The sequence below is a fragment of the Arachis ipaensis genome, chromosome B5, assembly GCF_059453495.1.
Source record: "Arachis ipaensis isolate K30076 ecotype BB chromosome B5, ASM5945349v1, whole genome shotgun sequence".
NCBI classification, from domain to species: Eukaryota; Viridiplantae; Streptophyta; class Magnoliopsida; order Fabales; family Fabaceae; genus Arachis; species Arachis ipaensis.
The window spans coordinates 46,333,346-46,405,434 of record NC_142440.1 but is presented as its reverse complement, the minus strand read 5'-3'; the positions used below and the strand labels follow the sequence as shown (position 1 = coordinate 46,405,434).

The following is a 72,089-nucleotide window of genomic DNA, read 5'->3' as shown; positions in this document are numbered from 1 at the left end:
TATTCCTCAAGATTTTCTTTATTAATTCAATCCTTGAAAGAATACTACATGATCAAATCATTCTGTCCAAAGTTACAGTTTAATTACTTAAGACCTTGCCAAATAAAGCATAACTCAAATAAATAGAATAAATCACCTACAGATTCAGGTTGAGGTTTCCACACCTTATGAGGAATCATAAAACCACTGAAAAGGTTCCATAACATATAAAATGGAGCAGCGATAATGGCAGCAACATTATGATTTGGTGTGACAGCCATTGGATAACAATAATGTAATGCTTGAGTGTTCCTTTCTCTCTTATACTGCAGTCGACTAGGCAATAATCAATTTCTGGAACTATACCAAATTTTATTCAGAGCTAGACAACTCTTCGGAGGCTATGTGAATCTTCACCATATTCTCCTGAAATTTAAACATTTAGCTGTTTCTTTTTGAAATACATTTTAGTTATAATTGGTTGACCAAAGAATTGTTCTTAATTGTTCCAGGGTGGTGCAAGGAAGTGGTATGAATTTTTTTATTCAGAAATTGAAGCTACTCATAATTCTTGCTTCTTTTTTATTTGATGAAGTGCATGCATCAACATACTTCTCAGTTCAGTCTTTTGATTATAATATAGGGGGTTAAAATATTTTAAGTTGACTTTTTGAAGCCATTTCTTTTCTCTCTTGAATAATACTTGCTTTGGGCATAACTTCTTTTTTAGAAACCTTAGTTTTAACAAATTAAGTGGAATCATTCCAAGCTCAAGCTCCTTCAGTCGCCTATTGAACATGAACATACTGTAAGAAATATTTTCTAACTTTTTTACTTTTCAGTTACATGAAATGAGGATTGAGAGAAACCATTTCTTGCCTTCATTATTAGAAAATTGGAAATTGAATTCCATTAACACTGATAGAGAACCAATGGCAAGATTAAAATCCAAATAGACTTGGTTTCCTTCTCATTTAGACATGCTGTTTATGATAAATTGAGTTGCAGCTTGAAGCTTTGGTATGTACTTATTTATGATTTCTTTTCTTATACCTTATTTTTTCCTTTTCTCTGTTGGGCTGATTCAGACAAAAAGTGATTAGCTTGTCCTGGCTTCTTGAGAACAAAGAGAACCAGTTAACAATGTTGGAAATAAAGTTGTTTTGGGATCACATCAGTTTTCAGGTGTAAATAACACCAATACGATGTATGCAGATGAATTCGACTCTTCTGTGACAATGCTAAATATTGTATGCTCTTTTGCTCCCTGTGTTATTTTGATTTATTTCTCTCACTTGACACTTGTTTTGTTGATAGACATACACTTATAATTTAATATTTTTGTTGATGTGATTTTAACTCTGCCTATGTTACACTTGTAGTACATAGCCGGTCCCAAGCCCGGATAAAGGAGGAGGGTTGTGTTAGGTCTTCGGCAACCAACATAAAATTATAGCCGAACCCCCATGACATGAATCAAATACATTATTGCGCTAAAGCTAGGTCGTTGCCCAGAAGCAACGCGCCGTATGGCTCGAGTACGGTGTCAAAGCAAGAGCCGCTGCATCGGTGCCCGGATGTAGTGTTAAATGAGCAAGGGTTCTCGTGTTTTCGTGAACGGACGAGGGTAAATAAGCTAGTTCACAAAGTAAAAGGTAAAGGTCAAAGTGACAGAAAGTTGAGATTTGGGACATGGAACATAGGCACTCTAACAGGAAAATCCATGGAGGTGGTGGACACCATGACAAGGAGGAAGATTAACATTATGTGCCTACAAGAAACGAAATGGGTTGGTGCAAAGGCTAGGGAGTTGGATACTTCTGGTTTCAAACTTTGGTATACAGGAAAGGTGAAGAATAGGAATGGGGTTGGAATAATTGTGGATAAGCAGTGGAAGAATGACATAGTGGATGTCAAGAGGGTGGGAGATCGGATCATCTCTATCAAACTTGTGGTGGAGGGAGGTGCTTTCCATGTGATTAGCGCCTATGCACCGCAGGTGGGTTCGGACGAACAACACAAGATAATGTTTTGGGAGGATCTAGAGAGTTTGGTTCAAGGCATACCTTTGGGAGATAAGATTTTCTTAGGAAGAGATTTAAATGGCCATGTTGGGAGAGAAGTAACTGGATATGGGAGTATTGACGGAGGCCATGGTTTCGGGGTGATCAATGTCGAGGGTAAAACTATTTTGGACTTTTCCTCAACCTTTGATCTTCTCATCGCAAATACATGTTTTAAAAGAGAGACGAATATCTTATAACCTATAAGAGTGGCATGACAAGCTCTCAAATCGACTTCTTCTTGTTGAGGAGAGTCGACCGGAAATTTTACATTAACTGTAAAATTATCCCGGGAGAGAGTTTGACAAGACAACATAGGGTGCTCGTCATGGATTTTCGCGTTGAGCAAAAGTTGAGGAAAAGACATCATACGAAGAACCCAAGGACGAGGTGGTGGCGGATGAAAGGTGAGGAACAAAGAAGCTTCCTAAGACGGGTAGGAGAAGAGGCAAAGTGGGATGGGAATGGAAGCGCGGAAGAGATGTGGAGGGAGATGGCAGAAGTTATTAGAAGAACAGCAAAAGAAAGTTTTGGTGAATCTAAAGAAATAGGACCAAGAGACAAGGAGTCCTGGTGATGGAATGCGAGTATACAAGAAAAGATAAAGATAAAAAGGGAATGCTTTAAAGAATGGTCTTTATGCCGCAATGCAGATAATTGGAAAAAATATAAGGCGGCTAAGAAAGAGACAAAAGTGGCTGTAAGTGAAGCAAGAACAAGAGCATATGAGGTTCTCTACCAGTCTTTGGGCACGAAAGAAGGAGAAAAAGGTATATATAGAATCGCAAAGAGCCGGGAATGAAGAACGAGAGATTTGGATCAGGTTAAGTGCATAAAGGATAAGGATGGAGAGGTGTTGGCTCAAGAGGAGAAGATTAATGAAAGGTAGAAGAGCTACTTTTACGAGTTATTTAATGAGGGACAGAAGACTCTTCCGAGCCTTGGTCGATTATGCACAAGGGAAGAAGATCAAAACTTTGACTATTATCGAAGGATTCGAGACTTCGAAGTAAAAGAGGCTCTAAAGCAGATGAAAAATGGCAGGGCAGTAGGACCTGATAATATCCCGATTGAGGTTTGGAAGGGTCTTGGAGAAAAAGGCATCAACTGGTTAACCAAGCTTTTTAATGAGATTTTAAGGTCAAAGAAGATGCCTGATGAGTGGAGAAAGAGCACCTTGGTACCTACCTACAAGAATAAGGGGGATATACAAAGTTGCAGAAACTATAGAGGGATTAAGCTTATGAGTCATACTATGAAGTTATGGGAAAGGGTGATAGAACGGAGGTTGAGAAAAGAGACACAAGTAACAGAGAACCAATTTGGATTTATGCCAGGAAGATCTACCACTGAAGTGATATACCTATTAAAAAGGATGATGGAGAGGTATCGTAGTAATAAAAGGGATCTACATATGGTGTTTATTGATTTGGAAAAAGCGTATGATAGGGTACCAAGGGAGGTCTTATGGATGGTTTTAGAAAAGAGGAGAGTAAGGATCGCATATATTCGGGCAATTAAAGACATGTATGATGGGGCCACAACTAGTGTGAAGACTCAAGGTGGTGTGACAGAAGAATTCCCTATTGGTATAGGATTACACCAGGGATCATCCTTAAGTCCATACCTTTTCACATTAGTCTTGGAAGTACTCACAGAGCACATCCAAGAGCCTGTGCCATGGTGCATGCTTTTTGCTGATGATATCGTCCTTATGGGGGAGTCAAGGGAAGACCTAAATAAGAAGTTGGAGTTATGGAGAGAAGCTTTAGAAGTGTATGGTCTGCGCATAAGCCGTAGCAAGACGGAATATATGGAATGTAAGTTCAGTCTGAGAAGGGAAAACCCCAATATAGAGGTGAAGATTGGAGAAAACACCCTACGAAAAGTTAAAAGTTTTAAGTATCTTGGGTGTATCATACAGGATAATGGAGAGATTGAACAGGATGTAAATCATAGGATCCAAGCAGGTTGGTCAAAATGGCGGAGTGCATCTGGTTTTATATGCGACAAAAAAGTACCTTTAAAACTTAAAGGTAAATTCTATCGCACCGCTATAAGACCGGCTATGCTGTATGGTACGGAGTGTTGGGCGGCTAAAGGGGAGCACGAACATAAGCTGAGTGTGGCAGAGATAAAGATGTTGAGATGGATGAGTGGTCATACGCGATTGGATAAAATAAGGAATGAAGATATAAGGGAGAGAGTTGGAGTAGCACCCATTGTGGAAAAGATGGTTGAATCGCATCTCAGGTGGTTTGGACATGTGAGAAGAAGACCGATAGAACATCCAGTCAGGAGGGTGGATGAGATGGAAGATGGACAAAGGGCGAAAAGCAGATGAAGACCTAAGAAGACCATCCATGAGGTGGTCAAACGAGACCTACATGTAAACAGTCTCTCTGTAGACATGATACATGACAGAGCACAATGGCATCGTTTGATTCATGTAGCCGACCCCACTTAGTGGGACAAGGCTTTATTGTTGTTGTTGTTTATTTTGTTGATGTGATTTTGTTATTTAAATTTCTCTAGGCCATGATTTGGTTCCATCTCCATGACTATGCAAAGATCAGTTTTGGAACCCCTCTTTCAAAATATTAAACCATAGATGAGGTACATCATATATCATGTATTATTTAATGTTACTTGTTTTTAGAAGGTAGATTGATGTGTTCCTTTGTTTTACTCTCTGTTTCTTGTTTAGGATCCTTGCACATCTTGCTAACTGTAAGAGCATGTTGGAAGCCTTTGAAGCCGGTGGAGATTTTCATTCAAGAACTACAATGAATATGTATCCGTATATTCGTAATGCAGTTAATGAGAAGCATGTGCTTCTGGTGAAGACAAACCCCCAGTTCCACTCTTGAAGGTAAATCCACAGTTATTTAACCATCAGTTTCCTATAGTCATAAAGGATCTTTTGCATCATTTTTTTGTGCTACCACACTATATCAAATCATTTAGTTTGCTATTATACTTTCCCTTTCTCAATATTTGATTAATGAGAGTGGTTGCAAATAGTGAAGGTCAGACATCATTACACTAAGCCGTGGATTGTGGCTACGTTAATGTCACAGAGTTGCTTATTAGCAGGAATGCTGATATTAATGTCATGGTATTTCATATATTGCAATTCAAAACATTCTAATTTAAGTACTTAGTTTTAGAGGTATTGCCACTGTTTTTCTGGAATGGAAACATGATGGAAGTTAGCTTGAATGTTAAATTAAGTCGATATTCCTTATTGCAATAGTTGCTCTTAGTTTAGCATGTGCAGTAGAAGACCGTTCTATGCATTTTTAGTTATTTTCCGAATGCTGAATTTGAAATTTTACTTACGTTGTCGTGTGTTTTGTACTTTTATAAGGATAATGATGGACAAACACCATTGCATTACGCTTTTGTCTACAAGCAGGAAGTAATAGCTGAGTATTTAGTGAAGGATAATGCAGATACAGACTTGAAAGACAACGATGGTAGTTCCTCACGTGACATGTGAGATTTGAAGTGGAGGAGGAAAAGAAGAGATTTATGGAGTAGTAAGGTTCAGGGAAATATGTATAACTCAACTTTTATTCTTTTACCACTTTATAGGAGAGACATGTTTGAGGATGTTATTAATTTTTATAACTACTTTGGCTATAAGAAATTGATATAGCTAATTTGGTTTGGATTCTACTAATGTAATACTAATTTTTATTGATTAATTTTTAAAAAATAATATTCACATATTTTTGTTAATTTTTTTATTGTTTTTGGAGTGTATTAGAGTACATGTAAAAGTATATACTAGGATTTTTTTTAATTTGATAAGGATATAGCTATGCTTTTAAAGCGTAGCCATATGTAACTCTATTGGCACGTTTTTAAAGCTAGCCATATCTTGCTATTGGTACGCTTTAAAAGTGTAGCCGTATGTCTCGCTACTGGCACGCTTTAAAAGCGTAGCCATATGTAACTCTATTGGCACGCTTTAAAAGCGTACCCATATCTGACACATATGGCCACGCTTTTAAAGCGTGGCAATATTTAAAAGCGTGGCAAAAAATAAAGTATGGCTATAGGTTACTAAAAGCGAGGCAATAGAGCAACCGGCACCCTTGCAGACGTGACCCTTTCAAAAGCGTGCCGATAGCTCAAAAAGCGTAGAAAAAAGCTATCGCTACGCTTTTTTCAACTTTTCGCCACGCTTTAAAAGTGTGGCAAAAAACGTGTTTACTTGTAGTGTGGATATGGATAACTTCAGTAGGTAGGGAACATTTCGGAAGTGTGCCATCACTGGTGTTCAACGCCAGCTCCCTTACCAGTTTGGGTGTTGAACGCCCAGCAGGGGTATCTTTGCTGGCGATCAACACCAGCTTCCGTGCCTGGTTAGGTGTTGAATGCCCAGTGAGGGCTTCCTCACTATCGTTTAGCGCCAGGCTCTTAGCCATTTTGGGCATTGAATGCCCAGTGAGATCTTCCTCACTGGCATTCAATGCCTTCCCAGTCTCTCCAGATTCGGCCTCAACCTCAGTGGTGATGGCCTTGCACTTTTCTCTTGGGTTCACCCCAATGTTACTAGGAAGAGTGTCAGGAGGAACCTCAGAGATCCTCTTGCTCAGTTGACCAATTTGTACCTCCAAATTTCTGATGGAGGATCTTGTTTCAGTTATGAAATTATGAGTGGTCTTAGAGAGGCTGGAGACTAGAATAGCTAAGTCAGAAAGGCTCTGCTTAGGAGTCTGCATATTCCATTGAGAAGATGGGAATGGTGGCCTGTTGTTGAACCTGTTCTGGTTCCTTCCACCTTGATTATTATTGAAGCCTTGCTGAGGCTTTTGTTGATCCTTCCATGAACGATTAGGATGATTCCTCCATGAGGGATTGTAGGTGTTTCCATAGGGTTCTTCCATGTAATTCACCTCCTCCATGGTGGGTTAGTCAGGATCATAAGATTCTACTTCAGAAGAAGCTTCCTGAGTGCTGTCAGCTGCAGCTTGCATTCCAGTCAAATGATGAGAGATCATATTAACCTACTGGGTCAAGATCTTGTTCTGAGCCAACATGGCATTCATTGTGTCAACTTCAAGAACTCCTTTCTTCTGAGGGATCCCATTGTTCACAGGATTTCTCTCAGAGGTGTACATGAATTAGTTGTTTGCAACCATCTCAATGAGTTCTCTTGCTTCTGTAGGTGTTTTCTTCAAATGGAGTGATCCATCTGCAGAGCTGTCCACTGATATTTTGGACAACTCAGACAGACCATCATAGAATATTCCTAGGATAGACCATTTTGAGAGCATGTCAGAAGGACATCTCTTGATCAGTTGCTTGTATCTTTCTCAAGCTTCATAAAGGGATTTACCTTCTTTTTGTCTGAAGGTCTAAACTTACACTCTGATTTTGCTCATCCTTTGAGGGAGAAAGAATTTGGCCAAGAAAGCATTAACCAACTTTTTTCAAGAGTCTAGGCTCTCTTTAGGTTGAGAATCCAACCATATCTTAGCTCTGTCTCTTACAGTAGAAAGAAAGAGTATAAGTCTGTACACCTCAGGATTCACTCCATTGGTCTTAACAGTGTCACAGATTTACAAGAATTCATCTAAGAATTAATGTGGATCTTCCAGTGGAAGTCCATGGAATTTGCAATTCTATTGCAGAAGAGAGACTAATTGAGGCTTAAGCTCAAAGTTGTTAGCTCCAATGGCAGGTACAGAGATACTTCTGCCCTAGAAATTAGAGGTAGGCATGGTGAATTCAATAAGAACCTTTCTTGCCTCTCCATCATGATTAGGCTCGGCTGCCATGTCTTCAGCTTCTTGTTCGAAATTTTTGGAGAGGTTTCTTCCAGAGTGTTGTGCTTTAACTTGTTGTAAGTTCCTCCTTAAAGTCTTCTCAGGTTTAGGATCAAGATTAAAGAAAGGCTCTTTATCCCTGTTCCTGGTCATAAACAAGAAAAAGAAACCAAGAAAGAAGGAGAATGGGAGCTCTATGTTCAAGAACAGAGGATTCCCTGTGAGATGTGAAGAAGAAAGGAAAGAAGAATGAAGATAGAAGAAGGAGAAGAAGAATTCGAATAAAGAGATGAGGAGAATTCAAAAATTAGAAGTAGAAAAGATAAACAAGAATTAAAATATTTTTGTTTTTATTTTATTTATTTATGAAATTCAAAAATAAAGGTTAATTAATTAAAAAAAATTAAAAATTAATTAATGAATTTCAAAAAAAAAAGAGAGAGAATTAGAAGAAGAAATTTTGAAAATAGTAGAGAGAAGAGCTAGTTAGGAAGTTTTGAAAAAGAAAAAAGAAAAAACAAGTAACTAATTTAGAAAAGATTTGAAAACAAGATAAGATAGAAGATTGGAAAAGATTTGATTTTGAAAATATTTGAAATAGTCAACAAGATAAGATAAGTATTAAAAAGATTTGAAAAAGATTTAAATTTAAAATTCAGAAGAAGATAAGATAGAAAAGATTTTTAAATTAAAGATAAGATAAGATAAGGAAGTTAGGAAAAGATAAATTTTAAATTAAAAATATTTGAAATCAAAATCAAAAAGTTAGTTTCTAATTTAAAAAGATTTGAAATTTAAATTTTAAAAGAAAGATAATATAAGAAAGAATCAAACTTTAAAAGAAAAGATTTGAAAAGAAGTTGAAAAAGATAAGATTTGAAATTTAGTTTTTGAAAAAGATTTGATTTTGAAATTTTAAATTTTAAATTTTAAATTTTAAATTTTGAAATTGAATTTTAAAATTTGAATTTGAAATAAGATAAGATAAGATTTTTTTGAATTTTGAATTTTAAATTTTTAAATTTTGAATTTAAAACAAGATAAGATGAAGATTTGAAAAAGATATGATTTTAAAATTTGAAATTAAGATAAGATAAGATAATAATTTGAAATTAAAATCTGAAATTTTTGTTGTAATTTTCGAAAATTAATTCAAATAAAGATAGAAAAGATATTTTTTTATTTTTGAATTAATGAAGAAAGAGAAAAACAACAAAAAGACACCAAACTTAAAATTTTTAGATCTAAAAATACCTAGTGTGCAAAAATTAAGAAGAAAAACACAAAGAGACACTAAACTTAAAAATTTTAAGATCAAAAGTGTAAGAACCAGCATAACTGTTTTAATAAAATAATAATTTTAAGTGTCTGGAGTAGATTTAAAATTTAGAAGTTTTAATTTAAAAATTTAAAGTTGAAATTTGGATTCAGTAAATTTTTCTAAGTTGGAAAATGTGTATTTTGCGAAAGATTTTTTATAAAAATTTGTACCGGTACTTAAGCTGGCAGTACCGGCTCTAGACTGTCCGGTACCGTCTTTTTAGAATAATAAGATTTTTGAAAAATTTAATTTATCATTTGGAAAAGGCAAAAAATAATTTAGAATCGAAAACCGGACATTAATCTTAAAGGTTTTAGCCCAAAGTGGGCCAAACGGATCAAAAACGCTAACAGGTTGGGCCGAGCCCAAACCAGGCCCAAGGCCCAACATATATATGCTCATTAAATGAGCATTTTAGCTCATTTCCACCCCAAAATAAGAAATGGGGCGCTGCTAAGGTGAGAGGAGAGAGGAGAGGAGTTTCGCTATTCACCTCCATCTTACTCAAGCCATAACTTGAGCTACGAAACTCTGATTGACGAGCCACTTGTGGCCACGCGAAGCTCTCGTCGAGCTCTTTGTTTCTATCTAAGCAAATCTGGTAAGAAATCGCGTCTCAAGCTCCAGTTTCCAGCCTTAGAATTTCTGCGTTTTTGGGTTATAGTTTTGAGTAGATTTTATGGTTTTACTTGTTTAGGTGATCTCTAGTAGCGGATAATTGTCGGGCTTTGCACCAATCACAGTTTGATGTAGTGTGAGCTTTAATTGATAATGCATGGTTATGTTGTATGTATAAAGCTTGTTTTTGGAGTTGGTGGTGGCTTTTGGTTTGGCTTTGATGGTTTGGAGCTTGGTGGAAGCTTGATTGAAATCAAGTTTGGTGTTTGAGCATATTGGAAATCGGCCAAGGTATGGTTTCGGTTTCCTTTATGTAATATGTAATATTTTTGAACCTTAGGCTAGTTGACCTTAAGATAGGATTGGATGTTTGGGTGTATGTTTAATTGTATGTGATTTTGATGTTTGAAGATAAGGTGTATGGTGGTGATGATGATATAGAGTTTTGGGATGTGGAATATATGAATTTTGATGTTAATTGTTGGTATTTAATGACTATAAAGGTTGATGATAAATGTTGTGATTTATTATTGTTGATGAGGGTTTGTTGATATGGTTGACGATTAATGATGAATATTGATGTTGTTGGTAATTGAAGGTGAGTGTTGAGATTGTTGATAAATGATGTGAATTATAAATTTTGGGTGATGATAAATTGATGCTTGGTGTTGATAAGTATTGATGGTGATTTGTTATATTGATGAATAATGAGGATTATGAGAATTCCTGGTAATAAGTTAATGTCAAATGCTTGTGATGATTTGGATTGAAGGATATTGATGATTATGATGTGTGATGATATATGTTAATAACGATTTTGAATTTTGGATTTTGGATCTTGTGGTTGGTGTGGATATTAGATGGTGGTTGAGGAAATTTGATGTGAACTTAGGTTGAATTTTAAAGTTGGATGAGGTGAGTATTAAATGGTTTAGATAATTGAATGGTTGATTTTTGAGAAATGAGTGGTAGGAACCTTTGTACTATTTTGGTATTGTTTGGAATGTGAGTAGTTTGGTTTTGAATTGAGAGATATAGTGAATTTGAGTTTTTAAGGTTTTTGGTAAAAATGAGTTTTGGGCTAATTTTGACGGATCATATCTTGAGCTACGATTTTTGAAATTGAATGATTTTTATATCAAAATAAAGATAATTCAAAGAGGTTTAAAACGATATCAATTTTGTAGAAATATGAATTTTGTAGGGAAAGATATGATCGTTGAAAGTTGGTGTCTGAAATCTGAATTTTGTGAAGTTGCAGAATTTGTTATTTCTGGTTTGTGTACGCACGCACACTGCTGTGCGTGCGCTCTGGACAGTGGCTGTGTTTTAACTTGTGCACACACCCTGTGTGTTTTTGAAAACGTGCGTACGCACACTCTTGTGCGCACGCACACAAAGGGGGAGGCTTACTGTTGGGAGCGCTAGCACAGCCCTGTGCGCACACACAACCAACGATGTTTTGCAAGCTGTGTAATAAACTCCAATTTTGTGGTTTATCTTGTGCTTAATTAAGGGAATTTTATCAACTTATCTCACATTTATTCAATGAAATAGCATGGTATTGTAATTCTCCCGAATTTTGTGCTTAAGAGTGAAAACATGCTTTTTGAGCCCAAAAATTGATAAATTTAATTCACTTTGATTCCATTCGATTCCTTGATATGTTTGTTGAGTGATTTCAGATTCATAAGGCAAGTATTGGATGGAAGAAATGAAGAGAAAAGCATGCAAAGTAGAGAATTCATGAAGAAATGAGCATTTGGAGGATTCAAGGCTACACACACGCGTCACCCACACGTACGCGTGAGGAGGAGATTTGCCATCGACGCGCACGCATCACCCACGCACACGCGTCACCCACGCGCACGCGTGACCAGAGAATCATCAATCGACACGCACGCGTCATCCACGCGCACGCGTGACGTTTGGCACGTGATCTCATTAAAGTGAAAACGCTGGGGATGATTTCTGAGCTTTCCAGTCCCAAATCCAACTCGTTTCTGAGGCTATTTCATGCAGAATTGAAGATTGGACAAAGGGGGAGCAATTAGTTTTAGGTTAGCATCATGTAGGTTAGCTTTCTAGAGAGAGAAGCTCCCTCTTCTCTCTAGAATTAGGATTTTAGGTTAATTGCATCTTAGATCTAGGTTTTAATTCTTGTTCTCATCTTATTTTCTTTACAATTTCTTGTTCTTATATCTTTGTTCTTCTTAGTTCTTTTGTTAATTTCCCCTTTGAGACTCTTTTATGTTTATGAGCACTCTTGTTAATTTTCCTTTCATTTAATATAATTTATGTTTGATGTTCTTATGGTTAATTGCTTTGTTTATTGTTGATTCCTTGCATTGGTAGTTGATAGATTTATTATTCTTGTACTTTTATTATGCTTTCTTTTTATGCCTTCCAAGTGTTTGATAAAATGCTTGGTTGGATGTTAGAGTAGATATTTGAGCATTCTTGGCTTGGAAAGAGAAATTAGGCAATCTTGAGTCATGAACACCCAACTTAGGTTGGTGATCTAGAGTTGTTAGTTAATATTGTTTCCATTGACGCTAATCTTTTGCTAATTCAATTAGTGAGTTGATTAGGACCTTTGGATTGAGATTAACTAGTCTTATTTGACTTTCTCTCGTGTGAAAATAACATTGTACCTTCTTCCATTGTTGGAGATGACGAAATAAGATAAGCTCTTGTTAATTATTGTTATGAGTGACTAGGATAGAAAGTCTATATTCTCAATCCTTGCCACGAATGTCTCTCTTTATTAATTGCTTTCTTTAGTTGGTTTCTTTACTTTTATTGCCATTTATTTTCTCACCCTTTTACCAAATCAAACCCCGCCTTGTTCCTTCATAGCCAATAATTGATCACTTCATTGCAATTCCTTGTGAGACGATCCGAGGTTTGAATACTTCGGTTAATTCTTATTGGGGTTTGTACTTGTGACAACCAATATTAAAATTTTATTTGAGGATCGATTATGGGTTTGGGCTATGCTCACAATGAAATTATTTTGTTAAATTCCAAACCGGTATAAATTCTTGCATCACTATGCGTACGCACAGCCTTGTGCACACGCACACGCTGGGAATGGCATTCTGTTCAGGGCGAGCGCATGCATCTGTGCACACGCTTAAAAATGGAACTTTTACCTTTTGTGCGTACGCACACTTCTATGCGTATGCACACGTCTTGAAAATCCTTTTGTGCGTGCGTACGCACAACCCTATGCGTACACACACTGCCCTGTTTTTCAAAGAAAACCTTGTTTTTAACTGTTTTACTTTTCCAGTGAGCTTGTAAACTTCCGTAACACTTGTTTAAAACCTTTTTGTTAGTTTTAGGATCTTGGATCAAAGGGAAAAACATTAAAGTGATAAAAAGGGTATTTTTAGTAATGAGTTTAGAGCCTGTGACCTAGGTTTGGAAGGTTTTGTAATTTCTAGTTGAACTGGTGAATGTGAAGTTGTAAAGTATATGATTGAAGAGATTTTTGAGAAATAGACTTGCTTATGATGAACTTGAGAAATATGAATGTTTAAGGATGTTAACGAAAATTGATGATGGCTGTGATGAGTTGAGGACTCAAAAAAGAATGATGATCTTGATGAATGTTGAGAGTGTGCCAGGCACTATATCCTTGGGTTAAGTACGATAGTATGCAGGGTATTATGTCCCTGGGATTGAATTATGATTAATAACTTTTTCTGCTGCAAGAGTGTGCCCTACTATACCCTTGGGTTACGCATGCGAGTGTGCCCGGCACTATATCCGTGGGTGAATAGAGTGTGCCCGGCACTATATCCGTGGGCGTGGCAGAAAAGCTACATCTGAAAGGATGTGTCAGATTGGCATTTATAGACCGACAAGTGATATCACGAGCCAATAAGATAGGCATTCATCATATGCATCTCTTATGTGTTTGTTTGCTTTGATTACTTGAGTTTGCCTAATTGTATAATATGCTTACTTGCTTCTTGAATTACTTGTTATATATGAATACTATCTGTGTTTTACTTGCTTGCATTATCTGTGATTGTCTGGTGCTGAGGAGGATAGGTAGGCAGTGGCAATGGGGTCGCATGGAGGGTAGGTTGGCGAAGGCTGTGGGATACAGCGGTGTGGTTTAGTATTAGTTAGAAATTTTCTAAGTTTAAATAACCCTGTTTATGGTTTATAGTTTAAGTTATTTATTTTGTTAAGGCATGAATATTTTGTATCGATGTGAAGTTCTAGGATTGCCTTCGGCATCCGGAACCTTATATCTTACATTATTGGGCACTGTTACCATACTGAGAACCTCCGGTTCTCATACCATATTTTGTTATTGTTTTTCAGATGCAGGTCGCAACCCACCTTGGTGAGTTGCTTGATGGTGACAGAGCGGAGGACCTTTATCATGTTTTGGAGTCCTTTGATTTATTTTTATTAGTACTCTCACTTTTGTATTTATTTTTCCTAGAGGCTTACTTTGAAAGAAAGTTTGTATAAGCTGTTTCATCTGTTTAAATTCTGTATGTCTGTATATAACTAGCCGGCTTAAACTCCACGAGCGGCGGCTAGATCCCTATGATTATTATCTTTTGATATATCTATTCATATGTCTCGGTCTCTATACGTATATCTTGTGCTTCATTTAGTGTAGCTTCGTGTGAATGTTTTGCGCTTTCTGAACTCTGTTGTTGAGCTTAATCCTTCATCGGGCTTCTAGAATATTGATGACTGCACATCATGTTATGTTTTTCTATACTTTTTCACATCAAAAATTAGTTTATAATGCCCAATTCTTGAGTATTTGTTGTGCTTAGGTTGAATATTGCTTTTATTTCTTGAGTTAATAAATTTTGTAGGAAATGATAGAAAAAGAACCAATAAAAGCACTAATAGAGGAAGCACGTACTCTCAAGGTGACAAAAGAGTTGGAAACAAACTCAAAGAGAAGCAAAGAGGATTTGCAACCCTGACCGCTTCACATTCAAATAAAAATAACTCAATCTACAAAGCTCCAAATGAGGTGATCTCAGTGCCATTGGAAAGTAGACTTCCCAAGCTTTCCAACCATATATAACACTCTATAGTGGACACTAGATTTGAGGGTGCAAATCGCAATTATTTCAGCACTGCATACTTGGCGTGGCACGCTGGGCCAAATTTCCAGCAAACACGCCAGACTGACCTCTTCACCTTCAAATGATCATAACTTGGGCTAGAGATGTCCAAATGACATGCTTTCAGTGGTGTTAGAAAGCGGAGATCCAGGGCTTTCCAATGATATATAATAGTCTATAGTGGGCATTCATCTTGGGGACGCAGCAGACCAATATTTCAACGTGCAAGGCTTTCGAAGCCTTCACAAGTCCAAAATGCCACTTCAATGACACTCCACATTGGGCCACTTCCAAATACTCCAATTCCTTCATTTGTTTTTCAATGTTTCAAGCTTCTATGAAGAGAATTAAAAGTTCACAAGCCCAAGTCAAGCCACAATTAACAATCAATCAAGGCCACAAGAATCATCTAGAAGTAATTAGGAAATTTGCATTAGATTGTAATTTCATTTGAATTTGTAATTTAGGTAGCTTATAAATAGGGCCTTAGATTCATCATTTTACACACAGCATAGAGGGATGGAGGTGACTCCACTCCCCTTTCACTCTCATTCTCTTCTACTCTTCCATTTTTTTCATATACACTTTTGTAAATATTTAGTTATGAGCTTCTAATTTTCAATATTGGGAAAGAGAGCTCTATTGCTATTTGATGAATTAATTTGTTTTTATTCTTCTTCTTTTCTTCATCTCTCTTTGATTTACTTGAAGGATTTTCGTTCTTCATGCTTAGTGTTCAATTATCTTGGAAAAGAGATTGAATGCAAATTAGGTTTCATGGGAACCTTGGAAGAGGAAACATGAAACCATGCTTGAAAATCCATCTCACACTTGAGTAGATTTGGGTATGGATGGAATATTGTGACATTTAATCTATCCATTATTTGGGTCTAAGAAAGTGTGTGGTATAATTAGGGACCATTCTTCATCTCTTCTCATGAGCAATTAGACCAAGGAATTGGCTATTGATCAAGATTTGAGAGATTGAATTACCAAGAAATTGGGATTCAATCAATCATGATTGTCAAGAGGTCAATGAGTTGCATGATTGAAGAGGAAATGAAAACTATTGATCCTAAGAATGCAATATATTTTGATCTCAATGTTAATTTCATTCTTAATTCTTGTTATTTACTTTTTGTCTTTAATTCTTGTTATTTACTTATGCACATTTATGGCTTTCTTTACTTTTGCACATTTGTGCCTTCCAAGTGTTTGTGGAAATGCTTCACTTGGTTTTACTTTCTAGTCATTTACTTTCTTACACTTTACTTTCTTGTACTTTTCATTCCTTGCAATTTACATTCTTGCACTTTAATTTTTAGCACTTTAATTTCTTGTCATTTACTTTTCTTGCAATTTATTGCTTTCCTTTACTTTCATGTCATTTACTGTTCTTGTTGCTTATCACTCAAAATTGAATCGTCTAACTAGAATAATTAATCAACTATTGCTTGCTTAATCCGTTAATCCTCGTGGGATCGACCTCACTCTTATGAGTTTTATTACTTGATACGACCCGGTACACTTGCCGGTAATTACGAGAAAATAATTTTTCCGTGTCAAGTTTTTGGCGCCGTTGTCAAGGATTAATTGTGATTAACAAACTACCGGTTGATTAATTATCTAGATTAGACATTTTTTTCTTTCCTCTCACTCTTCCACCAAAACTAATTTATGGGTGGGTAAGTGAGAGGAAAATCATTCTGGAATTTGGTTTCCAATTGGGGAGGAATGAGCACCTAGAGATCAACAATAGAGGATGGACACTTTTGTGCAACCCACCAAGGAAGATAGTGGAATGCTTGGTAAGGGAATTCTATGCCAATGCTATGCCTCAACCTAGACAACTCTATGATTATCAAAGCTATGTTAGGGGGAAGAATATTGATTATAGCCCTACTAACATAGAAAGAATGTTGATGATGAAGCGCACAAACTCCACTCGGAGCTATGAAGAAAGGATGAAACAATAAGATCTTGGATTTGAAGAGATTCTTAATGAGATTTGTGTTCTCAATGTGCAATGGATCAATAAAAAGGATGGAAGGCCCAACCAATTAAGGAGGAGAGACTTGAGCCCCCAAGCTAGAGGGTGGCTGGATTTTGTGAGGAGATCCCTCAACCCCACCTCCAACACTTCGGAGGTTACTTTGGAGAGAGCCGTGCTCATATAGCATCATGAAAGGGGAAAATATTAATGTGGGGGAGATGATTGCAAACAATATTCATAGGGTGCTGAAAAGCACCAAAGATAGCACAAGATTGGCCTTTCCAAGCATTATTCAAAGGCTGTGTGATGAGGCTAGAGTGGAGAAAGTAATTGATGAAGTTTTGGTAGATCAAGACAAACCAATCGCTGCTAAGAAGATGGAGAAGGTGGTGGCCGTCAACCGACTCCAAAGAGCAAGGGAGCATAGAGCTCATGCTCAAGAACCACAAGGGCCACCACAACATGAAGAAGCCTATGTTCAACCACCATACATGCCACTTCCAGCACCAATTCCACAATTTCTTGAAGGTTTCAACTGGGAAGAGATGCAAGGAAATATCCACCAAATGCAAGGAGACATCCACCACCTGAGAGAGGATGCAAGCCAACTGAGGGAGCAACAGAAGCAATGGGACCAAATCCAAGAAAGTATTCAGCAACTCCAAGGGAGCATGGAATACATGAAAGAACAACAAGGCCAATTCCACTAAGGAGTGATGTAAAGCAGCCTCAACACAATCATGGAGCAAAACCGAGTGCAGCAGAGGAACCTTGCTGAATTTAGGCATCTTTACGAAGCTAGGACTACTTCAAGGAGGCAGTATGATATAAATACACAAGCAAAGATGGATCACTTGTGCAATGCTGTGGCCGCCTTAAACCCTGGATATCCCACATTCATGCAAGGTATGGAGGAGCTGAGTGCTAGGCAAGAAGAGATATTGGCCAAGCACAAGGAAGATGAAAAGACTTACATGAGGAGGCTAGGCTTTTGGAAGCCAAGAGACACCCCTGCACAAGAAGGAGCATCCAAGAAGAAGGATGGTGATGAATCCTCCTCCAAGAAAAAGGACAAAGGGAAAGGGCCTATGAAGTGAAGCTGCTCCAAGAATCAAAGGTGAAAAGAGCCAGAAAAGAAGAAAGAAACAAGAAAAGGGAAGCTGGGCGTGTAATCTAGGCGTGCCATTTGGTGCAAACGCCAACAAAATACATGGGCGTGGCACGCCAATTATCCAATCCAGAGAAGCAAAGTGAAAGAGTTACAATGGGCGTGCCATTTGACATCAAAGGCGTGGCACGCCAGTATCATTTTCCAGAGAAGAAGTCCATGGAGCTTTTAATGGGCGTGGCACACCAAGGCCAAGCGTGGCACACCAGTTATGAACTCGAGAGAAGGGATGATGAGCTTTAGTATGGGCGTGGCACGTCAGGGCCAGGCGTGGCATGCCAACTATACTTTCCAGAGAGCACTCTTGAAGACCACAAAGGGGGCGTGGCACGCCAGGCTGGGCGTGGCATGCCAACTCCATTAAAAAAACTGGGTGTGCCATTTGAACTCGAAGATGTGGCACGCCAGTTCATTGGTCCAGAGAAGGGAGCTGAAGATTCAACACTGGGCGTGCCACTTGAGATCGAAGGCGTGGCACACCAATTTTATTCTTGTTTAGGGCGTGCCACTTGGGCTCGAAGGCGTGGCACACCAACCTTGCTTGAATCTGGGGCGTGCCACTTGAACTCGAAGGCGTGGCATGCCAGTTCCTTGATCCAGAAAGGGAGGATGCAACTCTAACACTGGGCGTGCCACTTGAGCTCGAAGGCGTGGCACGCCAGCACAAGCTCACAAGGAGAAAGAAGACTGGGCGTGCCACTTGAATGCTAGGCGTGGCACGCTAGTATTAACTTCCAGAGAAGAAGGATGAAGTCCCCATCAAGGCCGTGGCATGCCAGCTACTGGGCGTGGCACGCCAGTATTATTTTCCAGAGAAGGAGGATAAAGTGTCTACTATGGGCGTGGCACGCCAGACATGGGCGTTCCACGCTAGTTCAAGTTTCCAGAAAGATGAAGAAGGGCCTTACTATGGGCGTGGCACGCTAGACCTGGGCGTGCCACGCTAGTTCAAAAGTCCAGAGAGGAAGGAGGAAGAAAAGACCCTAGGCGTGCCACTTGAACTCGAAGGCGTGGCACGCCAAGTTAGCTGCATGAATGGGGCGTGCCACTTGGAAGCCAGGCGTGACGCACCAAGCCAAGCTGAGAAGCTAGGTGTGGCACACCACTCAAATGCCAGTCACACGCTAGGCACATGCTTCATTTATGAGTTTTTCCTTTTCCTTTTTAGTTGTAATTTTCTTTTCTCTTTTGTACTTTTTAATTCTAGTGATAGGAGTAGTATATATACCCCCTGAGAGTACTGAAAAGGAGAAGCTAGCTAGTGGTAGCTTTACTTTTACACTTCATTTCATCTCTTCCATCTCTTGTACTTTTCTCTAAGCTATGAGTAGCTAAACTCCCTCTCATTGGGAGAGGGAGCTCTGTTGTACTTGATGGATTAATGATAGTGAATTTCTTCTTTTCTTCATCTTCTCTTTGATTTGCTAGAAGGAATTTCGTTCTTCATGCTAGTGTTCAATCATCTTGGGAAAGAGGTTGAATGCAAAATGGGTTTTATGGAAACCTTGGAAAAGAAAACATGAAACCATGCTTGAAATCCCTTCTCACACTTGAGTAGATCTAGGTTTTGGGATTGGATATGGTGACATGAAATCCACCCATTATTTGGATCTCTAAGGATGTGTGGTATAACCAGGGACCAAGCATATCTCTCTTCATGAGCAATTAGACTAAGAAATTGGCTGATTATCAAGATTTGAGAGATTGAATCACCAAGGGATTGGGGTTCAATCAATCATGATTGCCAAGAGGTCAATGAGTTGCATGATTGAAGATGAGATGAGTTGAATTTAATCCAAAGAGAGCAACATCTCCCAATCCCCATGAATTTTCCCTATTCTTATCTTCCCTATTCTTTATAGCTTTTCTTTAATTTTGGCTATTCTCCATTCCCATTTACAATTTAGTCGTTTATGTTTCAGCATTTTACATTCTTGTCATTTACTTTTCTGCACTTTATTGCTTTCCTTTACTTTTAAGTCATTTACATTTCTGTTAATTTAGAATTCTGCACTCAATAATCTCTATTGCTTAGCTTGACTAATTCACCCATTGATTAAAATTGCTCAATCCACCAATCTCTGTGGGATTCGACCCACTCCTAATGGGTTATTACTTGACGATATTTGGTGCTTTCCAAAGAACGGATTCATTTTATATGGGGAGTGAATTCCGGCCGATCAAATATATTAATTCTTTCTACATAATATGTATAAGCCTTAGAATTATCGTAACCTTTGATTAACCTTTTCTTTACGGAAAGAGGTAAGACTTAGGGTAATTAGGGTGTTACAAAAACAAGAAGTAAAACAAGAAGACTTTGAAGATCAAGAAGAACACCAAGAACAAAATTCAAAGAATTTAAAGAAAACAAGAACATGCAAAAGACACCAAACTTAAAAATTTTAAAAACCAAAGACAAAATTTTCGAAAATTTAAAGAAAAGACACAAGAAGACACAAAACTTAAAGATTGACACAAGACTCAAACAAAAGACACTATTTTTGAAAATTTTTAGAAAAAAATACTCAAAGAAATTCGAAAATTCAACCAAGAAATAAAAAAAAAGACTCAAAACCAAAAACAAAGATTAAATAGATAAAAGAAAAGGTTTTTGAAAATTTTTTTTCGAAAAAAAAGAAGAAAATAAAAGACTCTAGCAAAATTAAAGACAATACATAATCTAAGCAACAAGATAATCCATCAGTTGTCCAAACTCAAACAATCCCCGATAATGGCGCTAAAAACTTGGTGCACGAATGTCCACACTTTGTACAACTGAACGAGCAAGTGCACTGGTCGTCCAACTAATACCTGAGCAAGTCATGGTCGATCCCACGAGGATTGTGGTTTGAAGCAAGCTATGGTTATTTTGTAGATCTTAGTCAGGTGAGTAGAAGATGTAGGTATGTTGTTTAATTGCATAAAAGAAAATAAAGAGATCTTAACTAGGTTGATATGTTTGCAATGATAAGAAGATGGTTAAGGCTTGGAGATGCTTTGTCCTTCTGGATTAACTTTGGTCTTACTGTCTTCTTCAACTATGAATGATTTCTTCTATGGTAGGATGTATGTGATCAACGCCGGTTGAGAGGTCGCCAATGCTCCTCCAGATCTAAACCCCAGGGTTAGTGTGGATCCATTCTGATTGAGGGTAAAGCTCCTACAGTCCATTCTCCTTAATGATCCTACTCAAAACGCCACAGATAAGGTCGAATCTTCCGGATCAGAGAATACTGCGCCTTTGGGTTTTAGCCTCTACCACAGAGACCCTAATCTCCCCATACCTCGGCTGAACTGATGTTTCGAGAAGTCCCCAACGAAGTCGTGGATTAGCCGTCTAAGAGATGTATAATCAAGCTGGTGGTTCAATGCTTTCTAGTTATGTATTCACACGAACCCAAGTAGAACACGGGTGGTTGTCAGGCACGCAGTTCTAAGATTGAAGAATGAAGATGATTGTCACGGGTCATCCCATTCATCAGGTTGGAGAATGATAAACCACTATTTTATGGTTTATATTGTGTTTAATTGTGTGGTTTTATCATGATCCTTACCCACTTATTCATTAAATTAGCATGAAATTATAATTCCTTCCTAAATTTATAACATGTTTGAAAACTGCTTCCTAGAGACTTTAATTATGTAATTTTAATTCTCCTTTATTCCATTCGATGCCGTGATCTGTGTGTTGAGTGTTCCAGACTTTATAGGGCATGAATGAGTTGGAGATTGGAAAGGAAGCTAGCAAAAATGGAAGGAACACAAGAATTTGAGGAGATAACCAGCGAGAAGTGACGCGGTCGCATGGCTCACGCGACCGCGCGAAGGAGAGCAAATCGCAGTGACGCGGCCGCATGGCTCACGCGGCCGCGCGAATTGGAAAAGCTCAAGCGACGCGGTAGCGTGGACGACGCGAACGCGTAGCAAGGAAAAGCGCGAATGACGCATCCGCATGGATGACGCGATCGCGTGACATGTGCGATCTGCATAATCTGCAGAATTCGTTGGGGGCGATTTTGGACCTTATTTTGACCCAGTTTTCGGCCCGGAACAACAGACTAGAGCCAGAGAATATGCAGAAACAAAAGACAACATTTTATTCTACACAGTTTAGAGTTTTAGATCTAGTTTTTACTCCTTTAGGTTTCTTTCTCTAGGTTTAAGAATTTTAATTTTCAATTGGTCTTAGCATTGGAACATTGAGAAGAGTTATTTCCACATCAAGACTTCGTCATTCTAGTTCATTCTCTTAACTTGGTTTTATTCTTCCATGTTCTTTGCTTTGTTCAACTTTGTCATTTGAATACTTTCATGATTATTTAGTACAAGGATTATTTCTTCCATTTTAATTTATTTTCCATTCCAATAATCATGTCTTCTTTTAATTCCCTTTCATGTGTTATGGATTTATTATTTACAATGAGTGAGTAGTTTCCTCACTTGATAGGGAGTTGATTGAAAGGAACTCTTGAGTTGGAAGGATTGAAAGAAAATTTGTAATTGGGTTAACTGTTGGATTGTTATCTAATCACTAACACCAATCCCTTTGAACTAAGTGGGTTGCAACTCGTGAACAGATCTAGCATTCCAACTTGTTTGACTTTCCTTTACCTAGTAAAGGATAACTAAACAGAACAACCATTAATTATAAATTAATCTTGAAATCATCCCATCAATGATAGAGATTCCAACTAATCAACTCCCAGTCAAGGCTTTTATTTCATATTATTTGAATTTTCTCAATTTAATTTCCCACCTACTTAACTCAACTTCTTGGAACATCTGATTAATAAAATAGCACACTTTTCTGCAACTCGTTGGGAGACGACCTGGGACTTAAACTCCCAGTAATTTTTAATTTAAACTCTCTGTGACATATTTCTAAATTGATAGGCAGATTTTCAGTGAGTTAAGAACTATACTTGCAACGTAACTATTTTAATAATTTTTAATTCACCAACTTCTGTGTCTCATCAGAGAACAAAGATACATCTTAGAATTGAATTAAACAGGGATTGAAAAGAAACAGTAATAATTTTATTGACGCATAAAACTCAGCAGAGTTCCTCCCCTCAACCTAGGAGGTTTAGAAACTTATACTGATAGAAAATACAATCATAAAATGTGTAAAGTGTGTGTCCTTCCTCTTGATGAGAGGTGTAAAAGTCTTTAAATACCAAACTAATAACTAAGGATTACATTAAGAAGGGTAAAACAGTCTTTTAGTGCTAAAACCACTTCTGGGGGCCCACTTGGTGAGTGTTTGGGCTGAGCTTTGATGAGATCCATGTGCTAGGAGGCCTCTAGGGCATTGAACGGTGGTTAGGGGGTCCTTAATGGGCGTTGGACGCTGGTCTCTTCTCCTTTGGGCGCTGGACGCCAGAATACGGCAGGAGGCTAGCGTTGGACGCTTGTTTTGGGCCTTCAATTCTGAAACAAAGTATATACTATTATATATTTCTGGAAATTCCTGGATGTTGGCTTTTCATATCCATTGAGATCATTCCATTTGGACTTTTGCAGCTCTAGAAAAGCTCTTTTAAGGGCAAAGAAGTCAGATCCGGACAGCATCTGCAGCACTTTCTCTGCCTCTGAATCACACTTTTGCTCCAGCTCCTCAATTTCAGCCAAAAAATACCTGAAATTGCATAAAAATACACAAACTCAAAGTAGAATCCAAAAATATGAATTTTTCACTAAAACCTATGAAAACTTAGTAAAACTTAAACAAAACATACTAAAAACTATATGAAAATGATGCCAAAAAGCGTATAAAATATTCGCTCATCAACAAGATATAAAAAAAATTAAAATACAGTGAATAAAAGCATGCAAATGTAATAGACAAAAGAGAATAGAATATAAGAAAATGAGAAGTGGAATTTTAAAGAGAAGGAGAAGAAGAAAGTAAGAAAGGAAGAAGAAAGAAGAAGAAAGGAGAGACGAAAGGAAAAGAAAACAGGGCAGAAACGGCGCGCGAAGGCGACACACAGGCATGGACCACGCTTGCGCGCAAAAAGCAAAAAGGCAAGAGAGGCGTAAGCATCCCCCACGCGTACGCGTGAGATGTAGAAAAGAGAAGGTGACGCGTACGCATCAGTCACGCATACGCGTGGGCATAAATCGTGCTCTTTGCACAAAAGCCGCACAACTCCAGCACAACTCTCTGGTTTTTGTACCAGGAGCTCCAACATTAGCCTACGACGCGTGCGCGTTGTCCACGCTCACGTGTGGAGCGCCCTTTTTTTTTTAAAGAAGCCTAAACACAGAATTAAACACTCTCCTAACCTATAAATACTCTAAACTAACCAAAACTCAAATCCAACTAAAAATTTTTTAGTTTTTGAAATTTTTTTTCAAAGACAATGCAAACAAAACTTGCACTTCAAGCAAAATTCATTTCAAAAACAACTATTCTAATCAAAACATGAATCTAATAAGCAACCTAGCAATCAAGCAAGATATGCAAAAGTATGAAAAGAAGAAAACTACCTAACAATGGCAACCCAATTCATTCATTGATTATATATACAAGAGAATGGAAAGGGTTTACCATGGTGGGGTGTCTCCCACCTAGCACTTTTATTTATTGTCCTTAAATTGGACAATTGGGAGACTCCTTGTCATGGTGGCTTATGCTTGTATTGGTCCTTGAACTTCCAAGGATGCTTGCTTCTCAAATGGTTGTCAGAATTTCCAACCAAATTCACCAAGCTTGGGTGAAGTTCTTCCCAAGATATGAGCTCCCAAAATTGGTCTTCATGTTGTGATCCGGGATCCCATATCTTATTTTCACACCCGTCTTCTAATTGATCATCATTGTTCTATTTGGGTGGTAGGAACATAGAATTCTCATTGGAGCACCAAATTCTCCTCCTAGACCCATACAATTTAGTATTGATGGAGGAAAAATGTCGGTAAAGATTTTCACAAAAATTTTTGCATTGCAAGTATACTCTAAACCAACAATTAAACCTCAATCAATATTTAAATTGTTTGTCACTTAAGCAAACCCAATAAAATTAACTGAAGTATTTAAACCTCGGGTCGTCTCTCAAGGAATTACAGGGAAGTGTGTTATTATTGGTCATGAGATTGTATTTTTTTTTTTTTTAGTTTTGAGTTTAATAAGCAAGGAATGTAAATAACAAGTAAATAAACTAACAAATAAGAAAAGTCCTAGCAAGGATTGATAATTGGAATTCCTATCCCCATTATCATAGTCACTTGTGATGGTAATTGCCTTTTGCTATCACTTAGTCAACCTCTAACAATGAAGAAAAGTTAAGTGAGCAAAATTAACTTAAGTTCACAAGTCCTAATCAAAGACTAGATTTAGTGAAGCCTAAGACAACACTACAAGAAAATGAAACATTTGTAACAAAAAATTTGTATCAAATTTAAAATTGTTACAAAAAATAGTATTTTGTAATAATAATTTGTGATTGTTACAAAATAATAATGTTTTGTAACAACATTACAAGTTGTTACAAAACATGATAATATTTTGTAACAACCTGTTTTATTTTGTTACAAATTATGTTAGTTTTTGTAATGAGATGGTGTTTTGTTATAAAATATTGTAATATTTTATAACAAAATGCAAAAATTTAAAATATTTTGTAACAAAATATTTTTTGTTTCAAAACCTTTAATTGTTTTATAACAAAAAATTAATTTGTCACAAAATTCAACATTGTTTGTAACAAGTTACTTAATTTGTCACAAAATATAAGTATATTTTATAACAAAAAAATTATTTCAAAATATTAAACACTTTGAGAGTAAAAAAATTGTTTATATAATTCTTTTTAGAATAATTTTATTTTATTTCAAAAATTAAAATATTTTACATATTGTTTATATTTATTAATTTTTAAGAATTGTAAATATTAATTTTATATTCTTTTAAAAAATTAATATATAATTTTTATTAATAATAAAATTTTTAATGTTAACTAAAAATTAATTTGTGAAAGTTTAAAAAATTTAATTAAACTATAAATATAAAATCAATAATTAAATATAAAAGAAAAAAACTAAGATACACAAATATAATTTAAGTAATTAAGATTTTTGTGTATTTTTTTATAATTGATTATTTCATATGATTTGAAATTAAAATTTAGTAATGGAAGCATTATATAATTTAATCTAAATAATTTTTATTATGAATAAATTATAGTTTATTTTATTAAATTGAGCTTAATTTATTTGGAATAGTTAAATTGATTTTTATAAATTCTTTAATTTTAAGTTAATTAATGTTTAGGTATAATTTTTATTATAATTAGTTGTTTTATATAAATTGAAATTAAAATTTTAGTAATAAAAAATAATAAAAAATTATATCAATAATCTGAATGATTTATTTATTTATCTATAATTTTAAATTAAAAGTGTTTAATAAAAAATAATTTGTAATTTGAGAAATAAGTAGTATTCTTAAAATTAATTATATTGATTGAATTTGGTTTTTAAATTAAAACTCTACACAAACCCCAAATTCCCAATTCTAAACCCTAATTTCTAATTTATTAATCCTAACCCTAATTTCTAAAATACACACATGTAACACCCTCCCCCTACCACCTGTTCATTCTCTACTGAGCCACATTCACCCTCCCTCATGACTCACTCACCACCGTCCTCCTCTTTCCAGATATACACCCACACACAGACTCACTTCACTCACTCTCAGCCTCACCAACGCACTCACACTCAAGTTACTCACTCTTGCTTCCTACACGCACACACAGAGAAATCGAAAGGGAGAAGAGAGAGCTCGCGAAACAGAGAGGGATGGAGCCGCGCCCTGCCGTCGACCCACGCCTCGCCCCCGCCGCTGTCCTTATCGCCAAGGAAGAGGGATGCCGTCGACGCTGTTCAGGGAGGAAGGGAGAATTGCGCAAGAGCCAGTGGAAGAGGGAGCCTCTGCTGCGTCACCACCGTGCCTTCATCATCACCGAACCGCCTTGTCGTTGTTGTAACAAATTTGAAATTTTTGAATCAAAATATTAATTGTTGAGGATATTTTCGAAAATTATGAGATAAAATTAAGAAAAGGATTTTTGAAAAATATTTTTAAAATTTTCGAAAATAAATAAGAAAAATGAAAAAGATTTGATTTTTGAAAAAGATTTTGAAAAAGATAAGATTTTTAAATTGAAAATTTGATTTGACTCATAAGAAACAACTAAATTTTAAAAAGTTTGAAAAAGTCAATCCAAATTTTTGAAATTTATGAGTGAAAAAGGGAAAGATATTTTTTTATTTTTGAATTTTTAATGATGAGAGAGAAAAATATAAAAAAATAACTCACAACATGAAAATTATGAATCAAAACACATGACGCATGCAAGAACACTATGAATGTCAAGATGAACACCAAGAACACTTTGAAGATCATGATGAACATCAAGAACATATTTTTGAAAAAAATTTTATGCAAAGAAAACATGCAAGACACCAAACTTAGAAATTTTTCATGTATAGACACTATGAATGCAAGAATGCATATGAAAAACAAGAAAAGACACAAAACAAGAAAATATGAAGATCAAACAAGAAGACTGGCCAAGAACAACTTGAAGATCATGAAGAACACTATGAATGCATGAATTTTTGAAAAATGCAAAGAATTTTTAGAAAAAATGCAATTGACACCAAACTTGAAATTGACTCAAGACTCAAACAAGAAACACAAAATATTTTTTATTTTTTATGATTTTATGATTTTTTTTTTAGATTTTTCGAAAATTAATGTGAAAAAGAAAATTAAGGATTCCAAAATTTTTAAGAAGAATTCCAGGAATCTTTCAATATTAGCCCAAAGCTCCAATCAAAGGATTGGACATGGCTTAATAGCCAGCCAGCTTTAGGATATAAATCAGGCATGCAACAGCTGATATTCAAATTAACTTGCCTCTATGCTGATGGTTGGAAGCCCCTATCCAAAAGAATTAGACTTGGCTTTACAGCCAGTCAGGCTTCAACATGCTTCATGAAACACTAGAATTTATTCTTAAAAATTTAGAATAATTTTCGAAAACAGATGAGAAATTTTTGAAAGATTTTTGAAAGATTTTTGAAAAATTTTTTAAAATAAAACAAAAAGAAAATTACCTAATCTGAGCAACAAGATGAACCGTCAGTTGTCCAAACTCGAACAATCCCCGGCAACGGCGCCAAAAACTTGGCATGCGAAATTGTTACTCTGAGGTTGTAAAATTTGTTGTTCGTTCTCTCCCTGGAAATGGCGCCACAACTGGTGCACAATACTATGGTCCAGACATAACTTCACAACTTCGCACAACTAACCAGCAAGTGCACTGGGTCGTCCAAGTAATAAAACCTTACGTGAGTAAGGGTCGATCCCACGGAGATTGTCGGTATGAAGCAAGCTATGGTCACCTTGTAAATCTCAGTCAGGCGGATATCAAATGGTTATGGAGTTTTTCGAATAATAATAATAAATAAATAGAAAATAAAGATAGAAACACTTATGTAATTCATTGGTGGGAATTTCAGATAAGCGTATAGAGATACTTTCGTTCTTCTGAACTTCTGCTTTCCTGCTGTCTTCATCCAATCCGTCCTACTCCTTTCCATGGCAAACTTTATGTAAGGGCATCACCGTCGTCAATGGCTACATCCCATCCTCTCTGTGAAAATAGTCTGATGCGCTGTCACTGCATGGCTAATCATCTGGAGGTTCTCGATCATACTGGAATAGGATTTACTATCCTTTTGCGTCTGTCACTACGCCCAGCACTCGCGAGTTTGAAGTTCGTCACAGTCATTCAATCCCTGAATCCTACTCGGAATACCACAGACAAGGTTTAGACTTTCCGGATTCTCATGAATGCCGCCATCAATCTAGCTTATACCACGAAGATTCTGATTAAGAGATCCAAGAGATAATCATCCAATCTAAGGTGGAACGGAAGTGGTTGTCAAGCACGCGTTCATATGGGAATGATGATGATTGTCACGTTCATCACATTCATATTGAATTGCAAATGAATATCTTAGAAGCGGAATAAGTTGAGTTGAATAGAGAAACAGTAGTACTTTGTATTAATTCGTGAGGAACAGCAGAGCTCCACACCTTAATCTATGGAGTGTAGAAACTCTACCGTTGAAAATACATAAGTGAAAGGTCCAGGCATGGCCGAATGACCAGCCCCCAAACGTCTAAGATAGCATAAAACTGATCAAATATGATCCGAAGATGATATAATACAATAGTAGAAAGTCCTATTTATACTAAACTAGTTACTAGGGTTTACAGAAGTAAGTAATTGATGCATAAATCCACTTTCGGGGCCCACTTGGTGTGTGCTTGGGCTGAGCTTGAATGTTACACATGCAGAGGCTCTTTCTGGAGTTGAACGCCAGGTTGTAATGTGTTTCTGGCGTTCAACTCTGGTTCGTGACGTGTTTCTGGCGTTTAACTCCAGACTGCAGCGTAGAACTGGCGTTCAACGCCCTTTTGCATCGTCTAAACTCAGCCAAAGTATGGACTATTATATATTGCTGGAAAACCCTGGATGTATACTTTCTAACGCAATTGGAAGCGCGCCATTTTGAGTTCTGTAGCTCCAGAAAATCCACTTTGAGTGCAGGGAGGTCAGAATCCAACAGCATCAGCAGTCTTTCTTCTACCTCTGAATCTGATTTTTGCTCAAGTCCCTCAATTTCAGCCAGAAAATACCTGAAATCATAGAAAAATACACAAACTCATAGTAAAGTCCAGAAATGTGAATTTAACATAAAAACTAATAAAAACATCCCTAAAAGTAACTAGATCCTACTAAAAATAATGCCAAAAAGCGTATAAATTATCCGCTCATCAATCACGAATAAATATTACATATCAATGGTATGCAAGGTAGTTAAAAATTCAACTACTAGTTTGCAATTATCTCAGGTCTGACAATCAGATTCAGCTACATTCTGGCCTTTCCTATGTGGACAATCCCGAGATATATGCCCTGGCTTCCCGCATCGGTAACACATGCCTAGTCCGGCCCTGCATGGTCTGTTTGGATGATACTTTTTGCATCTCGGACACTTTAAGTCTTCCAGTTGAGTACTAGTCTACCTTTCTAAATTCGGCCCCTGACGGTTGTCGTTCCTTCTCTCATTGTTCCGGTGCTGAAAACGTGAAGTGACATAACAACCCCTCTTGAAACTTTGGCTCCTTGTGTAATCTTTGTCTTCTTTCCTTTTTCCTTTGTGAAAGATTCCCGGCAGTCACTTTCTACTACCACAGTCTGTCTTGAACTCTCTCCCGTTGCTTGACCCGTGTTAACTAATGCCGGATAATTCACTATTTCCACTAGTATCACTATACTTGGGACATTCTTTCCACCTTCAATTTCATTACCACCGTCATTGCCAATTCTAACTTACGTTTCCATCCTATCCATCGCTCGACTGGTTGCAGCAGCAATAGCATACGCACCAATGGCAGCAGCGCCACTCGTCATCGCGGTCACGAAATCGGTCAAACTACCTACCGGTATGGTTACCTCATTACCTCTCCATCTCCGACCTCGATTATGTCCACGCCCATGCCCACGAGACGTCATCTGGTTCCTGTTCACACCAAACAAGTGATATCAAAGTGATCAGTCTCAATATCAGAAGTCTAGTGATTCGAAGTCCCAAATGCATGCTCATGAGCATTCATGCAATATATATCAGTTAGATATCCAAATTAGAATGTATAGACACTCTGAGTATGCCTAGAAGCATAGTCAGTCCATCCCTCAGGCTCTACAGAAACGAACTGCTCTGATACCATAATGTAACACCATACCACACAGAGCTTTACACCTAGGATGTAAATCAGAGGTGGTGAGGCGCTACGACCTCTAAAAATAAAAATATATATAATAATATTGAAAAGACACAGTATACGAGGAGCCTTGAATAATGGATAAAACAAAATTATAAAATAAAAGGTGCAATGCTCAGGAAACGTGATTACTTGCGTGTGAAGAAACTAAGGTTCAAAGGCATAAATAAACAGAAAGTAGGAATAGAGGGTCAAGAATACAAAAATAACAAGCTCCTACTCAGCCTGCGAAGCTAAGACTGGGCAGAGAATATTTACATACATATATACATATCCCAAATCCAAAAGACATAGATAAAATCCTAGTTCTCCATAATCCTCTAGGAGGAACAAAATAAACAAGTATATAAGAGGAGATCTATATATATACATATATCAAAAGAATAAAGGAAACCCCAAAATGAAAACCACTTCACTGCAGAAGCTTCAGACGCCTACCGAGGTGCCTCTCGACCTGCATCTAAAAAATGACAATACAGTATGGAATGAGAACCGGAGGTTCTCAACGTAGTAAAGGTGCCACGCATAAAAGCTATAAGGTCCTGGGCATGTTAGAAGCAATCCTAGAATGCCATCACTCGGTTATAAAGCTTAAGGAACTATAAACAGAAGCCATAAATGGGTGGTTCTCTAAGGCTTTCTAAATTAAACTAATTCTTTAAATCTAACTAAAACTGAACTAGAATCCTAAATCTCTCCGTCTTAACTCCGTTCCTCCATCTTCGATGAAATTACAAAGACAAACAAGCAAACAAAGGCAGACATAGGTAGAATACAAATATTACAAATAGAAAGTATAACAACTAGCATGTTATAAGTAGTTAAGCATTCCCAGTTAATGCACAATCAAACAATTCAAACAATATGCACATGATGCATGCCTATCCTATGGCTGATGAGGCTCATCTGTCGGTTATCAAGTCAACCCGACATGTTCGGCTGCTAAACCTGGACTGTCCCCCGTCGCGCGTCCCCATGAGTCTATGCATAGCTTTTTCTCTTTTCATTCATAATTCATACATTCATATATATAACTTTACTCAATCGGGGTTACCATTTCCGGGAATTTATATGTGCTCGGTCACCCTTACGATGTAGGGTCAACAGAGTATCGAGTCTCAACCTGGAACACATGGTGGCAAGCCATGGTGCTTTACCCAGGAAAACTCGTATCTCAGATAATCATTTCACATACATTTATTAACATCTCATAATTGCTCATTATGGTTGTAAAGACACTTTATACATCATATGTTTGCATCTTTATACATAGTTTATCATAACCCGGAGCAAGTGGGGCGAAACTACAACCCTTGCGGCTATCCGGGGAGCCTGTATACTAACCAACCTGGAGCAAGTGGGGCAAAACCATAACCATTGTGTCTAACTAGGAGGTACGTTCTAATATGCCCACGAGGAACAAAGGAGGGGATCCTAACCTCCCACCATCTCGCTGGGGGCAATTTTATAATATCAAGAGGAACAAGGAAGGAGATCCTCACCTTCCACCATCTCTTAGGGTCGCACTTTCAAGAAAGAGTGCTCAAATGCAACATTTACTCCTTTCTTTAGCCAGATTCATAATTGAAATAGTACATATATATACATATACATAAGCACCCTACCTTTTCATACCTGAATCATCACTTCTCAAACTTTCTTCATCCCCAAGTTACCACCTATTCTTAGCTTCATCTCATTACTAGGCTTACTAACAAGATCTAGGACCAAAGGAATGAAAATAGAAGTTTAGAGATTTAAAATCAAGTTTAAAACACAAAAATCTAATTTGCTAAAAACAAGGGTCACACGTACGCGTGGGAGTGCATTTCTGAAAGGTCACGCGTACGGGTGGGCGTACGATTTTCTATGCTCGTGTATGCAAGCACCCTACTTGCGTACGCGAGATACCCAACCCAAATAGGTTGGTCGCGTCGTGTGCAGTGGTCGCGTACGCAAGTTATGCTGAATAACAAAAATGCTGAATGCTGCAAAATTTTCAACTTTGCACTCCAAACTTCCGATGCGCATTACTTTTTTGTTTTAAATTATTTTTTATCCGTTCTTTAAACGGCATAAATTTCACGGACCCAATTTTTATTTAAAATAAGTTTGAAAGAATTTGGTAGTTTGGAAGCCAAGTTATGACTCACCGAAGTTTGACTAAAATCAGTTTTTCACAAATACCTCAAACCTCAAGTTTTATTAAAAACCAAACCCACTCCCAACCTTCTATACACATATATTCAGCACCCCAACACCAATTAAATTCAGCACCCCAACACCAATTACCACATTACATCCATCACATATTACCATATACAACCATTCCTCAACTTTAATAAACCATATGCACAAATTTCCTAATAATGTTAACAAAATCATCAAAATACAACAATCCGTCCCTATTTACTCATATCACCATCATCAACTTATCTCCTAACAACCTAGCATCATCAGAAACAACAATCATGCAACAAACACTCAATTCATATCACGTTCATCATCAAGGGCGCTATGCATTAAACATGCTCATACGTTCCAACCTATCCTATGGTCATCTAGCCTAAGTTTTCACAAAACATTATATATTAAATACGTGAAACCTAAACCATACCTTGGCCGATTTCCACGTATTTTCCAAGGCACCCACTTAAGCGGAGAGCAATCCCTCAACACCAAAATTCAGCAACTAGATCTCACTTCAAGCTTCCAATTAAGCTTCCAACATGTCTAATTGCCTCATATCACATATATACATACACCTAACATATTTATCACAAACATATCCCCAAAATTCAATACCCAAAAAACTAAACCAAGGAATTAGCTAGGGTTCTAGAATTTTCACCTTACACAAGCACCAAAGAAGCAAGATTGAACATTTCTCTCAAACTAATTCGAGCCTAAACATCAAAATTGAACAATTTTCAACATCTTGGCTCATAAATTTTGAAACTGGAAATGAGAAAATTGAGAAAAAAAATGTGACTTTCTTACCTTATAATGTACTGGGCTTTGTAGAGCTCGACGCTGTGGTCACGTAGCCGCAAACGGTGCAGCGATCGGAGCTCCGAATCAAAAGTTATGTGGATTTGATTCAGAATCAAGGATTTGGTGTTTTGGGGTGTTCTTCCCCCTTTTCCATTGTTTCCAGCGAGTAAATGGAAATGTTTAAGGGAAGGGAACTGAACTTTTGGCCTTTTATGTGATGGGCTTTGGGCCTGGTTCGATCCTGGTTCATCAGTTCGGTTCGTTCGGTTTAATTTTGGGCCAAATTTTTTAAAATCAGTGTCAAAATTCTCGTTTTAATTAGCTCTATCCTATCTTAATATAAAATTCACATTTCTAATTTTTTATTAAAATTTAATTTATTGACTAATTATTTACTAATTTTCTTTATCTTAATATGTATTAGAAGAATAATTTAGATCAAATATATAAAATTATAAAATATTTTATAATAGTTATAAAATACAATAAAAATAAATAAATAAAAATATTTATACTTTATTCTATGGTAAGAATAAATTTATTATTTCACAATTTACATATAATGCACACTTTAATTTATATATAACGTAGATAAGAATATTAATGTAATTTTATTTTATTATGATTTTTTTTCTCCTCACTTTTTTTCTATTCAGATAAAAGAATTTTTTTCTATTTTTTTTCTCTTATTTTTTTCTTTCATTTTTTTCTTCTATTTTCCATTTCCGAACAAAGTATAGATTTAATTTTGTGGGAAAAAAATGCCATTCAATTCGTTGCATAGATGGCTAGAACATTCTCCTTTGAACCGAAGAACAAAACCCTAAATACGACACTCAATGAACACACCCTTGTGTTAACATGTGAAAAGTGAAAACTCATAAGCAATGATTTTTTAAAACTATGCGTCAACTTTGGGAGGTAGATTTACTGTTTTGGTGTTCTTATATTATATAATACTAGTAACTAAATAGGCACGACATTATCATGCTATTTAGCCGTTTTTTTTATTGAGTTTAAGAATTTTTTATATTTTATATTTAAAATTATAAATTTAATATCAATAATTAAAAAATAAATTATAAAAATAAAATATCTTATATTATTTAACAAGTAAATGTATAAAATAAATAAGTTTGAATTAGAAATAAAAAGTAAGATTAAAAAAGAATTACACTGTTATTACGTGTAATTATATCAAGATAAAAATTTACTAACATTATTTATAGATTAATTATTTATAAATGTTATTAAATTTATTTATTTTTCAGTTCCATTTAATTTGAAACAAATTTAAAAATTTGTATTTAAAATATTCTTTATTTCCATGCATAAGTCTAATAAATAAAAAATTTATTTCTTTAATCTTATATTGAACACCTTTAATTATCTTAATATTATTATTTTTTAATTATTAATTTTAATTTAATTATTGTCTCACTATTATTATTATGTTCCCTTATTTTATTTCTTTTTCTTATTTTTTTCTTCTATTCACCCCTACAACAATTAATTATCACCATACTGTAACAATCCGTATTTTTAAAAATCTAAATATAAATAAGTTATGGTTTATTTTATTAAGTTTGAACTTTATATTTTTAGAAATTCTTTTATTAAAAGTAATTATATTAATTATAAGATAGATGAATTTTAAATCAATCAAGATTCTTACGTAATTTTAGTATAATGAAACTTAGAATTTAGCAATGGAAGAATTACACAATTTAATTTAATTTAATTTGAACTCTTCATTCATAGAAATTAATTTATTAAAGATGATTAAATTAATTTTATGAATACTTTGAATTTAAGATAATATTTTTGTACAATTTTTATTGTAGATAATTATTTTGTATAATTGAAATTAAAGTTTTCACGATAAAAAAATAAGAAAAAATCATATGATTTAATTTAAGTAATTAATATTTAAATTTAAACTGTGTTTTATATAACGAATATTTATTTTAGAATTTAAATTAGATATTTTTTTTGTGACTATTTAAATTAGATATAATTATTTAAATTATTGGTATGTTTTACATAAAATGAATTATTCGTTGCTAAAATAATTAGTAAGAAGTTTTAATCTGAAAAAATAAATATCTCCGAGATCTTAATTATTTTCTCATCATTATTTTACACCAAATTTTTTATTGCTTTTCTTGCTTATTTGATTTATGCATTTTCAACAAACAACCATCTTTTACTGTTTACTTTACTAAATCCAATAGGATAATTATTGATTTCTTAGTTCGACAATCCTCGTGGGATCGACCCTCACTCACCTGAGATATTACTTGAATAACCCGGTATACTTGTTGGTTAAGTTGTGCGAGTTCTAATTTCGCGCACCAAGCAGAGTCCCAATTCAACAAAGCAACCGTTGCTTATATACTTTTCGTTTTGCTATTCAGCCACTCGCTGACAAATACTCTCCATAATCCCATATAATATCTTTAAATATTTGGTACATGACACTTACTCTTTCTATCACTAATTAATTGCAAGAAGATAAATAAAAAAAACAAAACAAAACACCAACAATAACAACATCAACAACTATAACAAGATGAAAGGTTCAGAAAAATAACACAACAATATCCAAAGTGTTTCTGATCAAAATTAAAGCTATTCTTGTTCCAATTACCTATTTCAATTCCAATTAACTCGGTTCAGAATAAAATTAAAGGACATAAAGCAAAGAAAAGAATAGAATAAAAACCTAATTATAGAAGTAAAGAGGCTGCAGGGAGAGCCGCGATAACAACACCACCACCCACTGCCACGGTACTTCAACGAGTCGTTAAGGATGATTGAAGGAAGAAATATGTTACGAGCGAAAGGACAGCAGACGCTTCTTGTTCCGACGGCAACGGCAACGGTGAAGCTTAGCAGGAACGAATTTGAGTATGAAGGAACACTGGAAGGGAAGAAATGTAGTTCACTCAACAGGAGAGGTGTTTTTCAATGGAAGGGTGGAACAAATTAAATTAATAATGATTTGGTAAGAAAATATAAATTTACTTTTTAATATTTACAAAAATTATATAATTATCCATCTTAAAAAATATTTAATTACAAAATGGTCCTACTTTAGTTAAGATATTAACTCTTATTAGGTTAAATTAACTCAAATTAAAACAAAACATCCAATTAAAAATGCCATGTCATAGAGGATAATTTACATGTTGTTTAAGAGGGGGTTGGGTAAAATTCACCAACTTTTATGTATTAGATAATTTAAAAGATACTTATTATATAGGAAGTTAAAAATATTATAAACTTAAAAAACTATTTAATAATAAAATTGAATTTGTTCAAAATTGTAGAGAGACAGAGAAAGCCATCAAAACTATTAAATTTGAGTGTGTTAAGTGAGGATTAAGAAGCAAACCAAAATGATAAATCTAAAAATTTTCTATTTCTCTTTATTTAGTATTTCACTTTAAGTAACTATTTTTTATGGGTAGTATTCAGTGATGAACAAAATAATAAAAAAAATCGCATTAGATTATGAAAATTAATCTCATTCTTATAATACGATAGCATTATTTCAAAAAATGTAAAATAAAATAATAAAATATAGTTTAATTAATGTGCACAATAAAATAAATGTGAAATTTATATAGTAGCAGTCAAATATAAATTGTAATGGCTGCCTTCTATTTTTAGGTATTATATTAAACTACAACTTAAATTTATAATTATTAGTTAAAAAACTTACAATTATATACTATTTTTATTATTTTAGTTGAAAATAATATATTTTGATATTGTTTTTTATGATTACTGGCATTTTAAATGCTTTATGTCTTAATTCTTTTAGCAAAACTTCAATAATTCATAAAAGTTACAAAATAAATAGTTATAAATCAAAATAATAGACAAGAGTAAAAGTTGTGATAATAATACTTGGTGATAATTAATAAGGATAGGGTGAAGAGAAGGTAGAAGGAGAAAAAAAAAACGAAAAAGAAGAACAAAGTAATATAATATTGGCTATGAGACAATGACAGGTATGTATATAGAGAATAATATACAGTAAGAGAAAGAATAGTATTTGATATAGTGAAGAGATATAATAAAAATATAAAGTAATAATTTTAAAAAATAAAAAAATTATTATAAATTATATTTCATATCTATAACAATATATAACTGTAATACATAAATTTAGTGTCCAAAATTTCTTTTCAATATTATCCTTTCTAATTAACTTCTCCACTTAACGTCGGTTAATATAAAATAAATGAATAAACTTATATAATTTTATCTTTACTTCAAATTCAATTCAGTTGAAAAAATAAATTAACAAACTTATATAATATTTATAAATAATTACTTTATAATTGTTTATCTTAATTTTGTTACACAAAACAATAATATAATAAATAACAATATATAACGATACTACATATATTTAATGTCCAAAATTATTTTTTAATATTATCCTTTCTAATTAACTTCTCCACTTAAATTAGTTATTATAAAATAAATAAATAAATTTATATAATTTTATCTTTATTTTAAATTTAATTCTGTTAAAAAAATAAATAAATAAATTTATATAATATTTATAAATAATTACTTTATAAATATTTATCTTAATTTTATTACACATAATAATATAATAAATTTTTTTAATATCTTATTTAATTTAAATTTTTAAATTTTATACGTTCTAAAATTTTTATATTTATTTTTAAATATTTTTATTTTTAATTTTTAAATTATTTTATGAAATGTATAATTTTAAAAATAAAAATATAAAAATTAATCTTTTAAAAATAATTAAAAAATGGCTGAACATGGTAGTCCCCGTTGAGCGGCGAGTAATAATATTTTTTTCGTTTTTTGTGTTAATAATGTTAAATTAGATTAGATATTCAGCAGTTATATTTGTTAGCGTAACCACTGGGAATTTGAGTTGTTTATACAACATAATACTATGGCGTGCAACAACAAATTAGTTATTCGGAGAATGAAATTGAAAACAAGTGAAATCCTTGCAACACATCTCGTCTTACCTGATTCTGCCCCTCCAAAAATCCTAATCCCTAATTTTCCTCACATCCTTTTTCGTCTAGAATTCAAACAATTTCATTATTGCAAAAATCAACATCAAGCGAGCTTTCCCAGTCTCATGATCATTTCCAGGTATCTTCCTTACCTTTCCATGCAAAACTCATTTCATTCTTAATAGTAGGTTTTGGCTTCTAAATAATTGGGGTCTCCATAAGGTTTAACTTCATTTTGACTTTCATAATATGCTAGATTTCTTTCTCCAGTTTATTTGCCTGATTTTTTTTTTTGGTAATAATAAAAGCTAAAATTAAAAGATTAAGTATTTATCTATTCAATTTTTTGGATTAAGGTAAACTAATGGAAGTTTAACAATTAACTTGGTGACATTACATGTTATGGGATTATGGAAATGTGCATCTAATTGTTTATTTTCAATGAATTTTTTTCCCTTTAATTGATTAATCTCAAGATGGCTAAATAAGTCTATATGGAAAAGGTTTACAAATTGACAATATTGGATTACGATTAGGCTGCATAAAGATGTGGTATTTTTTTGTGTTCTTACTCGGAGATATATGAAAATTCCAACATGTTGTTTATCTTTACTGATAAAGAATACTTTTGTCATTCATAGATTATTTTTTAATCGAGATTTCATAATCTAATAATCCTGAATGGCCATTTTATTTGCTCTGTTTGTTTAATATTCTTCCTCTTTCATATTTTTTAAAAATGAAGAAAATGATAATTTGAGGCACCCCAAATGACTGCATCAACTATGAAAATAACCTAAAGTTTGCATTCATCTTCCTGACCATAGAAACTACTTTTAAATTGAAGTAAATTCAGTAATGCATTTGGAAAGCATGTGAGGAGCTAATTATTCAAGAAAAATTATGCAGGGTTATAGAAGAGAAGTAGAACAAGTGTTCGTGATGTCTTTAGAGACCTTTCATTGTGGCGTAGATGATAAATGTGCAAAGAAAAGTTCAGAAACTAGTGAAAGCAACAGGTGTATTAATTCACATCCTGTGATATTTGACTGGAGAGGAACCAATAGACATACTAATTCAAACCCTGAGATCATTTATCGTAGTGGAAGGAGTAGGCATACTAAGTCAAATCCTGAGATAATTGACGGAAGTGAAAGTAGTATTACCTCAGAAAGGCACACAATTGTTATATCTAGATTTAAAGGTGGTAAGAAAGATACTTCTAACACACAAATCAATGGCATTGAAAGCATATCAAACTCAGCCAGAAAGGTGGATTCTTCCTTTATGTTAGAATCATCAAGTGATAGCTCGGATAAAGTGGATATCACCACATCTAGCACATCTAAATACTCATCCAAACATGGAACAAATTATCCTTCTAGTAGTGAGAGCTTTGTCAAATCTGAGTATGGCAACAAACTTGTTGCCACCCCACCTTCATTTCAAGATTATGGTGTCCAGAAGAGGAATGATTTTCCACTAACTGCAAGACCTCCCATCCAGGTGATGGATCGATCATCAGGATATGATGCTTCTAGGATCCCATCTTCAATATTCGAGAAGCCTGCAAATCCATTGGACTGGAGTGTTGCTTCTAATGAATCATTATTTAGCCTTCATGTAGGGAATCTTAGTTTCAACAGAGACCATGTATTTGTGAATTATGAAGTAAGCATGCCCCATGAAGTCCCCCAATCTGGTGACCTAAGTGTGTTTATGGAAACTCCATCATTTTTAGCAGAGGACATTCATTCTCCCATAATAGAGGAGATCAGCAATGTCACACAGAGTGACGTCGTAGAGAGCCTGCAAATCTACAGAACATCAAGTGCATCTTTCATGATAGAAGAAATTCCTTGTACAGACCAATATGAAATAAAAGATTTATCACGAGCAGAAAGTGACAATTCATCCGGATCCTTGACTGTTGACCTTACTCAAATTACCGGAACCACCCCAAAGCAATCTTTTTCTTTTCCAGCGTGAGTCCATATTTGTTTCTGTTTTTGAGACAATCTTGATTTATTCTTTAATAACTATACATTATCTATATCACATGTCTTGCATATTTTGCTTCTTTTCTAATTCTAGTTGGATGTTTTGCGTTTGTGGATGGCTTTCTTGCTGCCATTTGTTGTCATTCTTAAGTGTTTTTGTTGTTGGACATTCTGCCATTTGTGGAACATAGCCCAAAAAAATGCTTTGATCTTGACTCATGCCTTTCCATCTCCTGTGTATTATTAGGCATATGGTTGTAGAAGTTATACATCTCTTCTATTTATGTTACATAGTTCATTTTCCCATTCATTTCACCTTAAGATTTAATCAAATATAATCTAACCAAATCACATTATCGTAATCATCATCAACATTTTAATAATTCCAAGCATTGTCTATTTTCTTTCATAACCCTTGTTATCTATTTTGTTATTAGCACATGATTTACAGGATTATATAATTGTTCCGAGATTAACTTTATCTCAAATTGTAAAAACACACTGATGGTAATCTGTTTGGGATTCTTACAGTTTGATGGAACCAGAAAGAATTAGTACAACAGAGACGGATATTTCTCAACAGATACCATATGAAAAGCAAGAATCATCAGTAAAAGAAACTAGAAAACCAAGAACCAGTTGCTGGAGTTGTCTCAAATCTTGCAATTGGTGTTGTTGCTTTCCATGTCCTTCTTGTGCTTTCTGTAAGAGTTGTTGTAAATGGAATGCTTGTAAATGTTGCAAATGTTGCAGTTGATTAGTTACTATTTTCATTCATTAGGTACCTACCTCTCAGGTTTCAAATGTGAATGCGCGTCATAGATGTTGGACAAACTTTTTTTTTTTTTACTTCATATGTGCCACCATCCATTTTAAATGATGGCTTATGAATTAGTTGTGGGTTTAAATTAGCAGCATTTGGTAGCAATAATAATAATAAGTTGGGGTACATATCCAAGCAATGTTTCATCAAAGTCCATCCAAGCAGGCTCAAAACAAAAACAGAAAAACCAATCTCATTGAATGAAACGTGTATACACGTGCGGAAACCTCCCCCCAAACGTTACCATTCGCGCTTAAATATGAAACAATGTTCATTCTTCACTATCGAAACCGCTACTGCTACTGGAAATTTTCAAATTTCTCTCAAAATCTCTCAAACCGCGTTCGTGTTCTCTATGGAAACTGCCGCTACTCCAGAATTGCGTCAAGCTTTCGAAAAGAAGAAGAAAAAAAAAAACAAAAACAAGAATAGAGACTCCGCAAGGTATGAAACAAGAATAGAGACTGCCGCTATTGTTATTATGTTCATTTAATTTCGCGCAAAACTCGCGTTTCTCCTAGTTTGATTTAAGGTTTAGTGGATTGAGTTGGTGCGTTTAGTAGATCGACTTATTCTAATTCCATTTTTTTCCTCAATAACTAGGGCATACGAATGGAAATGTATTGTTATTTGTTTTCTGTGATATATAATTCGGTTCATTGTAGTTGGTGATTTACATTCACTTGATTGTTAAGTGTTCAGTTAAGTTCTTTTGCATGCAGAAATATTTTTCTTGCTAATTGAATGTTTATCACGTTTTATTCAAATATGAATGGAGTTCGGTTAATTGGAGTTGGTGATTTATATTCACTTGATTGTTAAGTGTTCACTTGAATTCATTTGCATGTAGAAAATATTTTTCTTACTGATTAAATGTTTATCGCGTTTTATTCAATCACTCCTTGTGCCTGATTTTACTTTTTGTATCCTTTTCAGGGATTAATAATATCCCAAATGAGGGTTTATGCTGGGGCAGAACCCTTGATGGAGGACGGAGAGGGAGTTGAAGCAGAGTATATCAGGCTCAGCGGTAAACGAACAAAATTAACAAAATAAAAGACCAAGTGATTCAGCCATTTGAAGCCATAAACTCCCCAAGGCATCTGCTGCCCTCTCAAGCCCTTTTTGAAAATTCACATCAAGCGATATAGATAGTAAATAAGTTGTAGTTTCTTTGACTCATTGTAATTAACACTAATTTGTGGGGAGAAAGTGTTTGCGGAGGGAGCTATGGGAGAGAGTGATGAGCGCGAGCCAGGATGGGGAGGGAGAAGCCACCGCCAGGCATCCTCGTTGCCGTTGCTGGAGATCTGGTCGTCGCCGCCGATCATCCTTGCGCTGCGACAGAAATAGAACTGCGAACGGAAGGGAGCGCAAACCATAGCCACAGACGGAGAAGAAAGAGCATGCGCGGAGGAGGTGAAGCCGTCGTTGTCACCGTCGTGTGTGGAGTCGCCGCCGCACCTGGTCTCCATTGCTGCTGAGCTTCGACCGCTGCCGTTCCTGCCACCGTCAAGCCTCGGTTAGCACCGCTGAAGCTCCTACCTCCACTGTCGTTGAGGAAGCTCACCAGAGTTGCTGGAGGCTGCCGCCGCTCTATCTGGTTTTGTTTTGAGTTGCGTAGCCGTGTCTGTGGCCACCGGGGACAGTGTTGTGGCTGCCAGAGTTACCGTCAGAGCTGCCGCTGCTTCGTTTCTAGTTCCTTTTTGTGCAGTAGGTATTTTGCTATGAAAACCTCTCTGTGTTGTTCTGTTATAGACTATTGAGTTTTGCGCGACGATTTTATGTCAGGATTGAGTTACTGTTATTAGCTGGTGCCCTTGAGGCTGTTACCGCTGCGGAACATAGTGGGAGTTAACGCCGTTGTTTTCGGACCGAGGGTAAAAGGTTTCCTTTAACGTGTTGGTTCGACTTTTTGAGGTAGGGGATTGTTTTAAAGTTAAAATATTTTGGATTTGAATACCTGATGAGTTTAGTGAATTAATGCAAATGAATTAATATCTGTGATTGAAATGATTTTCTGCTGTGATTGAAGTTTTGGATGAATTGATTATTGATTTGTCAATTTGTTGAGTTTCTGGCGAAAATGACTGAATATGTTGATTTTGAACTTTTGTTTGAAATTGGTTCTTATTGATTTTGAATGATGGATTTGCAAATGTTAATTTGAAATGTTGGTTTTGATTGAGTCGAGGTTGAAAAGAGGGGATCCGTGACGGGTGGCAAACTCCAGTTTTTAGGGGAGATGCTGCCGGAATTTTTCTAAGAATTTTGAAGAAGTTTTGATTGTGATTTCAAAAATGATTTAGATTTAAGTAACTTTAATAAAAGAAGTATGTTTTGAATGTTTTTGAAGATTATTAAAGAGAATTGGATTCTTATGATTTGGTTAACTTGTGGTTTTAAACTCGTTTGATTTCTAATAATGAAAAGAGATTTGATTAACTAGCCAAACACTTTAAAATGGTAAATTGAATATAAATTCAAGGGTTTGGGAATAGGAAAGTGAGTTTAAGGTTTTTAATGAAATTGAACATAAGAGTTAAGAGGAAGAAAGTTATTCTAAGAAATATGATGAAAAATGTGTGGCGTTGATTTGGAGGCGAGTTTAGTGAGTTGTTTGGAGGTTGTCTTTGAAATTGAGGTGTGATTTAGTGACAATTGAGTTGTTTGAGATCTGGTGATGATTCTGGTTAATTATAGTGATGTGGGGTGATGACTGTGATTGATGACGTTGGTTGTGGTATTGATGACAAGATTCGTGATGAATGAGACATGATTGAGAATGATGTGGATATTGATGAATTATAATTGAAATATTCATATGGCTTATTTATTTGAATTATTGAGATACGAGTTTCCCTGGGTAAAGTACCGTGGCTTGCCACCACGTGTTCCAGGTTGAGACTCGATACTCTGTTGACCTTACAACGTAAGGGTGACCGGGCACTTATAAATTTCCGGGAATGGTACCCCCATTAAGCGATTTGATATTGAGAAAAAGCTATGCATAGACTCATGGGGATGTGCGTCGGGGGACTGTCCAAAGGTTAGCTACCAGGATATGTCGAGTTGGCTGTATAACCGACAGATGAGCTCATTAGCCATAGGACAGGCATGCATCATATGCATTTGTATGTTTTGATTGAGTGTGTATTTGTTTTGGTTCGCTTAACTGCTTAGCCATGTTCATCTGCTACTTGTTTTACTTGCTGTACTTGAATCCTATCTGTGATTTCCTTGTTTGTCTTGTATGTGTATGTTTATCTGAGAGACCCTTTTTGGTGGAGGCGTGTTGAGAATGGTTTCTAGTATGTGGTAATGAAGGTTGAGGCAGGTGGACTAGGTGTTACTTGAGTATTCTAATATATATATTATTTGGTCCTTTTTGTTTCTTTAAACTATTCATCTTATTGATTTGTAAGTTAAAGGAATTTCTTTAAACACCTTTTAAAGTAAGTTTTCCACCAAACTTTTTCAAAAGGTTATTTCAAAAAAGAAAAATTGTTTTATAATAAAATTAATTCTATTTGCAAGTATTTCTTTATTTTGGTGGTATTCCCGTCCCTACTGAGAACGTGTGGTTTGTTCTCACCCCAATATCTTCCACCCTTTCAGTGATACAGGTTCGAAGACTCAATTTGAAGTTGCGGGCGATTATTGACTTTATTTATGAGTTAAGTTACTTTCATAGAGTCCCCTCGCTTGTTGCTTAAGCTCTTTATTTTATACAGAGGGATAGGTGTTGTATCCAAATTTTTTTTTGATTTGCTTGTATAAGATTTATTATTATTAGTAATAATGTGATTATTATTACTTGGTGATGTTTGATATATGATTTTTAATAAGTTGGAAACAATTTTCTGGCATTTTATTAAAGATTGAAACATGATTCCAAACTAAAGGCTCAATATTAAATAACTAATAAGGAAAACCAGTTAGTAACACCTTACTTTTGGTACGATCATGACGTATTGGAAGCTAGGTCGTTACATTATGGTATCAGAGCAGTTCATCCTGATTAGAGCCTTGGAAATGGATTGACTATACTTCATTGCATACTCTGAGTGTCTGTCATATTATAGGTCTTGTCCGAATGATGAGAATTATAGCTTTATGCACATGACTGTCTATTGATTAACACTGTTAGCTTACCGTTGCATATTTGTTGAGATTAAGTCTGGCCAGCTTAATGTTGATGGTTTATGTGTTCGAGAAAGTTAATGAGTTATCATGGACAAAGTAGAATTAATAAGTGATGCGGTTTACGGGTTTTCGGAGCGCGAGAAATTAATTTTTGAAGTTAGTCCCGTTTTGACATGTAATCTTATTTGTGTCGCGTAGCTTAGTACATTGTTTTCTCTTTTATTGGTTATGTTGGAATTCCTTGCTTTAGATCTTCCCTTTTAGGATATGATTCGACTCTGTTCCCAACCGTACTTATTCATTTATATATATATATATATATATATATATTTTTTTTCTGCTTGATTATAATCCTAATTATTCACTTGAAATCACTTAGAACCTTTATCCCTGATATTGCTCATATTTCTCTTTACAAATCATGAGTTTTTTTTAGTTAGCTTTGAACGTGTTTCGCATGACAATGGTCCTTAATTCTTTGAAAAACGTTAGAAGTTATTCTTTGAATAGTTTACACTGAAGACAAGTGATTTAATCATGCCACATGATGTGCGTATTGCTTATTCTTCGATTTATCATCTTTTTCGCTCCTTGTTTAAATTCTTTTTGGAACCCGATTTAATTATCCATCATTATCATTATTTATGCATTTCTTCATGAATTATGTAACCTTTTATTCGATCTTAAATCTGTTATGGCGTAACACATAATTCTTAATACTTAAGTGATTTAAAATTGTGAGAGTTACAATTCGAAGCAAGTTAATTGTGCGATTTGGTTCTTTTGCTTCACCTTCTACAACTTATGCTTATTCTGTCCAGATTACAATCTTTGATCCTGTGTTCCTCTAAATGAATAAAGTAATCCCCTTGGTAAAAATTTTGAGTTTGCCTTGGTACGAAATAACAATTCTAGTAGTATTCTTCTGAAGTTCTCGTTTCGGAATCTTCATTGAAAAGAGTTTTGATTTAATTTTTTTATTATTTATCTGATCTTGTCTGCAACCATTCTTTGAATTCTGGATATGACCACCACTAATCTTACATGTACTTTCCTACAAGAAATAAATAAATCCTTTAAGTAGCTAAAAAAAAAAAACATACTTGTTTCTAAAAGTACTATCTATTCTTTTATTAATTATACAGGAACACTTTATAATAGATTTCCTTCTTTGAACACAATTTGATTCTTCTCTAATATTACTTAAATTTTTATATATGACTTTACTTGATTATGTACTTTAAGATTCTTGATGAGAGATTTTTGCTTCTATTCCAGTTAATCTTTATTTGACAAACTCCATATAATTTATTTTAAATTGGATTGTTTTGACGCAATACCTTATTAAAATTTCTAGTAATTCTTTTGGGAATATGAGTTCATTCCTTCATAGGATTACAACTTGATTTTTTCCGCCGGTGCAATCTTGTTATTTTTGTACATCTTTGCTTACTTGTAATTTCAAAAGTTTCTCCAAGTTCTTGCGAAACATCATCTTGGTTGCTTGTTCTTCTTTTCCAAAGTTTGTATTTCTTTAAGTAAATTCCAAACTTATTTTGATGCAACATACCACTTCTTATAATTTCCTTCTAAGGTTCTTGTTTCAGACTCCATTGAAGAAATTTCGATTCAATTCTTCCTTTGCTGGATACCATCCGTAGCTATACTTTAAATTTTGATAAGATTGTTTTGGGACCTAGTATACACTCCTTTGTATGAAGCTTTGAAACTTTCTTGTGCAATCGAAACCAGTTTGTTTATAACGTACCAATTACCTCAGCCCTTCTTCTTTGAATAAAATTTGATTTTTCCTCTAATTTGCTGTAAAAAAAAAATTTATACAAATTCTTATTCGATTATGTACCTAAAGTATCTTTCAAGATTTTCGAGAAAATATTTTATCCTTAGCCTAACTAATTTTCATTTCACAAATCTTGCATAATCTAATTCGAGTTGAATCTATTTTAACAAGACGAAATATTTATGTTTTTGTTGACTCTCTTGAATTTTGTAAATAATTGCCCTGTTTTCCTTTATAGTTTCTATTGGAATTCTTTGAAATCAAAATTCTTTTCTATTTGCATTTCGATTCTTCCTTCTGGTATTCTTCATAACTTTTTACCATTCTTGTTTATTGGTGACTTGAACCATTCTTTCATATACTAGTGAACTTTGTGCTCCTCTGATTTGGTTTCAGCTTATTTTGATCTAATTTACTGCTATCATTTTCTTGTTTCTTATAGAGTTCCTAGATTCAATATTTCTTGTTAAGATGCGAAATGACTCTCTTTGAAACGTTTTCTCATGCACGTACATCGTTGCTTAGTTGTACTCCTACGACTACTTCTAAATTCATGTGAATCTTGTCTTTGTCACTTATTCTTCTCTTACTGAGATTTGCATCTCTTTGAACATTCTCGCACTTATCTCATTGAAAATTGTTTCGGTAGAACACGAATCCTTAAATTTTTGAAATTGGTAAGTGCTCTTTTTAATTAGACGGTATTGGCTTATGCATTCTAATCATGCCGTGTAATTTGAAGTTTCGTTTATCCTTTTCATTTTCTTGAGATATAGTTTATATTTCTTTGTTTCACAATATATCTTGATCTATTTACATTTTTGAATATGGTAAGAACTTTAGTAACACAGTTGTTGACCTCATATTTCTCCACGAGCTAAGGAATCCTTATAGAAATCTGAAGTTGTTTTGCTGTGATGCGTTGCTATTGTCTTTAATCATTCCATTTCTATAAAATCTCATATTTCTTCGACTCAGCTTGAAATCTGTTTCAAAATAACGCGCTATTTTTTTTCTTATTGATCTTATCGAATTTCTTTAATTCAAGAGTTATCCTTGTAGTTGTTAATTGATTTCTTTCTGGCAATCTTCATTACTTATGTATCCTCGTTTACCTGTAATTTCATTCATTCTTTCAAATCCCTATGAGTACTATCCTTGTCACTTGTCATTCTTTTTTAAAATCTTGTGTCCTTCTGCGTGATTTGAGATTTATTTTAATGTCATGTGTGATCTTAGATATGACAAGTAATGCATTAGTTCTTAGGACACGGTTAGTGTATGCAAAAGGTAAAGTTGGTAAATGTGCGATGCCATAGGATGCTGTGGAGCTTTATTTTACGTGAAAGAGTTTTGTTGATGTTAGGTTTATGACCAGTATGATTTCAAAGTGTTAAAACCATGTAATGTTTTCTGTAATAAGCTAATTTTCAAAAACAAAAATTTTTATAAGTGGATAGGATGTAAGACCCAGAAATTGTGGAAAATTTTATTATGAGCCAATTTCAAATTTATTTATTTATTGGAGATTTTATTTTCAGAAATTATTTCATTGAAAATAATTAAATCAGATTTTGATAATTAAAATATAAATTTTACTTAATTTCATTATTATTGAATAATTTTCTATACTTCAATTATAAAATTTAGCAGTTATAAAAGAATAAGAATTTTATATGATTTAGTTTAAATAATTGAGATTTTATAATTTAATATTTTAATTTCATAAACAAAGAAAATAAATTATATCATCTCTAATTTTAAATTAAGATACTTGATTAAAATCTAATTAGCAAATTGATAATTAAGTAATAGTTTTAAAGTAATTTCAAGGGATTAAATTAGATTTCAAATAAATAAAATATACCCTAATTTGATTAGAATTACCAAATCCTAATTAACCCAAATATCCCCAAATTAAACCTTAATCCCCCTCACACCTACAGCACCGCCATCCACCCCCCAAAACCCTCAACCATTCACCAAGAAAGAAATGAAGAAAAACAAAGAAAGCAGAAAGGGGGAGTCTGAGGGAGAAGGGAGATCTGGGGAAGGCAGAGGAGAGAGGAGAAGAAGACCGCACCGGCGCGCTGGGCCTCACCGCCGCTGTCGTGTCGTTGTCGGACCGTGGAGAGAGAGCGTTTGCGGAGGGAACCATGGGAGAGAGTGACGAGCGCGAACCAGGACTGGGAGGGAGAAGCCACCGCCGAGCATCTTCGTTGCCGTCGCTAGAGATCTGGTCGTCGCCGCCGATCGTCCTTGCGCTGCGTCAGAAACAGAACTGCGAACTGAAGGGAGCGCGAACCATAGCCACGGACGGAGAAGAAAGAGTGCGCGCAGAGGAGGTGAAGCCATTACTGTGATCGTCGTGTGTGGAGTCACCGCTGCGCCTAGTCTTCGTTGCTGCTGAGCTGCGACCGCCGCCGTGCCTGCCGCCGTCAAGCCTCGGTTAGCACCGCCGAAGCTCCTGCCACCACTGTCATTGAGGAAGCTCACCAGAGTCACTGGAGGCTGCCGCCGCTCTATCTGGTTCTGTTTTGAGTTACGCAGCCATGTTCGTGGCCGCCGGGGACAGTGTTGTGGCTACCAGAGTTACCCTCAGAGCTGCCATTGCTTTGTTCCTGGTTCCTTTTTATGCGGTAGGTATTTTGCTCTGAAAACCTCTCTGTCTTATTCTGTTATAGATTATTGAGTTTTGCGCGATGATTTTATGTCAGGATTGAGTTACTATTTTTAGCTGGTGCCCTTGAGGCTGTTACCGCTGTGAACATAGTTGGAGTTAACGCCGTTGTTTTCGGACCGAGGGTAAAAGGTTTTCTTTAATGCTTTGCTTCGACTTTTCGAGGTAGGGGATTATTTTAAAGTTAAAATATTTTGGAGTTGAATACCTGATGAGTTTAGTGAATTAATGCAAATGAATTAATATCTGGGATTGAAATGATTTTCTACTGTGATTGAAGTTGTGGCTAAATTGATTATTGATTTGTCAATTTATTGAGTTTCTGGCAAAAATGACTAAATATGTTGATTTTGAACGTTTGTTTGAAATTGCATCTTATTGATTTTGAATGATGGATTTGGAAATGTTAATTTGAAATGTTGGTTTTGATTGAGTCGAGGTTGAAAAGAGGGGACCCGTGACGGGTGGCAAACTCCAGTTTTTAGGGGAGGTGCTGCTGGAATATTTCTAAGAATTTTGAAGAAGTTTTGGTTGTGATTTCAAAAATAATTTCGATTTAAGTAACTTTAATAAAAGAAGTATATTTTGAATGTTTTTTAAGATTATTAAAGAGAATTGGATTCTTATGATTTGGTTAACTTGTGGTTTTAAACTCATTTGATTGCTAATAATGAAAAGAGATTTGATAAACTAGCAAAACACTTTAAAATGGTAAATTGAATATAAATTCAAGGGTTTGGGAATAGGAAAGTGAGTTTAAGGTTTTTAATGAAATGGAACATAAGAGTTAAGAGGAAGAAAGTTATTCTAAGAAATATGATGAAAAATGTGTGGTGTTGATTTGGAGGCGAGTTTAGTGAGTTGTTTAGAGGTTGTCTTTGAAATTGAGGTGTGATTTAGTGACAATTGAGTTGTTTGAGATCTGGTGATGATTCTGGTTAATTATAGTGATGTGGGATGATGACTGTGATTGATGACGTTGGTTGTGGTATTGATGACAAGATTCGTGATGAATGAGACATGTTTGAGAATGATGTGGATATTGATGAATTATAATTGAAATATTCATATGGCTTATTTATTTGAATTATTGAGATACGAGTTTCCTTCGGTAAAGTACCGTGGCTTGCCACCACGTGTTCCAGGTTGAGACTCGATACTCTATTGACCCTACGACGTAAGGGTCCCGGGAATGGTACCCCCATTGAGCGATTTGATATATATATATATATATATATATATATATATATATATATATATATATATATATATATATATATATATATATATGAGAAAAAGCTATGCATAGACCCATGGGGATGCGCATCGGCGGACTGTCCAAAGGTTAGCTACCAGGATATGTCGAGTTGGCTGTATAACCGACAGATGAGCTCATTAGCCATAGGACAGGCATGCATCATATGCATTTGTATGTTTTGATTGAGTGTGTATTTGTTTTGGTTCGCTTAACTGCTTAGCCATGTTCATCTGCTACTTGTTTTACTTGCTGTACTTGAATCCTATCTGTGATGAGAATGGTTTATGGTATGTGGTAATGAAGGTTGAGGCAGGTGGACTAGGTGTTCCTTGAGTATTCTAATGTATATATTATTTGGATAGGAGTGAGCGAGACGAGTTGGGTAGGAAGTCACTAGGCACGTCTTTGGTCCTTTTTGTTTCTTTAAACTATTCATCTTACTGATTTGTAAGTTAAAGGAATTTCTTTAAACACCTTTTAAAGTAAGTTTTTCACCAAACTTTTCAAAAGGTTATTTCAAAAAAGAAAAATTGTTTTATAATGGAATTAATTCTATTTGCAAGTATTTCTTTACTTTGATGGTATTCTCATCCCTACTGAGAACGTGTAGTTTGTTCTCACCCCAATATCTTCCACATTTTCAGTGATACAGGTTCGAAGACTCAGTTTGAAGCTGCGGGCGATTATTGACTTTATTTATGAGTTAAGTAACTTTCATAAAGTCCTCTCGCTTGTTGCTTAAGATCTTTATTTTATACAGAGGGATAGGTGTTGTATCCAAATTTTATTTTGATTTGCTTGTATAAGATTTATTATTATTAGTAATTATGTGATTATTATTACTTGGTGATGTTTGATATATGATTTTTAATGAGTTGGAAATAATTTTCAGGCATTTTATTAAAAATTGAAACAGATTCCGAACTAAAGGCTCAATATTAAATAACTAATAAGGAAAACCGGTTAGTAACGCCTTACTTTTGGTACGATCATGACGTATTGAAAGTTATGTCGTTACATAATTCTGTTACGTTAATAGGAGGGAAAGAGGGAGGGAGGCGCACATGTATTTCACATAACTTGGGGGCACGTTAACAAAAAGTGCTTGGATGACTTGGTTCAGTTTTTTTATATGGATGTGGAGCATTATTGAATAATAATAATAAAATCATATGTCTTGCTATCATGCACTCCAATGATATATTTCAATAATACCATCAAAGAAAATGTTTGACTATGAAATTATTAAAAAATAAATTGTTTATATTTTTAATATATTAAGATTTTTTTTGGGTGAGTTTTTTAAAAAAAAATCTTTTTTTGAGTTATTTTCTTTTTAGAAGATTTTATAGAAAAATAAAAGTAATTTTATGTTTGGATATTTCATGCAAAAAGATCCTTTTTTATATATCAAATATGTTTGGGTATAACATATAAAAGTATTTTTTTTTTGTTTATTTATTATGTAAAAAAAAATTCTTTTTTAGGAAAAAAGATCTTTTAAAAAAATGTTAATTGTAGTTTGTCAATAAAAATATTTTTTATTTTTCTAGTATTTTTATTTTTACTACTAGAAATTTACTAAATATGTTAAAAAATAAAAAAAAATTTCAATGAAAAAAAAATCTTTTTTTTGTCAATTTAATAACACCTAAATAAACACTAAATATATAAAAATTTAAAAAATTTATATTATGTTAGAATTTATTGTGGCTATCATTACGATGGCTATACATTAACTATATAACGTTGAAATACTTAAGAAGTGTTGTTAATATTATAACCACATTTTTTTTATATTTTTGCAACACTTTTAATTTTATTTTTTAAATATTAAAAAATCGTTGCTTTAATTTAAGCAAAATTTTTTAAATGCTGTCAAAATTATATAGCCATGGCAGCTATCATTACGATAACCACCATATTATGTATTAAATATTAATAACTATTATATAACAACTTTTAATAACCAAGATTATTACAATTAAGTTTTAACAACTAAAAGAAAAGGTTGCAATTTACTTTAATTTTATTATGTATGCAAAACTTATTAGTTGTCATGTCATAATACATGATATTATAGTTCATGAAGAAATAATTATGTAAAATACTTCTCATAACCACTGAATTTTAGTAACCGTAGATTTTTATACGCTAATATTGGATTTTGCTAAAAAAAATGTTTTCTTTTACCAATGTTTTCGATAGCCTCCTAAAGTCCAACAAAGGTTACCTACAATCCAACCTACACTGCTACACATAGGTTGGGACTTGCGAGGAATTTTTTATTTAAATAAATAAAATAAATATAATAATTATCGAAATAAATAATTTTAAAAATATTTATCAATTTATGTTTATCAGTCATATCTCGTTTACACTGTAAAAGAGATAAAATTGTGTGTATCTCGTTTACAGTGTAAACGAGATAAGGCCGAACGGCGCCTATAAATATAAGTAATTTATAGCCTGTTTCTGGACCCCATTTTGACTTAGTCAAACTCTTTCTCCCCTCTTTTTACCCTTTCCAACCATATATGAGACGGATATGGTGATGGTACGCCAGGCGGGGAACGACGGGGATATCAACAGACTAAACGAGACGTCGCATTACGCCGGGGCGGCCGACTTCGAGGTTAGTTGTGTTCTGTTCGGTTAATCTAAGTATGTGGACATTGTTAGGGTAGTCTCGTAGTGACAAGCACTGAGTAAAATGCTAATTAGGGATTGGACTGTATGATGAATTTAGAACAATATTTTCTTGTGTAAGATTGGTATGACTTAATTAGGATTTGCTTACCGACATAAGTAATCTAGAGACATCTGTAGAGTAGAGACATGGTAGTATGTTCTTAAGTAGTAGTAGTACTTTGTTCTTAAGTAGAGTACAAAAATTTATTATTATCTCTTTATAGGTTAAATTTTTTTTTTCGCAGAAACCTCGCCTTCTACTGCCCCGACGAGTCAGCCATACCCTTCCTCCATCGGACGCCATCTTCCCGTATCTGCCAGCCAGCCGAGAGACGATCTGACCCTTCCGAGGGGCGTGCCGGATCAGAGGAGACGTGCGAGGGAGGTCAGAGAGGGACACTCGACGACCTGCTAGGAGGGAGCGGGGCCATAGAGAGTGTCGACCAGGTGAGCCCGTCAGGAGGGAGAGGGCCAGGCCTCGACGGGCTATGGGTGATGCAGAGTCTGAGGAAGAGGTGGAGTTCGACAGTCAGGAGGATTAGGAAGATATATTGGTTCACAGTGTCGCTTCACCTACAGGACCAACTCCTCCACCTCCTCCCCCTCTCTCGGGGCAAGGAGCGTGGCATTCATCCGGTTCCGGTGGGCAGAAGTCTCGGCCAGGTTGGGATACATCACCACCAGGTTGGTATGAGGGAGGTCCATCCGGGACCCAGCAGGAGAAAGACGTGCTCCTTGACGAGATTCTCATTGACGACGCCTTCCTACACACCCTCCAGCCCACTACCATGGATCGGTTAGCCGAGTCATTCCGAAGGGCCACACGGAGGCTCCATTAACACCCATTCTCAGCTTGACGGCATTGCACATGGTACTTTAACTGGTCCGATTCGATCACCCGGTACTCCGCACTCCTCCGAATACTATATAGTTCTTCACACCCTGAAGCATTGCTTCTCAGCTTCTAAACTTGTGGCCGACCCAAAACTCTATACTACCGTCTAGGCTGTAATCCTCTTCACCCGTGTCAAGAAACGGAGTCCTCTCATGCATGGCGTCCAGATCCAGACTGTGATAGTGAGACAGAACTGCTGAAAGCACCGGTATTGGAAGAGGTGGAGGCAGGACATGGTGGGGCACGATTTGAACAAGTGTCTCCGGAACACACTCATCCTAATCCCCACTATTAGACAAGTCGCTGTCACCACTATCCGCCATGTAATCCTCGTCCGACTCCTCTTCGTCCTCTTCTACCTCATCCACTGGAACGGCGACATGAATGGGCAGTGGTGCGAGGTGTCGATCGTCCTGCACATAGGTTGACTGTACGGAAGGACCACTGCCATTGTGTCCCACCTCTACAGAAAGCTCTATTATTTGCTCCACCATAATCCTCCCATGGATGTTTAACATCAGTCGCACATGCTCATCCCCTAGAAGTCGGAATAGTCGAAACCGGAAGACTCCGTTACCCGTGGGTGCCAGCAACCTATACGCCACCCTTCCAATTTTCCTCGCTTCTGTACCACCGAGCTTGCTCAATATCAAACTCCTTAAATCGGACAACATCTCCACACGCTAAGTGCGAAACAATATCAGATCCTCACACTCAAATGTCACCCCGTTGTCGCCGTTTCTCATATGACAGTTGGGATAAACAAACACAACTATGTATGGACTATGACTGGCCATTAATGCCTTGTATTTGTGAGAAATATGAGACACAAAAAGGATAGGAAAAGTTTGTGAATAATACCAAGGGTTACACATCCTTTTATAGCCGGTGGGATTCTACTCCATATATCTTGTTTACACTCAAAACGAGATGAACATTGCATGTATCTCATTTACAGTGTAAACAAGATATGACTGGTGAATGCAAATCGGTAAATATTTTTTAAATTATTTATTTTGGTAATTATTACTTTTATTTTATTTATTTAAATAAAAAATCCGACTTGGGAGCCATCTATCAGAGTCCAAATAGGCTTAATTGTAATCAAACCATATTCTATATGGATCTTCCTAACTTTTCTTATAAGCAGTTAAGTAGTTAACACGTTAACCATACTTTAGAAACCTCACAAGGATCAATAGTATATTATAAATAAGAGACCCTAGTAGATCTCTCAGGTAATGTTCATACTTTCATAACCTAAGCACGCTACCTCAAATACTTTTCTAACTTTAGTATTAAATCCCTTACAACTACCCCGTCCTAGGCCTCCAATTGAGGAGTCAGGAGACCCGCTATTCTAATATGAAGTCTCTAATCAAAATATAGGCTCATTTTTTTAATATAGAAAGTATGTTAGCGTTTTAAATAGAAATGGACGTTTTTGGTGTATTTGCATGTTGGTGGACGTGTCAGATATGCAGCATCAACACGTGGAGAGCGCGCTGACGCAGCACGTGGAGGGTGAGTTGGCAACACGTGGGGAGCATGTGTTGCTGATGTGACAATGTGTGATTCGAGGCACCCTCAACACGAGGGGAGCATGTTGCTGATGTGGCAATGTGTGATTTGAGGACACCTCCAATACGTAGGAGCGTGTTGATGACTTGTCGAAGTGTGATTAGAGGGCAGCTTCAGCATGTGGGGGTCGTGTTGCTAACATGTCACTCTGTGATTTGATGGCGATGCAACCGTGGTGTGTGTGTGTTGAGTGCTCTGCCTATATAAGGCAAGCTCGGTACCATTTTATTGCGGAGAGAAGAGTTTTTTGAGTGTGTTTTCTGGTATGATAGAGGGGACCGCAAACTTGGTAGTGTATCGCAATGGTGAGATTATACGAAATGCTCATGAGGGAGTGAGGTTTGTGTTTCAGAATCTATTTTCGTTTGTGGTTCCATGCACCATGACGTTCATGGAGTTTCAGAATAGTCTCTGTCAAAGCATGGAGAATGGTATGTTGAGAAGAGTGAGCAGTATTTTCTACCAAAATCCTGTTATAAATTTTGGTGGTCTAATTCATGAGCAAGTATAAAATAAACTAATAATATACTAAAACTTATATTATTTATTAAGCTTAATATTTACAAACTCAATTAACATAATAATATTAAATACAAACAAAAATAATATCATTATCTCGTATTAACACGGAAAAATAATATTATTAATTAAAATTACAAAAATTCAAAAAATTAAATTACCAAAAAAGGAAAATGATCAACTTACATAAATAGTATGATCCAAATAATTGATAATATGTTCCTCGGGTGTCATATAATTACGTACCATTTTTAATCACTACAAACTAATAATTTTTTTATATAATATTTTTAAACATACTACTCGCACTACTAACTCTCTTCTTCTTCTTTCTCACTATATATTTTTCACACTACTAACATAGTAACACACTACAGGATGGAAATGATGCATGGAATGGGTCACAAAGAAGCTCAATTTAGAGAGCTTCACTGCGTCGCTTATCGGGGTAGAGGAGCTCTCCCCTACATGCAGACCGCCTGCAACGCCCCAGGCGTTGAATGCCAAAACCTGGCATTGAACACCAGCACCAGGATAGAGCCATCATCATTTCACCTACTTATGGCGTTCAACGTCCATACTGGCGCTGAACGCCAGTCTTCGGCCCAAATCACTCCTCTATTGGGCCTCCAAGTGGATTTAGCATCTCTTAGGCTTATTTTATTTTCTTTTTGTAATTTTTACTTAGAATTAATATCTTTTTAGGTCTATCAACTACTAGATTAGTATATATAGGAGAAAATCACCCATGTCTAGGATCTTCTTCCCCATTAGCCATTTTTAGAACTTTATTTTCTTTGTGAATTATGAGCCACTAAACCTCCTAGTTAAGGTTAGGAGCTCTGTTTATTTCTATAGATTAAGATTATTATTCTTCTACTTTAACTAATGTTTGATTCAGTTCTAAGGTGTGATTTCCGTTCTTAATCTTATGAATCTGGGTAGAACAAGAGTATGGCCCTTATTCTACATGAGCTCTTGTGATTCTCGAGAGAGCTATCTCGCTTGAGCAACAGCTAGGAAACACTCCTCCTAAACTGAGGGTTCCCTATGAATGATTGGGATATGTGACATGAAATCTTGTCAGCTTTGGGTAATTAAAGTTTCTGTGGCGCTAAATTGATTTTCTGAACTTCACCATCTGATCTGAAAGAATTGACCTTGTATGTGGCATTTCAGTAAGATTAGAGGAGATTAATTCACTACGAGAGTAGGCTTTAGTCACTTATGGTTTGCCATAGGATGAATCATTCATTGTTAAAGTGGTTGGTAAGACGTTTTAATCCGGAAAGATAAACATCTCCAAAAGCTTAACTGCTTCCATATATTATCTCTTTACCAAACCTTTAATTGTTTTCTTTATTTTTTTTATTCTTTGCTTTATGTGAATTCGACAACAACAACTCTTTTTCTATTTGCCTAACTAAGTCTAGCAAGATAACTATATTGTTTGCTCAATCCAGCAATCCACGTGGGATCGACCCTCACTCACCTGAGGTATTACTTGGATGACCCAGTGCACTTGCCGGTAAAGTTGTGCAAGTTCTAATTTTACGTACCAGAAGCCGTGACCGATCTATAAAGCTTTATTTATATATGTGTTGCATTTTCTGTTGTTGGTTTAGTTAAAATTTTACCTTTCGTCATTTGTTATTTTGAGTTTTTAAAGGTGCAGGACTTGTATTTTGAGGATGGAATGAATATATATATATGTGTGTGTGTGTGTGTGTGTGTGTGTGTGTGTGATTATACTTATGTGTTTACGTAGTTTAAAGAAAAAGACTATTCATTTTCATAGTTAAAAATTTGGTTATATTCGCAAAGGCTTAATATTAAACAAATATAGTATGAAATTAAAGGAGTAAAGGTAGGTAATGCTAGCACCTTTAGTACGATCATGAGGTGCTTAGTTAGGGTATTATAGTAAAAAGTGTTGATTTCAAGTGGTTAAAGGGGCCTAGAAACAAGGGAAAAGGGCGTGATTTCAAGGAAGACTGATAGCTTATGTGTTGAGTTTATCCGCAGTTAACCGCAATTAATTATTTACGGTTAAAATTACTAATGAGAGGGTAAAAAGAGTGGAAATTTGGCCATATGATGGAGAGAGAGAGAGAGAGAGAGAGAGAGAGAGATTACTTGGGAGAAAGAAAAAGAATTTGTGGTCTCTAGGAGTCGTATGCTGAGTATTAGATTGAGGTTAATCTCGGATCAAGTTTTATCGTGTGGTAAAATAGTGAATAACTGAGGTTTATTCTTGAAAAAATAAATCGATAATAAGGCTGAGATTATTCCTAAAAGATAATTACTATGGTGGTAATTATATTATTACTGATTTTACGATCTTCGATACACCGACTTTTCTCCCGACGTGCACAAAATTGTCAGTAATTACAATTTCGACTCTAAAACATTTCTAGAATGATTTAGGGAGGCACGCAGACCTAGAATAAGTATGAACAAGTCTCTGCTAAGTTAAATTTGACCAGAGAAATCCTTTGCCCTATAAAAACAAATTTGACTTATTTATTATCTATTTTCATTTCTTTTATCTTGTCCCGCCTTACTAAATTATGATGAATTGTGATTTTCAGTTGTTGCAAAATAAGTCACAAAATTGCTGAAAATCCAGTTTATAAAAAATGAGGTCCTTACATAAGGCATGAAAAATACCATAGAAATGATTTTTTAAATGGGGTTTATGATAGTGTAATGCTAAGTCATAGGGGATATGAGTGTTGTAATTGAAGATGGTGAAACAAAGCTTCTCATTGGATGCGAACTTTTGACAGTGTTCTCGCTTCACACGAGATGGTGGCATGCTGCCACGTGTTTGCTATGTTGCCTGCACTTTTGTTCTCGTCCTCAGAAAGAAGGTCATGTCTAACAAGCACTTAACTCTACCCATGGCAACAATAAATCCTTTAGCATAGATAATTGAGCATATTCTAGTTCAGTAAACAACTTAATAAATTTTCATAAAAAGCCATCAAGCTTATTAAGAATCAAAGAAAAAAATTGAGAGACTTCAATAATAAAATACACCAAATTAAATCCCAACTATTCTTGTTATTTTTTTGGATTCTTTTCTGCAATAAAATTGAAGCAATAAGAGAAAAGATAACAAAAAATAAAAACAGAAAATTGAAAAGTTTAAAGATCACAAGAGGACAAATAATAAGAAGATCGGCTTGAGATTCTTGGATGAGATGTGAAGGGGTTCAGACTTCAGAGTTTAGGATTTAGGGAGGGAGGGAAGGAGAGAGGAGAGGATGGATGGAAGCTTTGCTTTTTAAAAAGGAAGGAAAGAGAAATCCTTCACTCGCCTACTCAACTTTGATCGAGGAAAAATGTGAATGAGAGAGATGAATGTGTTATGTTTTTAATTGGGTTTAAAGAAATAAACGAAGTTTTGAAGAGAGAAAAAGGAGCAATAAAAGAGAAGGGCAAGAAGAGTGAAGTGGGGGAGATAGATACCCAAAAAAGAGGAGCGCTTAAAAAAATTATTTTCTTCAATTTTTGTAGCTTGCAAGTTGCCTTTTAAAAAAAATTCTTGCTCTTTGTAAGACGCAAGGTCAGGATAAAAAATTTGAATAAAATTTCTTGTCCACTACAAAAAAGGTTGAGCCCACCATACTTACGTATAACATTGGCCATCCTGTCATATCTTGAAATATATATCCAACAAATTTTTCATATCAAATTATTTTAGCCAATATACCAGGCATTGTTTTATGTTTGATAGTACATCACCAATGAACATTACAATTTAATTACCTGTGTTACTATACAATTTATTGTAAAAATTTCAAGTGTACCGAAGAACACTGGTGTTTCAATTGTTTTAACCGTTGATTTTAATTAATATATATTATATATATATTTTTATAATTCAGATCAACGGTTAAAACAATTAAAACACCGGTATTTCCGATACACTTAAAACTCTTCCCATCTTATTATTGTTTTTTATATCTTTGTATCATAGTTTTTTTTTTTTTTAAATCTTATGCTTTGTTAAATAATAATAAGAAGGTGATTGAAACTCAACATATAAGTCTGTTAAAAATTTTTTTTTTTTGCAATTACGCTTTTTTTTTCTCAAAACTTTTATCTATTTTAACATAGGTCCATATCGAAGCCAAATATACAAATATTTATAAAATCGGCGATTACAACAAAGAAAAATTCATTATTTACACATTTAAATTAAGATACAGACATTTATCAATTTGTGTATTTAGGTGTTTTTTGCAATTATAAAAATCAAAAATAATTTTACACTTTTGGATATGTAATCTGCAAAAAACAAAAAAAAAAAACTTTAATGCAACCTTTTGAACTTTGAGGCTACAAAAACGAGACACAAAATAAAGTCCTATGCGAATTCATTGTTTTCTGGTTCATTTTTGTTGTCTATGATTGGATAAAAAAAAGTGAATTCTTAACTCCTTATAATTTTTTTTGAAAGATCACGAAATTTTTAACAAAAGAAAAAAACTTTTTTTTGGCCTTTGATTTTTAAATCCGTGAGACTGATTAGTGCTTCCGTCAATGATGTTTATCTTAAGTTAATGGATCGTGCATACATGGCACTTTAATCAACTTTTCTATCTGTTAAGTACTTTTTTCTATTTTTTGTTATCTTTTTTAGTATACACCGGCTAAATTTATTGTGTAAAAATTAAAAAATATTAGTAATTTTTAAATTTTTTTTACTTATAAAAATTAAATAGAATATATATATAAAGAACATTGCTAATTATTGTTATTAATCTTATCTATTTGTTATTAGTTATTTCAAAATGTTAAAATTTAAATATTTGATATTATATCTATATGATTAGTTGACATAAACATTCTCATGTGTATGTCAATTTTTTTATTCTCTATTATAAAATAGAATATGTACTTCCAATAATAATGAATTTATGTGAATTATATGTAATGGTTAATTTAAATTAAGTACATTTAACATAATTTTAATAATATAATATCTTAATAAATTTTCTAAACAATAATGAGAAAATAAAAAAATACATCTTCCTTTCAATTTTTATAAATAAAAAAATCTAAAAATTAACGGTTTAACGTATCACATAGGCATATTTTGTTAACCTAAAAAAAATATTGATAGAGGGACTAACTAACCTTTCGAAGAAAAATTGAAAATTTTTGTTTCGATTAAAAATTGTTATCTTTTGGAGCAATTATTACGACCATCTATGATTTTTTCCTGAAGGAAAAAAATCTATCTATTGTTACTAGCACATCCACTAAAAACCTTACAAATCTTATAAATCTTGTTTTCCGAGACCAAATGCACAAACTTATAAAGCACAACTAATATCAATTGGATTAGATAGTTGTAGGAGCATTCTTTTTTTCCATGTCAAATTGTAGCAGCAAGAAATGCCTCCTAAGTTATGGAGAAATGCAAATGCAAGAGCATGAACTAACTCAAGCAAGTACACGCTCAGTTCTTCACCAATGGCTTTTAACACAACACCTTGGCACTCAGCAGGCTCCTCACTTTTTGCACCCACCATGACGGAACTTTTGCTTATGCATTCGGAGTCTTCCAATGCATTCACAACCCCACATTCTGTATATTCAACACCATCCTCAACGCTTTCTTCGTCAATGACAACTGTAAAGGCACAATGTATTTGTTCATTAACATGTGCGATTGATTGAACTCATATCACTACGCTCTTTCCTGCGTGTTGAAGGCGTGAAGTGTTTTTTTAGGGGAGATTATTCATGGGATGGATCAAAATTGTGTCTTTTATGTGATCTCTTTGTGGTAATGGTTTGATTGCATTGTATTCTATGTGTGGCAATCTTGTGGCTGCACACAAGGTGTTTAATGAAATGCAGCTGCAACCATGGACAAACTCAATTTGCCAAACTTGTAGCTGCTAAACTCTTGAAGTTGGAGAATCAGCATCTATGTTTTGCTTTTAAATTTATATGCAGCATAAGAGAAAATACCATGAAACAAGAAAGGTTAGGAATATGATGAAGAGCAAAAGATTAGAAAAAGCACCAGGTTGCAGCTCAGTCGAGATTAATGGGGTTGTCAGTGAATTCATTGTTGATGAAAAACTCATCTATAAATGCATGAAATACACTCAGTTTTGAAGAAAATACAAATGCAATTGGATTATGATTATTCTTTGGCTTGAATTATATTCATTAGGCTAGTTAAGACACATTATATATATATATATATATTCAAATATGATACACATACACATGGAATTTGACAAATGACGTCATCATTGTGAAGGGTAAAACAATTTTCATTAATGATGAGTGAGCATGATAGTTAAGACCGTTGTACTCCTTATTACACGGATATAACCTAGTAGAGTAAACAGTTAAAATAGTATTCAAAATTTAGGTTGCTGATAAAAAAAATTTCAAAAAAATACTAACAACAAATAAGTGGCTGAACGATTTAAAAGTGTGACAAAAAAAATTAAAGATTAAATATATATTCTAAAAAACGATTTTAAAGATCAGATTTTGATACAAACTTTTATAATTATTATTAAAAAAATAAGATTTTTTCATCTTTAATATTTGGTAATTTTGTTCTGAATTTTTTTGTGCATCTTCTAAATATTTATTCAAATATTAGTACAAAAAATTAGATTAAATAAATAAGTCATTTACTAAATATAAAAGGCTTTTTCACTTAAAAAATATATAATTATTAGTTATTTTTATTAATAACATCTTTTAAGGATCCTTTTGTCAGCGACTGAATTTTTTGAATACCAAATTGTAATTAACCCTAATCTAGTATTTGTAATAAAAAAATTGAAATAATATCATATATTAAAACTTGATTATTTAATTTGGTATATAAATATAAAAAAATATAAATTCGTATTTTCCTCAGTATAAAAATAAATACTATTTATCCCGTGCAAACCTTTTGAATTTGTTTAAGATCACCAATTTAGCAAATTTCATAAAATAAAGCACTCAATTAGAAACCCCCAAGATTGTTTAAGCAGTGATAACTTTTAATAATATAGATAATATTTATACCCCGGCTCAAAATAAAGCCGGGTCCAAAAAGAATAAAAGTCCACCCAATAAAGGTGGTCTCCTCTACTTCTACCCGATCTTGTAAAGGTCAAGCGCAACGAAGATAGTTCAACACTACTTATTCGGATAAGTAACTACCTCTTAAGATATTTTCCTCTCATCTAAAAGGAAGATCTCAACAACTTTTCAAGATAAAGGGCACAACATTCCACCATCAAAGGTAGAGAACTATACTAAAAGGTGGTTATTACCCCTACTATACATACACTAACACCCAGTGACGGACCCAGAAAATTTATGTTGAGGGGGGAGGGGACAAAAATAATATACATTACTATCAAAAGATATATTAATCTAAATTCAAAAAAATAAAAATGCACATTAATTATTCGAATAAAAAAAAGTCAAAAATTACATATAATAAAATAAAATGAAAAATATTTTTTAAAATACTTTTTATTATTATTTCTATAAATAAAAAATATATATTCTAAATTAGTAAATTGATCAATTGATTTTAGAAATTTATATGCAACATAATTACATATAATAAAATAGAACAAAAGATAAACAAATAAATAATAAGATCACTAAATTGAGAATAAAATAAAATATATAAATTTATAAAGAGAATAAAAAATTAGATTAATACCTAAACTATAATTGCTTGAATTATAATTTGTAATTGAAAATATCAAAAAGAGAAATAATAAAATTAAAAGATACATAGAGTCATAAAGAGTTATATTAAAAAAATAGAAAACTTAAAATTTACCTTTTAATGAAGAAAAGATGACCACTAAAAAAGGAATAGGAAAAAAAGGTTGAAACTAAGAAGAGGATTTAAGAGGATAAAGGAGTGATGACGGCTGAGATTTGAGAATGAGAGAAGACTAAATTTGATTAGATTAACTAATAGTTAAAATGATAGAAAGATAAAGTGAATTTGAGACTTTAAATAATTGGACTAAATTTATTCGTAATTGGATCATTTAAAATTTAAAATGAGAGCATATTATATATGTATCTATTTAAAAAAAAAAAAAAAGAGTGGGGGCAAATGCCCCCTATCTCACTACCTGGGTCCGTCCCTGGTAACACCCTTAGGTATATTCAAGACCCAATCTACTAAAAACCTATTTAAATCCTTACTAACTTAAGTATTGGAGTCTCTTACAGGTACCACCCTTACCTCCTCACAAAGAACTCAGACGTCGGCACCTCGACACCAATACAAGTCGGACGCTACCTCAGAAGGAGTCTGGACCTCCCGTTCAGACCCAAATACAATCCAGTTTCAGGTAACTCTGAGAATATTGGTGCTGCTGCCAAAAACTTGAAAGTCTACACTATACCATGACGAATGAATAATTTGAAGACGGACACACCACATCTGAGTCCAAGCCAGAGCTTAATCATGGCGACCGAGCACTAATGATACCTCCCCGACAAGAGAGAAAGGGTGGTCCCCATGGGAAGGAACATTAGGAAACCCTCCTCCGTGACAAATCTAATTGAAAATCCACCCACTTGAAGATGAAGAACCTATTCATCCTACAGAGATACTGGGACTTGTACACGGGCATTACGAAAGGAGGTACGACAAGAACGAGAGATGGAGGAAAAACTCTTGAAATTAGAGGCTGACCTTCGAAATTGGAGCAATCGGGCTTATCGAGATGAAAGTCCTCTTAGAGGAGAAGACCTGATCATTGAAGAAATCATGCGAGCTAGGGTTCCCAAGAACTTTAAAGTCCCAATATGGATCTCTATGATAGAATGACTGACCTGAGATATCACCTTAGCAATTTCAAAAGTTGGATGTATCTGGTTAATTCATCCAATGCAATTTGCTGCAAACCCTTCCCGACAACGCTGTCCAAAGCAGCGATGAAGTGGTTTGATAACTTACCACCCAGGTCGGTGACTTGTTTTGATGACCTGGCAAGAAAGTTTCTTACTCGATTTTCCATTCAGAAGGATAAAATAAAACATGCTCCAAGTCTCTTACGGGTAAAACAAGAAGTCGAAGAAACACTATGAGATTATATGAAAAGGTTCAACAAAGCTTGTTTGAAAATACAAAACTTATCCCCTGAAGCAGTGATAATGGGGTTGGTTAACGACCTTAGAGAAAGGCTATTTTTCCAATCTATATCCAAGCGACACCCGAATTCCTTGTATGAAAAATAGGAGCGGGCAAAGAAGTATATCAACATGAAAGAGAACTCCCGACTTAGAGATCCATCCCAAAGTCCAAACCTTCCCTACCAAGCTCTGGGCAGGGAGAAGGAGACAAAGAAAAAAGAGGAGTATAAATCGGAGAAGCCTCGAAGGTACCATAACTACACCCCACTCTGAGTTTCTCTTGTTGATATCTACAAGAAAATCTGTTACACTGAAAAACTTCCACCTCCTTGCCCTATTAAACATAAAAGGCCGAAAGTCAGACAGAATATTGTGAGTACCATAAACTATACGGGCATTCTACCAATGACTGTTATGATCTGAAAAATGTTATAGAAAAATTGGCCAGAGAAGGTCAACTAGAGAGGTACCTCACTAAAAGGTCAGACGACCTAGGAAAGAGGAAGAGAGGAGATGAAGATGGAAGTTGGCAAGATCGGCCACCACAAACCCCTGATAGATACATACACATGATAAATGGATGATTTGCAGGAGGACGAGTTACTAAGTCTTCACATAAAAGACATTTTAAGGAGGTATACCAAGTCGAAAAAGACATCGGAGCTCCCGATCTGCCCACAATCTCATTCACTAAAGAAGATGCACAAAGGGTGACATCTAGTCACGACGACTGATGAGTCCATATTTGGTGATGATTTTTTGCTTGAGTTGGACGGATTTCATCACATAAACTCACACTTAATCACCAAAATAGCATACTTTTGCGATTTCTCTCTAGATTGAACCTAAATGTGAAAATATATGTTTTTGTGCTTAAATTGATCATTTTAATTCTACTTTTATTCCATTCAATACCGTGATATATTTCGTGAGTGATTCCAGGCCCAATAGGCATGAATGGCTAGGCAAAAGTGGAAGGAAGCATGTAAAATGGGAGATTTCATGAAGAAAACAAAAGAGAAGCACACACTGAAGTGTGCGTACGCACAAATTTCTGTGCGTACGCACAAGTGAGAAACCAACAAGTGTGCGTACGCACACATCTGTGCGTATGCACAAGTTCATGCACGTGACTTCATTAATGAAGCACGTGACTCACGATTTTGAGGACCTCTTGGCCCAATTTTGGGAGTTGTTGAAGCCAATTTAAAGGCTATATCAAATGAAAATGAACATACATCAAGAAGAGCACACTTTTACAATAGAAATACACATTATGAGTAGGAGTAGTGCAGTTTAGCAAATTCTCTCTTATGTTTTATTTAGGTTTCATTGTAGAATTTTATAATTTCAGTTTTGATCTTGGATTTTTCTCATCTCTTTGTAAGTACTCTTTAATTTCTCTTTAATTACATCACATTTACTCTTATTTTCTTATAGTTGAAGTTACTTTGTTAATATATGCAATTTTAATTTCTTGAAGTTTTGGTTGATGAATTTAATATTTTATGATTTATACTTGCTTGACTGAATGTCTATTGTTGATATTGTGAATTGTTTGGTTATAGTTTTTATTTTCCTTTAAAATTTACCATGTTTTGTTTTTATGCCCACAAGGTGTTTGTGAAAATGCCAATTATGAATTTTGAGTAGATTTTCACACCTTTATGAGTTCCTAGGATACTAGAGTCATAATGTCCGACATTTAGTAGTAATTCTTAGGTTGCTAGTTGGCTTTTGTTTCCATTGACGCAAGCTTTTTATTAAGTTAATTAGTAAGTTAGCTTTTTACTTATGGATTAAGGTCAATTATGCTTGCTTGACTTACTCCTCGATGTTAGGGATTGACAAAGTGAGATTAACTCATCATAATTGCCATAGTTGTGGTTATGACGATGATAGGATTCCTTAATTCTCATTCCCAAGTCAAGGCTCTTTTATGTATTTATCGCATTTTTACTAGTTTTGATCTTGCTTTCTTTTGATTTGCATTCATTTCCTTTTTGATCCTTTGCTAGTTCTTTTATTCTTTAGTTCTTTTTAATTTTCCTTTTTATGCTTTAAAATCCCCGTATTTCGCAACCAAGAGTGTGCACATCAATTTTCATGGTCAAAGGGAGACAACCCGAGACTTCAAACTCCCAGTTAATTGATTTGATTGTGACAAAATCTCTATATTTCTAAACTATGATCGTGGGAGTTATTTGTCGGTTTGGTCTATACTCGCAACAAAATTCTATTTTTATGTAAAATTCAAACCGGCGTAATTCCTGCACCTCAAGGTTTTGGTACCGTTGCCGGGAAATATGAAATTGGTGTCAGATTTTTGGTTATTGTCAATATGTTTGATGCATGATCATCTTATACCCTTTTTCTATCTATTTTTATAGTGTTTTTAGTTAGATTTTACTAAGTTTTATTATGTTTTAGTACAAAATTCATCTTTGGATGCTACTTTAAGTTTTGTATTGTTTCTTTGATTTTTAGGTGAATTTGGGCAAGTTTGGCAGAATCCTGTTTAAAGACGAAGGAAGGGTAGTAGATATTGTCAATCTTGACCTCCTTGCATTCTAACGAGCATAACTTGAGCTACAAAGATCCAATTGACATGGTCTTAATGGTGTTGGAAAGCTAACTTTCAGAGCTTTCCAGAAATATATAATAGTTTATACTTTTCTTCCAGAATTACTGCCAAATCTGGCGCTAAACGTCCAAACCTGGCGTTTAGCGCCCATAGAGGAGCAAGCCCCATGTTGAACGCCCAAAACTGGCGTTCAACACCAGTCAGGGAGCAGAAACCAACTAGCTCACCCCTCTCTCCACGTTCAACGCCCAGAATCCAAGTTAAGCGCAGGCATTAGCCCAAACACTCACCAAGTGGGCCCCAAAGTGGATTTTAGCACTCCTTAGGCTTTTCTTATCTTATTTTTGTAATTCTTAATTTAAATAAACATCTTTTAGGGTTAGTATTTTACTATTTAAAGAAGAGATCACTTAGGATTAAAAGGGGATTTGAATAAATTACTTCAGATCTTCTTCTTTACTTCTGTTTTCTCTGTAAAGTCATGAGCAACTAAACCTCCTGGTTAAGGTTAGGAGCTCTGTTTATTTCTATCGATTAATATTATTACTCTTCTATTTTAATATATGTTTGATTCCATTCTAAGATGTATTTTTGTTCTTCAATGTAAACAAAACTAGGTGGATCAGAAGTATGACCCTTTTTCTACACAAGTTCTTGCGAGTCCTTGACTGGATAGTATTGAACTACAGCTTGAGAATACATCTCCTAGACGACTAATACACAACTGGTTGGGGACATGGGAACATCTGTTCAGCTGGGATCTGGGGTGATTAGGGCTTTTGTGGTATAAACTAGAATGCTGAGGTTCTCCCTCGTTCAAATTGAATGACCACTGACCCTGGTGTTTAATGAGAATCAGAGGAGATTAAATTGATAAGGAATTAGGGTTTAATCACTTACAGTTTGCCATAGAATTAATCATTCATTATTAAAGTAGTTAGTCAGAAGTATTAATCCAGAAAGATAAACATCTCTGAGGCCTTAACTGCTTCCATATATTATCTCTACACCACCTTTAACTGCTTTTCTTTATTATCTTGTTTTATGCACTTTCAAAAACTACTCTCTTTACTTTTTGCCTAACTAAGTCTAGCAAGATAGCTATTGCTTGCTCAATCCAACAATCCTCGTGAGATTGACCCTCACTCACCTGAGGTATTACTTGGACGACCCGGTGCACTTGCCGGTGAAGTTGTGCGAGTTCAAATTTTGCGTACCAAGTTTTTGGCACCGTTACCGAGGATTGTTCGAGATTGACAACTACCGGTTGTCTTGTTGCTTAGATTAGGTAATTTTTTATTTTATTAGTTTGTGACTATTTATTTCCTTTTGAATTTCTAATTTTAAGTTTTACCTATTTTTCTATTTTTTTGAAAAATTTCATTATTAATTTTTTCTTATTTTTGATTTTTAAGTTTGGTGTCTTTTTAGTGTTTTTCTTTTTATTTATTTCAAAAAAATTTAAAAACTTTTCTCTTGAATTTTCGAAAACTTTTGCATCTTCTTTTTATTTAATTTCAAATTTTAAAGCTTGGTATTACCTTTTTTTCTTTCTTTTTGAATTTCAAATTTTTGAAAACCCTCCTTTTAAATTTTCGAAAATTTAGGTTAATTCTTGAATTCTTGTTTCAAAATTTTCTGAGTTAATCACCTACTTTATTTTATTTTATTTTATTTCTTTTTAGGATACTTGAGAGTTCTCTATACTCTGACATAGAGACTCCCACCTTTCTTTGTCTCATAAGTGTGTATGTAGGAACTGGAAAGTTCACCATGGACACAAATGAGTATGCACAACCCAGAAGAACTTTGGGATCCTATACAACTCCCACTCTTATTTTCTATGGAAGGAGCATCAGTGTGCCTCCTATTAGAGTAAACAACTTTGAGCTCAACCCATAGTTAATCACTCTAGTGCAGTAAAACTGTCAGTTAACATGGACTTCCACAGGAAGAACCTAGTTAATTCATTGCTGACTTCATGTAGATCTGTGACACTATGAAAACCAACGGAGTAGACCCTGATGTCTACAGGCTACTACTCTTCCCATTTTCTATGAAAGATCAAACAAAGAGGTGGCTGGATGCTCAACCCAGAAAAAGCCTGAACACATGGAGCAAAGTGGTGAACAAGTTTATGAATGAATACTTCCCCAAGGAAGCTGACTAAGTTGAGAATGGATATTCAAACCTTTAAACAAGGAGAGAATGAGTCCATCCATGATGCTTGGAAAAGATACAAGCTGATGCTCAGAAGATGCCCCACTGAAATGTTCTCAGACTGGGTCAAGCTGGATATTTTCTATTATGGACTCTCAGACATGGCCAAGATGTCCTTGAATAATTCTGCTGATGGTTCAATACACATGAGGAAGACAACTGATGAAGCTGATGAACTCATTGAGATTGTCGCCAACAATCAATATTTATACTCAGCCAGTGAGACCTCAATGAAGGGGGAAGTTAAGACCGTATCCACTGAACCCAACATTCTTGAACAAAATGAATCTTTAACCTAGCAACTGAACTTTCTCACACAACAAGTATTAAACCTGCAAGGTTCAGTTAACAACACCCCTTCCCAAACCCCACAACATGAAAACCCATCCGACTTGGCTTCCATGCTTGCTGCATTATCTAAACAGATAAGGAAGAATATGAAAACACAATTTAGCCAAGCCAAATAGCAGATATCTGAACAGATAAGAGAGGAGTGCCAAGTAATTCAATTGAGGAGTGGTAGAGCCCTGAATACCCAACCTCAGAACAGAAGGGCCCAGGATGAAAAAGAGATAGCAGGCAATGAAAACAAAACAACCCAGAGCACCATTGAGGGTGTTGAACTCCCAGGAGGGGGAAGCACAAGCATTCATTGCCCAGAGAGGGGAAGAGATATAAATGCCAATCCAAGGAATGTTTCCCTCAGACCCCATAAAAACTCCCTTCCAGTCACCCTGGATACTCATCCTGTACTACCAAAAGCCTTAGAATATAAGGGCAAGCTACCATATCCTCCGTAGGGGTGGGCATGGTTTGGATTTTTATAAA

General features: G+C 34.9%; 2 protein-coding genes across 2 annotated transcripts in view; both read left to right on the top strand.

Moving 5' to 3' along the window:
* Positions 1 to 4,912, top strand: part of LOC107640689 (uncharacterized) — a 6,642-nt gene extending 1,730 nt beyond the window's left edge. Inside the window, exon 6 of the mRNA XM_021123986.2 lies at positions 4,750 to 4,912. Coding sequence (XP_020979645.2) covers positions 4,750 to 4,912 — 163 coding nt within the window. The remainder of the gene's footprint in view (positions 1 to 4,749) is intronic.
* Positions 4,913 to 38,805: 33,893 nt separating this feature from the next.
* LOC107643679 (uncharacterized) lies at positions 38,806 to 41,869 on the top strand. Its single transcript, XM_016347398.3, has 3 exons — positions 38,806 to 39,055; positions 39,826 to 40,901; positions 41,448 to 41,869. The coding sequence occupies exons 2-3, from the start codon at positions 39,859 to 39,861 to the stop codon at positions 41,671 to 41,673; spliced, it is 1,269 nt and encodes a 422-aa protein (XP_016202884.1). The 5' UTR covers positions 38,806 to 39,055; positions 39,826 to 39,858; the 3' UTR covers positions 41,674 to 41,869.
* The last annotated feature ends 30,220 nt before the right edge of the window (positions 41,870 to 72,089 follow it).

Bases quoted from the DNA above. Each gene is read 5' to 3' on its own strand.
- LOC107643679 (XM_016347398.3), top strand. From the start codon at position 39,859: ATGTCTTTAGAGACCTTTCATTGTGGCGTAGATGATAAATGTGCAAAG. The intron at 40,902-41,447 runs GTGAGTCCATAT...GGATTCTTACAG, and splicing joins CAATCTTTTTCTTTTCCAGC to TTTGATGGAACCAGAAAGAA.